Source organism: Neoarius graeffei, chromosome 8 (assembly GCF_027579695.1).
Source record: "Neoarius graeffei isolate fNeoGra1 chromosome 8, fNeoGra1.pri, whole genome shotgun sequence".
Classification (NCBI taxonomy): Eukaryota; Metazoa; Chordata; class Actinopteri; order Siluriformes; family Ariidae; genus Neoarius; species Neoarius graeffei.
In genome coordinates, this window is record NC_083576.1 from 52,864,261 (window position 1) to 52,936,349 (window position 72,089).

The following is a 72,089-nucleotide window of genomic DNA, read 5'->3' on the forward strand; positions in this document are numbered from 1 at the left end:
GCTTTGGGACATGTTGGGAAGATTCATTATTGCTTATATTGATGATATTCTGATTTACTCACCAGATGAGAAGTCATCTGGGACATGTCAGATCTGTTCTACAATGTCTATTGGAGAATCACCTCTATGTAAAAGCCAAGAAGTGCAAGTTTCATCTATGTCGAATTTCCTTCTTGGGGTACATCAGTACAGAAGGGGTCAGTATGGATTCCTCCAAGGTGTCTGCCATTATATCCTAGCCTGTACCCACATCAGTGAAGGAACTCCAACGTTTCCTTGGATTTGCCAACTTCTATTGTCGCTTCATCAGAGGGTTTGGTACGATTTTATTTATATATATATATATATATATATATACGAGTGATTCCACGCTTATGGTACTGAAATGGGGATATGAACTTATTCACCTAAAACCATTTCTTTTTTTACCATCAGGTCACAAAACATGTAATCTTTAATGAATGATATGTTAAAAGATAACTTTCATTTTCTGAGATGTAATAAAAACATATTTATATGCCAAAGTCAAGCCTATGAGTTCCAAAATGATGTCTGTTACATTACTTCTGTTACGATTGTCCATCTCGCGTCTGTTACAAATTAATTACAATCTAGCTATATACCATGTTAATCTTATTGAAAGAATGTGTATGTTTATTCTACTACACATGTTTATTAATTATATTTGCTAAAACATCACCTTCCTATGTTTCAAAAAGTAATTCTACATTGTTAAAATTGAGAATATATATGTCCACAACACTTCTGTTACGTTCTGACTTTGGCATATAAATATGTTTTTATTACATCTCAGAAAATTAAAGTTATCTTTTAACATATCATTCATTAAAGATTGCATGTTTTGTGACCTGATGGTAAAAAAAGAAATGGTTTTAGGTGAATTTTTAAAAATAAGTTCATGTCCCCATTTCAGTACCCATAAGCGTGGAATCACTCATATATATGCCAAGACCCGCAAAACGGGCAATTCACAGTTCATTTCTTCTCTCTCGTCCGGCGGGCTTCCCTTTGCTTGTGGTACGTTGCAACTCTTCTATTGCAGTACGACTTGCAGATGGTCTTTGTAACCGCTCTCCATTTCTCTCTATTGAGTGCAGAGTGATTCCACGTACCCAACACGCTTCCACTTTTCAGATCTTTTTTCAAAATGTCCTTAAACCTTAGTTTGGGACGGCCGACAGGTCACGATCCACTTGCTAGTTCAGAGAATAATAGTTGTTTTGGGACTCTGTTATCATCCATGCAGCAAAGGTGTCCCAGCCAGCGGAGACGACTCCTAACTAACTTGATTTCAATGTCTTCGACATTTGCGCGTCAGAGGACTTCCCCATTGCTTATAAAATCATCCCACTTGATCTTGAGAATGAGACATAGATGGTGTTGTTGCAGAGAACAAAGCTCCCTAACTTCATGCTGATATAGTCCATGCCTCACAATCATACAATAAGAGTGGCATTAGGCATTGGTTGTAAACAGCGATCTTGGTTGGTACAGTGAGATCTCGTGAGTCGAAGACTCTTTTCCGGAGCCGACCATAGGCACATGATACCACTTGGATGCGAGATGTGAGCTCCGCTCTCATTGAACAGTCACTTGACAGGTAACTACCAAGGTACTTGAAGCGAGTGACATTGGCCAGCTTTTTGCCATCAACAAAGTCAGCAGTATTACCAATACACATGATCTCTGTCTTTGTCGTGTTAATGCGCATCCCCATTCTTTTAGCAAGTTGATTATAGGATGTAAGTAGTGACTGCAGGCCTTCTGGGGTATCGCTGAATATGGCAATATCATCGGCATACTGTGCTTCTCTGATAAATTCCGTAAGGACTTTTGTTTTTGCTTTAAGTCTGCGAAGATCAGAGCTCACCATCAAACCGGAATCTTATCTGAATACTGCAGGTATGTTCGATTTTCTTAAAGGCTAGCCAGAGCAGGACAGCTGCATAGATGCCAAAAAGAGTTGGTGCTAATTTGCATCCCTGCTTGACACCACAGTTGTATTTGAATGCCTGGGTTAGTTCTCCGTCTACAATTAGTCTGGCATGAACATCAGAATACATCTTTATTATTCTTATGAACTTGGGCGGGCAGCCCAATTTACTTAGGATCATAAAGGGAAGTTCACGATTGATGGTGTCGAAAGCTTTTACGAAGTCTACAAAGACTATACAAGTTTTTGCGTTGCTCTCTGGTCTTTTCCAGAAGCTGATGAAGGGTGAATATTCCATCAATAGTGCCCCTACCAGCTCGGTACTGAGACTGAGGATATATAAATTCAGCAAGCAATTGTAGTCTTTGCAAGATGATATCTGCAAATATTTTTCACACAACGCTTAGTAGAGATATCCCTCTGTAATTTCCACACTCGCTTCTGTCACCCTTCTTAAATAAGATGGTGATGATTGCATCTTTCCACTCTTGAGGAATCATTTCAGTCGCCCAGATGATATTAAAGAGGGTAAGAAGAAAAGCTCTCAGGCAGCAGCCACCATAAACAATAACTTCTGGAAGGACACCATCTGAGCCAAGGCTCTTCCCTAGTTTGGTATTTGAGATAGCTTTGTCCAGCTCCTGATCTGCAATAGGATGATCCATAGATTGCATAATTGGTAATTGATCTAGTTCGTCCACAACTGTAAAGTCAACATCACTGGGAAGGTTTAGCAAATCACCGAAGTGTTCCAACCATCTGCCCTTGACTTCTGCGGGGTCAGACAAGAGAATGCTGTCTTTCGAGTGCACAGGATGTGAACTTCTAGATCTAGGGCCATAGACTGCATTCAAGGTGGCATAGAACTCTCTTGGGTTCTTTGCTTGAGAGTACTGCTCAGTTTCTTCAGCTTTCTTTTGAAACCATGCATTCTTGAGTTCTCTGATGTGCGTTTTTAACGAGTGCCTGTCTAGGCCTTTGTCTTGAAGTAGATTTCGAATTTCATCATCTTGATCATTGAACCAGTCATTCTGGATCCTTTTCTTTTCAAACACATGGGTTGCAGCTTGTTGAAGAATGTCTTTCAGTTCTGCGAAGTCAGTGTTACAAGCAGAGATCTTCTCATCTAAAAACTGAACAAGCTTCACCTTCTATCGTCATTTAGACGAGTGTCTAACTTTTTCGGGGGTCTTGTACTATTCTTCTGCTTCACAGAGAAGATGCATTTAGACACTAGCAGCTTGTGGTCAGTGAAGCAATCTGCAGCTTGATTGACTTTCGTTACTTTGATAAAAGGCTTGGCAGCTTGATTAGCTAGCACATGGTCGAGTTGGTGCCAGTACTTGGAATGCAGATGTTACCATGTATTCAAGCTATCCCTTAATTGAAACATTGTGCCCATGATACTTAGTTGAAGTCAGGTGCAAAACTCCAAGGAGCATGAGACCGTTGGAGTTCATCTTTCCAACACCGTGTTTGCCGATAACATCAGGCCAGGATTTATAGTCTTGTCCCACACGAGCATTGAAATCACCCAGAGTAATAAGGAGGTCATTCTGAGCTGGAGCAAGGCAGCAACAGAGCTTTTCGTAGAAAAACTCTTTTTCCTCAGATGTTCTTTGCATGGTAGGAGCATATACGCTAACCAGGGTGAGATAGTTACCGTTTGCCAACGGAATACGCACTCGCATGAGCCTGTCATTGACTGGTGTTGGGCAAATCCCTTGAGCTGCAAGTCTGTTGGAGATTGCAAAACCGACTCCAGCTGTTCTCTCACTTCCTCCACTCCAGAAAATAGTGTGTCTCCTTTCTATAACATTACCAGTACCAGGACGTCAAACTTCACTCAGAGCACAGATATCAATGTTAGCCTGCTCTAACTCATGGCAAATGAGTGCTGTTGCTCACTCTGGTCTTAGAGAGCCATCGCTGTCATTGGTAGTATGGACATTCCAAGCTCCAAGGGTCAGAACTTGCTTTCTAGAAGGTTGAAACTGTCACTTGTCGGTTGCACTGGAAGCAGTAGCCGTATGCGGTCTTCGTCCATTTTTCGCCACTGCCACACTAGGTGGCGCATCAGTTCCCCCGAATGCAGTAGCCATAGCTCCAATTCTAGACTGACTATCCATAAAACTGTGAGGCTGCAACATTTGATGACGATACTACCTGGCGCAAGGGTAGTATCCCTTGGCAAGAGGTCCTGTTTTTCAACGACCCAGCATAGCTGGGATGGCCACAGGAACAACTCGTTGCTACTTGCAGGAAACTGATGCCGACTTGACAGTCAGATCCGCCGGTGTTGGCCATTGGCCTACTTGAGGCTCATCCGCCTGAGTGTGGTGACAGCCACGATACCGTATCCCTGGCGCGGGAGGCTCCGGGTGTACTAGCACTTGCCCAAGGTGCTCACCCAAGGCTAGTGGAGGGAAGGAGTCGCCTCACTGCTCCATTCTAGACCAGCTCCAAGCAAAGTCTAGCCACTGTCCATATGGTACGATTGCTGCTCCCTTAATGGCCCTGTTAAAGAAGGGACCCAAACGCCTCCAACGGAACCTCACAGCCGAGGAAGCCTTCAATCGACTCAAGACTGCCTTCACTTTAGCCCCGATCCTGAAACGTTCTGACCTGACTAAACCCTCTACAGCAGGGGTGTCAAACCTGATCCATAAAGGGCCTTGTGGCTGCAGGTTTTCATTCCAGCCATGCAGCAGCACACCTGACTTGGCTCATTCAATCAACTGAACTGTCTTCACACAGTCAAATACTTGCAGCCACACCCACCCTTGATTAAAGGGTGGGTGTGTCAGTTGATTGAATAAGCCAAATCAGGGTGCTCCTGTATGGCTGGAATGAAAACCTGCAGCCACACGGCCCTTTATGGATCAGGTTTGACACCCCTGCTCTACAGTCTAAGTAGATGCTTCCGAAACTGGGGTAGGTGGTGTCTTGTCTCACCATTTTGGCGAGAAACCCAAGCTTCACACAGTAGCATTCTTCTCGAAAAAACTCATGTCTGCAGAAAGAAACTATGATGTTGGGAACAGAGAACTGTTAGCCATCAAGCTGGCTCTTGAAGAGTGGAGGCACTGGCTAGAGGGAGCTACACACCCCTTTGTGATATTAACTGACCATAAGAACCTAGAATACCTCAAGAAAGCCAAAAGACTGAATCCACACCAAGCCAGATGGGCACTCTTCACTCATTTTCAGTTCACGATCTCCTTTCATCCAGGCTCCAAGAACTCCAAGGCGGACTCTCTTTTGTGTGTTTTCAACCAGTCACCTCATAATCCCAAGTCTCACCTAATTATCACACCCGACTGTTTTGTCCAGACCATCACCTGGGACTTGGATTAGGAGATAAGAACCTTCCAACCTCAGGAGAGTCCAGCCAACTGTCCTCCTGGCCCCCTCTATATCCCTAAGCATCTCCGAGGGACACTCATCACATGGGCACATGCATCTCCTGCCACGGGTCATCCAAGTAGCCAATGGACTCACCAGCTGCTAAAGAGTAAGTACTGGTGGGAGAACATGCGAACCGAGATCAACCAGTTCATTGCTTTCTGCTCTGAGTATGTCCAGGCAAAGGTTCCACTGAGATTCCTGCTTGGGAGTCTCAGTGAGCCTAACGTCTGGATATCACCCCCGGTCCAATGGCCACGTGGAGAGGGCTAACCAGGAGATTGGTTGTTTCCTTTGAATTTTCTGCATGAGGAACCGGGGGACTGGTCTCTATTCATCCCGTGGGCCGAGTATGCACAGAACTCGCTTAAGCACTCTGCTATGCAACTAACACCATTTCAGTGCATGCTCAGGTACCAGCCACCCCTGTTCCCTTGGGACGATGCACCCACTCAGGTTCAAGTGGTTGAAGAGTGGTTTTCATGAAGTCAAGCAATTTGGGAGGAGGTCTACCAACGTACTGAGACAGTAAATGCTAAGTATAAAGAGTATGCCGACAAGCATAGAAGTGGCAACCCAGAGTTTGCCCCTGGAGACAGAGTATGGGTATCCACGAGAGACCTCAAGGAACCAAATGTGTGCAAGAAGCTTCAGGCACGCTACATTGGTCCCTACAAGATACTCCGGCACATCAATGAAGTCTCATACCAAATAGAGCTCCCACCTCACTGCCATATAGCCCCAACCTTCCATGTATCATGTTTGAAACCAGCCATTCAAGGTCCTCTTGCTGAGAATGCTCCTGCCCAAGATCATCTTCCTCTTAGCCTAGAAGGAGAACCTATCTACCAGGTGAACAGAATACTTGATTCTAGATGCAGAAGAGGACAGTTAGAATACCTGGAAGACTGGGAGGGCTATGAACCAGAGGAAAGAAGCTGGGCAGGAGACAAGAACATTTTTTAGATCCACTGCTCACACAGGATTTCCATTCACAGCACCCCAACAAGCTTGCACCAAGGGGGAGAGGGTGTCCCAGGAAGAATGTAGCTCCCAGAGGGAGCTCCTCGGGGGGGTTCTGTCAGTAATGGCGTTGAGAGTGATGGCTCTAACCAAACTACAATCAGAACTACAATGCCCAAGAAGCATAGCGCTCCCTGTCACCGGCTTATTGAAGTCAGCTGTCTCCCATTTTCAGATTCAATTAGCCACGCTACTTAAACCCCTCTCTCACTGCAATGTATCATTCTGAGTTTATCCAGTCAATACAAGCCTTATCGGTTTTGCCTGCTTTCTTGGTTTCTTTGACCCTCTTGATTATTTCCCACTACATCTCTAGTCTTCTCTACATTGCTCTGTTTACTGATTGACCAACCCTTGGCTGTTTTTGACTACTCTTCTAGCTTTGTGATTTGGTTATGTCTTCAGTTTGCTTACCTGCTCTCCCCTGCACATACATCTGTAAGTAGACCCCGAAGCCGTTTGTTTTCAGGATAATGGCTGGCTGATGAAATTATTGGCTGGCTAGCTGACTCAGCCAAAACCTTAATGGCTGCTGCAGCCACCAAAATGTTTATGGCTACAAATGGCTGATACTGGACGTCACTGTGTGGCATATATCCGGGCGAACGGATCAAACAAATGGGGGGAATAAATAGCAAATTACCACAGGTCCCCTGGTCTCTTACTTCATTGTAAATATAAATCTAGCAAGATTGTAGTTCAATGCTAATAATAAGCTAATCTGGATTGTTCGAGGAAGGCATCTAGCTATCTACTCTCACTAGCAATGACCAGTGAAGGACTGGCAGCTATCTTACTATGATGAAAGTAAAGTGGTGGAGTACTTTTTTTTTTTTTATCAGTCTCGAAGTATGTGAAACAAACAAACAAAAAATACCTTTACACTTTCCCTCAGCAGCGGCAAAGAATGCAGCCATCTCGTCGATATCGGAGTCGATTGATGCTCTGGGTGGGTTCCCGGGTTCCCCAGTGTATCGTGGTAACGGTGTGAGGGGCGGGAAGCCAGACAGGTAGTCACAACGGCAAGCTTGTGGTGGCTCTCTGTGCTGTGATATCAGTTCTAAATCTCTACAGTGTATGCCTATACGTCTCTATTGTGTTACTACTAGTGTGTACAGTTGCTCATGTTTGTGTCACTTTTCTTGTAGCTCATGATGTGGATAAACCCATTATTTGATGTACACAATTCTTAGTGGCTCAGCCAAATTTTATTAGATAGCGGCTCAAATTGGCTTACAAAATTATTGGCTGGCGGCGGCTCAAATTCTAAATGGCGGTTTTAGCGGCGCCTGGCGGCGGCTTCAGGGTCTATCTGTAAGTGCCTGCAACCTGACACACCATTAGATCTCTAAGTTTTGTATTGATTGGCTCTACTGATAAATGCTATCCATTATTCTAAAATGTATGCTTTATTTAATTTATTGTGCATATACAGGCCTATTTATGTTCTATTTTTCCTTGCTGCCTCTCATGAAGTTTTGTGTATATACAACCAACGATTTGCGTTATAATGACTGATTAAAACAACACAATACTACCAATGATCTGATTAAACAGTTTGGTGATGCTTTCAATTAAACAGAGTAAATGATAGGCAAGAGTTCCTATTACTTGCAGAGTGTGTTGCACAAAAAAGGCAACAATAACCTTTTCCCATTGTTCCGCAGTGCCTATCCTGTATTAGTGGAAATGCAATGGTGCAATCACTGTTGTTCAAAAAACTGATATACTCAGGGATGGGCAAAAATATATAAATGTATTTTGATGTAAGATACTTTTACAACTTGAGTATGTTGTATCACAATAAAATACAGAATATGGCAACCCTGATGTATCAAAATAAACTCCAGTATTTTGTATGTTAAAAATACATTTCCAAGGCATCACATCACAAACCTCCACTCTACATAGGCATATTTGATCATCTAATATTTGACAGCTTTTCACTGCTTAACAAGGTCCTGATCTTAATCTCCCCCCCCCCCCCCCCCCCCCCCCCGGCCCTACCCCTAGTTTTGGAGTGCCCTGAACTGGGTAGTGGCCCTTCAAAATCAGAGCTACAAGGAGCAGGGGTGGAAGTCTTGACCTACAAAATGGGACACCACTTGTTGCATCATCAGTAGCAAAGGTAATACACCAGTGAATCATTCCCTTTCTAGAAAGGTTTTTTTTTTTAACTAACTAATTAATGAACAAACTTTAAAGAACATACATGAACTCAGACTACATAAATATTCTATTAAACATATCAACATAAATAAATAAAAAAAATGGGGGATGTAGATTAAAAAATAAATAAATAAAATACAGTACCAGTCAAAAGTTTGGACACCCCTACTCATTCATAGGTTTCTCTGTATTTTGACTATTTTCTACATTGTAGAACAATAATGAACATATCAAAACTATAAAATAACATATGGAACATGTATGGAATTTTGTGATAAACAAAATTTCATATTTTAGATTCTTCAAAGCAGCCACTGTTTATCTTGATGCTTTGCACACTATTGGCATTATCTTAACCAGCTTCATGAGGCAGTCACCTGGAATACTTTTCAGTTAACAGGTGTCTAAAGTCCTTCCCGCACCATAGGGCAGCGCTGATCTCCGTTTCTGTAGCCCTCAGCCTCCCGCCTATTACATAGCTAGGGTTACAGTGGGGGGGGGCTAGTCCTCTGGTACCTGCTAGAGTTTGACTCGCATCTGTGTTGCAGCGTGCCTTGCCAGATAGCAGTAGGTGCTGTTTTTATGAAGTTAACAGGTGTGCCTTGTCAAAAGTTAGTGCAATTTCTTGCTTTCTTTATGCATTTGAGATCAAACAGTAAATAATACAATTACAGTAAATAGCCCTGTTCCACAACTCTAGTAAAGGATATGTAAAGAACCACTCATCTAAGTAAATAGAAATGACATTCAAATTATCTTATTTTCTATTTATCACTTGATGTACTCTAGTAAAATTCGCAAGAAAGAGTTGTAGGGAAATCTCATTACTTGTTTGGATTTATGCCCCTGATTTTTGAAGCCTTTGCTCCTCCCTTTTTTGTTTCTGATGCCCTATGTCTGGTTGGAGTCTCATCACATCACTCCTGTGGAGGACGGCCCCATATGGACAGTCAAAAGTTGCACTTGGGAGATGGTCTGGACACTTACAGTAGCTAATGCTTTTATGGCAGAGGACTACAGTTGACTTGCTAACTTTAGGACTGCAGTTGTCATGAACAGTTTTGCACTTAAACTGTTCATTGATGGAAACTTATAACTTCAACAAAACAGACTTCATATTAAAACTGTTAAAATGTTATCGTGTCTTATCACCCAAATGAGGATGGGTTCCCTTTTGAGTCTGGTTCAGGGGCAGAGCTAAGGGGTGGCCAGGGCCGGACAATAAAATTTATAAAACTGATATGTCCCATGAAATGTTAGTTCTGCCTATTTGATTTCTGCGGGGATGCATATTACCGTAGCACACAAACATTTCACGCATTTAAGCAGCAGGTGGTATCAGACAGTCGTGCTCTAGTCCGACAACACAACAACCTACGAACTACGTGAACATTCGATTAATTTGGGATGTAAGTTATTCGTCTTATACTCTCAAGTTTTCTCACTTTGTAGACATATAGTTACCATTCTGTCCTCAGACAATTCAGAGTTTCCAGAAATTTCCACTCTGCCCAGAGTTTTCGAAAGTATCCGTTTTCAGTGACTGAAACCTTCATTTACATGTAAATGCAACCGTATAGATAAATGTGTCTTTATAGATATCTGGCTACAGTGGGATTTGTGCTGTGTGCACACATAGATACTAGATAGATATAGAGAAAATATAGAGATGTTGTGTGATGTTTATATTAATGTGTGTGAGATGTTGTGTGTTACTAGTGGGAGTACACATTGATTTAATAATTGTCACACTAATACAACCCCGATTCCAAAAAAGTTGGGACAAAGTACAAATTGTAAATAAAAACGGAATGCAATGATGTGGAAGTTTCAAAATTCCATATTTTATTCAGAATAGAACATAGATGACATATCAAATGTTTAAACTGAGAAAATGTATCATTTAAAGAGAAAAATTAGGTGATTTTTAAATTTCATGACAACACGTCTCAAAGTTGGGACAAGGCCATGTTTACCACTGTGAGACATCTCCTTTTCTCTCTACAACAGTCTGTCAACGTCTGGGGACTGAGGAGACAAGTTGCTCAAGTTTAGGGATAGGAATGTTAACCCATTCTTGTCTAATGTAGGATTCTAGTTGCTCAACTGTCTTAGGTCTTTTTTTTTTGTCGTATCTTCCGTTTTATGATGCGCCAAATGTTTTCTATGGGTGAAAGATCTGGACTGCAGGCTGGCCAGTTCAGTACCTGGACCCTTCTTCTATGCAGCCATGATGCTGTAATTGATGCAGTATGTGGTTTGGCATTGTCATGTTGGAAAGTGCAAGGTCTTCCCTGAAAGAGACGTCATCTGGATGGAGCATATGTTGCTCTAGAACCTGGATATACCTTTCAGCATTGGTGTCTTTCCAGATGTGTAAGCTGCCCATGCCACATGCACTAATGCAACCCCATACCATCAGAGATGCAGGCTTCTGAACTGAGCGCTGATAACAACTCGGGTCATCCTTCTCCTCTTTAGTCTGAATGACACGGTGTCCCTGATTTCCATAAAGAACTTCAAATTTTGATTCGTCTGACCACAGAACAGTTTTCCACTTTGCCACAGTCCATTTTAAATGAGTCTTGGCCCAGGGAAGACGTCTGCACTTCTGGATCATGCTTAGATACGCCTGCTTCTTTGAACTATAGAGTTTTAGCTGGCAGTGGTGGATGGCACGGTGAATTGTGTTCACAGATGATGTTCTCTGGAAATATTCCTGAGCCCATTTTGTTATTTTCCAATACAGAAGCATGCCTGTATGTGATGCAGTGCCGTCTAAGGGCCTGAAGATCACGGGCACCCAGTATGGTTTTCCAGCCTTGATCCTTACACGCAGAGATTCTTCCAGATTCTCTGAATCTTTTGATGATATGCACTGTAGATGATATGTTCAAACTCTTTGCAATTTTACACTGTCGAACTCCTTTCTGATATTGCTCCACTATTTGTCGGTGCAGAATTAGGGGGATTGGTGATCCTCTTCCCATCTTTACTTCTGAGAGCCGCTGCCACTCCAAGATGCTCTTTTTATACCCAGTCATGTTAATGACCTATTGCCAATTGACCTAATGAGTTGCAATTTGGTCCTCCAGCTGTTCCTTTTTTGTACCTTTAACTTTTCCAGCCTCTTATTGCCCCTGTCCCAACTTTTTTTGAGAGGTGTTGCTGTCATGAAATTTCAAATAAGCCAATATTTGGCATGAAATTTCAAAATGTCTCACTTTTGACATTTGATATGTTGTCTATGTTCTATTGTGAATACAATATCAGTTTTTGAGATTTGTAAATTATTGCATTCCCTTTTTATTTACAATTTGTACTTTGTCCCAACATTTTTGGAATCGGGGTTGTACATGCACAACACTCATGCATTCTCTCAACACACACACTCCCCCTACCCCTACCCCTCTCATGCACCACATTTCTATATTTACATGTAACACACTCACTCATACACAACACTTATGCACTCTTGTAACACGCTGTCTATCTCACTCTCACACACAATTTGTGCACTACATTTCTATATTTACATGTAACATTCATACACTCTCAACACAGACACACAACTCATGCACTAAATTTTTATATTTAAATGTAACTCATGCACTGTCTTAGAACACTCTCTCACTCACTCATATGAACACGTACTTCACTCTCTTAACAGTCTTTCTCTCACTCACTATAAGATACAACTCATGCACTCTCAACACACACACACCACTCATGCATGATGCACTACATTTCTATATTTACATGTAACACACCACTCATGTACTCTGAACACACACCACCATGCACTACATTTCTATATTCACATATAACACACAACACTCATGCACTCTGAACATACACACTCTCTCACACACACAACTTGTGCACTTCATTTTTGTATTTACATGTAACATATCTTTACACACACAATTCGTATACTACAGCTCCTCTATATCTACATGCAGTGCACATACTTCCCCCTCTCTCTCACACACACACTACTCATGCACTACATCTCATCTATGTCATGTTACATCAGTGTAACTCTCTGTCTCTCTCTCACACAAACACATTTTGTAACTCAACACATTTAGTTTGTACAGTACTTAAATGGACAATATCACATGTAAGTGTTTACATATGTTGTATGTATGAGTTAAGTATACAAGTATTTTCCTTTTCCTGAGCAAAGCACTCTTTATTCAAGCCTGACTAATATCCTTACTACTTCCCAGGTGCCTGGGACAGGTGATCTTTTAGTTTTTACTTTTGCATTTTAGTAGTGATCGTTAAAATCCTGATGCTTAACTAGAGTAAACAAGTTGGATGGTTTTTTTTGTTTTGCAGATGCTTTCTTACATAAATTAATACATTAATTTCTGACCTCTTGGCTCACATGGGTTTTGTTCATGAGTTAGGCACCAGATATGCCACCAGATACATCAGAATACAGGAAATCAACTCTAGCTAATTCAAAATTTCCTGGGGGAGGACTCCCGGAACCCCCCCCCCCCCCCCTTTATTTAGTCACAGCATGGCCGCCCCTTGTATATCCTTGGCCCCCCTTTGGCCACCCCATGTAAAAAAAAAAAAAAAAAAAATCCTGGCTACGCCACTGGTCTGGTTCCTCATATCGTCTGAGGGACTTTTTCCTTGCCACCATTGCCACAGGCTTGCTCATTGGGGATAGATTAGGGATAAAATTAGCTCATGTTTAAAGTCACTAAAATTCTGTAAAACTCCTTTGCGATAATGTCTATTGTTAAAAGCGCTATAAAAATAAACTTGATTTGTTTGGCATGTTTGAAAGACGTTTTTCTGACCTTGCTTAATCTTTGCTCCTCAGGCTAGTTTCAGTTAACACTTTGAAACTTATTTTTGCTCACTGTGTGCGTGCGTGCTACCTATTCAGTAATTTTCCATCACCTGAAGCTACCCTATCACACTCAGCCAACTCTGCTTCCTGATATTACAGTTTCCAATCCTATCACTACACCACACTTTTGAATGTGGATATATACTCATGTTTGTCCTGTTATAAACTGAGAAACGTTTCTGAATGGCCGTGTATCACTGGTCACTCCCAGATCTATGAGGCAGAATCTCCTAGGTGGCAGAGGACTTGTTTTTCTAGATCACTCATACTTTATCAATTCAACTTTCTTTAGTACACACAAATCAAAACCAAATAAAGGAGAGATTCCAAACAGAGGTTTCCACAATGCTGGTGTAGATTAGCCAGGAGGCATGTTTACAGGTGCCTTTTTTTAAAAATAAATATAAACCCTTTTAACATTTGTAACTGTTTTTAATCTACATAACTTTGCTTTGTTTGGTTTTAATGGCAGCTTTTGATTTCAAATAGCTTCTGACTTTGTACTTTCATTAGAAAGCTGCTTCAAACATATCACACATTTGAGAAAGGGTGTGGCCTTGTCCCTGTCTGTGCATGTAAATCCAAATTAAATATTCCTTGCTATACTTCCAGAATTTTTCCCTCTTTGGAGCTTTTGTTGTCTAACCTGTACTCCATTTACTGATGTGTCTATCCAATTTAAGTAATTCTAAGGAGTTGTAAAGATGAAGACACTTTTTTTTTTTTTTTTTTTTTAAAGTCATGAAGAATCATTTATTCATGTAGCTAACATGATACATTACTGGTTTTAATACATAAAATTTTAGTAATATATTCCCCATCTCATCTCCTCTAGCTGCTTTATCCTTCTACAGGGTCGCAGGCAAGCTGGAGCCTATCCCAGCTGACTACGGGCGAAAGGCGGGGTACACCCTGGACAAGTCGCCAGGTCATCACAGGGCTGACACATAGACACAGACAACCATTCACACTCACATTCACACCTACGGTCAATTTAGAGTCACCAGTTAACCTAACCTGCATGTCTTTGGACTGTGGGGGAAACCGGAGCACCCGGAGGAAACCCACGCGGACACGGGGAGAACATGCAAACTCCACACAGAAAGGCCCTCGCCGGCCCCGGGGCTCGAACCCAGGACCTTCTTGCTGTGAGGCGACAGCGCTAACCACTACACCACCGTGCCGCCCTAGTAATATATTTTTACAAATAAAAAATAATCTTAATGTGCCATTGCCATCAGAGTCTCATGAACCCTCTGCAACACCACCATGAATTCCTGGAAATTCGTGAACCCCTGGGTAGTTAACCCTGAAATACGCAATCAGTTCAACCACAATATAGGTACGTCAAATGTGTATAATTAAATATTTATTATTATTCATCCATCCATTATCCGTAACCACTTATCCTGTGCAGGGTCGCAGGCAAGCTGGAACCTATCCCAGCTGACTATGGGCGAGAGGTGGGGTACACCCTGGACAAGTCGCCAGATCATCACAGAGCTGATACATAGACAAATAACCATTCTCTCTCTCTCTCTCTCACACACACACACACACACACACACACACTCACTCTCACTTGTTGGCAATTTAGAGTAGCCAGTTAGCCTAATCCATATGTCTTTGGACTGTGGAAGGAAACCCATATAAGCACAGGGAGAACATGCAAACTCCACATAGAAAGGCCCCCATTGGCCATGAGGTTCGAACCCTTGCTCTGAGGTGACCATGCTAACCACTGCACCACCGTGCTGCCTACATCCGAATGGCTACAGAAGGAAACCCCCCCCCCCCCCCCAAGGTGTTTGAATGGGTACAGTAAGTCAAAGTCCAGCTCTCAACCCCACAGGATCATAAGAGGCTGTGCCTAATTCCCTCAAACATCAATGAACTGAAGCAATGTTGTAAAGAAGAGTGGGCCAAAAGTTTTCCAAAATGATATGAGAGACAGATGAACTCATACAGAAAACATTTAAAGTTATTATTGCTAAAGATGGTTCTACATGTTACTGAATTATAGCGTGTACTTATTTTTTTTTTCCAGCTGGTTTCTGAATGTTTGGGGGGGAAAAACCCTACTTATTGAATTTTTAAAAAAAAAATCATCTCATTATCTCTAGCCACTTTATCCTGTTCTACAGGGTCGCAGGCAAGCTGGAGCCTATCCCAGCTGACTACAGGCGAAAGGTGGGGTACACCCTGGACAAGTCGCCAGGTCATCACAGGGCTGACACATAGACACAGACAACCATTCACACTCACACCTACGGTCAATTTAGAGTCACCAGTTAACCTAACCTGCATGTCTTTGGACTGTGGGGGAAACCGGAGCACCCGGAGGAAACCCATGCGGACATGGGGAGAACATGCAAACTCCACACAGAAAGGCCCTCGCCGGCCACGGGGCTCGAACCCAGGACCTTCTTGCTGTGAGGCAACAGTGTTAATCACTACACCACTGTGCCGCCCTTTTTTAATCATCTGAGGTTATTTATTTGTTTATAGATGTCGGTGAGGACCACACCATAGTTATTTAGGTCCTGATAAATGAAAACATAGAAATGCAAGAGGGTGTACTTTCTTTTTTCAATGCCTGTAAACCCACATTATACAGCTTAAACAGGTTTAAATATTTTCAAGTTTTTTCCAATAATTTCCAGCTATTATCTCCTGGAAGGCTGCCGTATGACAAAGACACCTTGGGTATCTTGCATGTCAAAAACAACAAAACAAACCAAAATATCACAAAAATCGTCGCACAAGGGAATGAATCATATTGACCGAAGACGTGTCCTTTTTCGATGATCCAGAAGTGTTCATTTCATCTTTCCCCTCTGAGGATGGCTGCCGGAGACTGGTTGTTCCAGGTGAGATGAATGGCTGTTTTGGAGGTGAGCCTGTGACGGAAGAATGTGTCGATGCATGTCTCCAGAGATTGAGCTTTAAGTGGTTGGCAACAGCTGGGCTGTGAACAGACAGGAGATGGGAGAAGGAAGTGACAGCTCAGGAAGTGAGACAGGAGAATTGAAGTATGGCGGGAGCTACGAAGAGTAGGATTTGGTGTGAAGAAAAAGAAAGAAAAGGATAAGTCTGGTTCTGATGACTTTAGATTTAATTTAGTAGGAAGGAGTGGAAGGGAAGAATATAAGGTAAACTAATACAAGAAGGTATATCTTTTAAAGACTGGAATCCAATTCAGATTACAAAATGCCTGAATAAGGAAATTGGAGAGGTAAAAGGTGCAGAAATACTGAGAAGTGGACAACTATTAGTTTTTTGCAAAAACAAAGAACATGAGAAAAGAATGGGAATATATATAAAATCAGTGGAAAGAATGTGCAATGGTGAGTGGTGAAAAATGAGTCAGGGAGTCATTACAGGAATCCCGGTAAATAAACAGAAGCATTAAAAGAAAACATTAGAAATGCTAAAATAAGTGAGGCCAAATGTCTAAAGACTAAATGAAATGGTGAAATTTGTGACAGTCTTTCCATCATGATAACATTTGATGAAGAAAAATTGCCAGAAAAGGTCTATATACACAGTAAAAAATGGAGTGTCAATATTGCAGTGTAGGGGGGCGTCGTGGCTCAGGTGGTTAAGGCGCCATACCATGAATGCGGGCGACCCGGGTTCGATTCCGGCCCGAGGTCATTTCCCGATCCCTTCCCGTCTCTCTCTCCCGCTCATTTCCTGTCTCTACACTGTCCTATCCAATAAAGGTGCAAAAAGCCCAAAAAAATATCTTTAAAAAAAAAAAAATATTGCAGTGTAAACCTATTTTCCTCTGGATAGAGTAGTTATAACACTATGCAGAGTAAAATCGTCTAAATGGTAGTGTCAAAAGTGAGAGTTAATTCCCACTTGCACACAACGACAAAATCTACTCTGCAGGGTGATGATTCCCTGCGAAAATACAATATAGAGTCAGATTAACTCTGAAAATCTTACACTATCTATAGTGTTAAATATTTTTACACACCTCATTGTTAATTTTGACACAAAATAGAGTAAAATTAACTCTAAAAATCTTACACTGGCTATAGAGTAAATTTTACACTGATTTTGAGTGGGACCAAATGTTATCTGACAGAGTTAAATTCAACTCTTAAAGAGTAAAATTGACACTATGATTTTTACTGTGTAGGGTATATGTGTTATGAAGTCAAAGTATACATTCCACCTCCACTTCAATGCTACAGGTGTCAGAGATTTGGGCATATAGCGGCTGAGTGCAGGAGCAAACTGAGATGCAGCAAGTGTGGTGGTGAACATAAATCTAATGAGTGTGACAAACCTACCAAGCCAAAATGCTATAATTGTGGAGGGGAACACAGTGCAGCTTATAGGGACTGTGAATTCAGTAAAAGAGCAACAGAGGTACAAAGAGTAAAAGTCACTCAAGGAATTAGCTACTCAGAAACCGTGAAGAAGGTCTGAGGAGTTGTACCAGGATTCAGTCAGAATGAGGTCAGTAATGAAGCGGAAAAATGTGAAGGATGTGATTGGTTGGGAAAGAAAGCCTTAATAGTTAACAAACGTGACTTTGTGCTTTTTATAGAAGACATTATAAATTGTTCAGCCCAGACACAGAGCCAAAATGAAAGGATTAAAATAATTAGGGGTTAAGCAGGGCTTAATTTGAGCCGGAACATGACGGAACAAGATCCGGAACCTCCGTCGTCGGATCCGGCAGCTATTTTCATTTCATTCGGTGTTCTGGCAGCTATTTAAATGGATCAGATCACCTCCGTGACCATCACAAAGGGAAAAAAATCAAACAATAAATTAAATTAAGTAAATAAAAAATTTTAGTGTTCGGTTTTGATTTTGATATCTGTTGTTGATTTCTCTCCTATGACATCCACAAAATCTATGTGAAAGGGGAAGGGGGGGACATGGGGTGTATACTTCCGCTCAATAGAACACCGGGTTTTTCATAGCCGTTAGCTTGCGCTGTGGAAAAAATGGCAAAAAAACAAGAAAGCTTACTAAAATTTTTCAAAGTTCCAGGACAGCCGGATCCTAAACGACCTAAAATGGACGACGTTGGACACAGTGACACTGCACCAGCACCTGCTGCAAGTGTAGTCCGCGGGAATGATCAAAAACGAGAAGAATGACATGTTGGTGGTGATGATGGCGGTGAAGCTAGAAGTGTTAGTGCACCAACTGCAACCGTCAGAGGGAATGAGGATCGGGAAGATGAGACTGGTGATGGCGGTGAGGCAAGTGGGGCTATCTGGACCGATGCCCAGTTTAAAGAAAAAACCGCCCCTGCCTTTTTTTTTTTTGAGTCGCCGGATCCACCCACCTCCCGCGTTCCGGCCCGGGACCTCCCACTTCACAAATTAAACACTGGGGTTAAGGGACTGTTATGGGAAATAGTAAGAGACTGCTTAAACAAAGACGCGCAATCATCCCAGACAGGATCCAGCTCATATTAAAGATGTTAATACTGCAATGGAATGCTAGAAGCTTGATTGCTAATGGTCAAGAATTCAAGAAATACATTGATAAACTAAGAGAGAAACCCAGCATAGTTTGTGTACAAGAGACATGGTTGAAATCAGAATTAGATTATATAATAAAATAATATACTGCAGTTAGAAGGGATAGAGAGAATGGTAAAGCAGGAGGAGTTGCTACAAAATGGAACAAGTTATAGAATTCTACTTGTAAATTAAAATCATGAATCAATCATAATCAAGATATGGACAAATAGCGGTTCTGTAAATGTAATTAATTATTATAACCCATGTGAAAAATTAAATGAGATCATGTTAGAAAGTATTATGGGACCACTACAAAATGATGTAATATGGTGTGGGGATTTCAATTCACATAACTCACTATGGGGAAGTAACAACACAGATACTCTGTTATAGAAGAGTTTATAGATAATCAGTTTAGTGTGTATGGGGAAGGTACACGATATAATAGTTCAAACAATACAGAATCGGTGCTTGACCTAACATTTGTATCAAATAGAATAGCAGTTAAGAGCACATGGAGTGTGGTTAACCAATCAACAATAGGAAGTGATCATTATCCAGTGCTAATTAAAGTTGGAACAGAGATGTGCTGTGAAAGCATGAAAAGAATTCCCAGGTGGAAAATGCAAACTGGGAAGGTTTTCAAATGATCAGTACAATAAGATGTCTCAAACTGGAAAAAAGCTCAAGAAATGGATAGAAATGAATATAACAATACATTAGTAGATGAAATAAGATCTGCTGAGGAAACAATACCTAAAAGTACAGGAATTGGAAGCAATAAGAGTGTACCGTGGTGGAATGATGAATGTAGTAAAGTGGTAAAAGCAAAGAATAAAGCATTTAAATGTCTAAAAAAATCCCATTCTCAAAAAACACTGATAGATTATAAAAGATCACAGGCAGTTGTCAGGAAAACAATCAGGAAACAAAAATGAACCTTTTGGAGAGAATACTGCAATAGTATCAGAAGGACTGTGCAAATATCGGATGTATGGGGCATGATAAGAAGAATGGGAGGGATTCTAGGGAGATATGAGTTATCAGTATTAAACAATGGAGATAAAGTGGCAATAAATGACTCAGAAAAGGCTGAACCCTGAGGCCAGACATTCAGGAGAGTACACAGCTCAGTAAATCTCACCAAGGAGGCTGAGCTAAAAAGAAGCAAAGTTTTAGAAAATTATCCAACAGTTTTAGAAAAGAAGGAGAGTTCAGGAAATCCATTGGATTTACCTATTAATACATTCGAGGCGAAAAAAAAGCAATTAATTCTGCTAAACAGTCTACTCCAGGGATAGATATATGTTATGTTATGTTATGTTATGTTATAAAATGTTAGCAAATATGTAGGATAATACACTGGGAAAAAGTATTAAAACTATTGAACAACATCTGGGATTCTGGTCAACTTCCAACAGCATGGAAACATGCAACAATAGTGCCTGTACTAAAACCAGGGAAAGATCCATTGGACCCTTCTAGTTATAGACCAATTGTGTTAACATCACAATTATGCAAAACCATGGAACGAATAATCACGGTAAGATTAAATTACTTTCTCGAAATCAATTGTCTCTTTTCTCCACATCAGAGTGGATTCCGTAAGGGCCGTAATACAATAGACTCAGTATTATGTTTAGAGTCAGATATCAGAAAAGCACAGACTAATAGGGAGGTGGTAGTAGTAGCAGTATTGTTTAATATAGAGAAAGCCTATGATATCCTTTGGAAAGAGGGTTTATTAATTAAATTAGATTATTTGGAAATGGGTAGCAGGGCATATAATTGGATTCTGGATTTTTTATTTGATAGAAGGATACAGGTAAGGGTAGGTGAGGAATATTCCAAGGTATATACAATAGAAAATGGAACTTCACAAGACAGTGTATGTAGCCCATTATTATTTAACATTATGATCAATTATATCTTCTCAACAGTTGAACAAGGTATAGGTAAATCTCGCTATGCAGATGATGGGGCCTTATGGATTAGAGGCCGCAATATATCATATGTCAAAACAAAAATGCAAGCCACAATAAACGAAGTAGAAAAATGGGCAAATAAATAGGGATTTAGATTATCAGTTTCCAAAACACAAGTAATATGTTTTACAAGAAGGCATAAAATCTCACCTATTTCTATAAAATGATATGGTCATCCTCTTGAGCAAGTCAAGGTAGTAAGATTTTTAGGAATCTGGTTTGATGAAACGCTAACATGGAAGATTCACTTGGATAAGGTCAAAAATAAAAGTAAAAAGATACTCAATATTCTCCAGTATTTGACAGGACAAACTTAGGGAGCAAGTAGAGCGTCCTTAAAAAAACATATATTGGGCTCTTATGAGATCTGTGTTCGATTATGGATGTCTAGCTTATATGTCTGCCGCAGAATCAAACATTAAAATATTAGCTGTACTACAAGCTCAGGCTTTGAGAATTTGCAGTGGGTCTTTTAAAACATCCCCAGTGTCTTCAATGCAGGTGGAAATGGGGGGAATGCCATTAAGGGTCAGAAGGCTACAACTGATGATGGCATATTGGGTCAATCTTCAGGGGCATTATGACAACCATCCTGCTAAAAGTATTACAAAAGATTGCTGGGAACATCTCATTCATCTCATTATCTCTAGCTGCTTTATCCTGTTCTACAGGGTCGCAGGCAAGCTGGAGCCTATCCCAGCTGACTACAGGCGAGAGGCGGGGTACACCCTGGACAAGTCGCCAGGTCATCACAGGGCTGACACATAGACACAGACAACCACTCACATTCACACCTACGGTCAATTTAGAGTCACCAGTTAACCTAACCTACGTCTTTGGACTGTGGGGGAACCCGGAGCACCCGGAGGAAACCCCCGCAGACACAGGAAGAACATGCAAACTCTGCACAGAAAGGCCCTCGTCAGCCACGGGGCTTGAACCCGGACCTTCTTGCTGTGAGGCGACAGCGCTAACCACTACACCACCGTGCTGCCCCAGATTTAAATATTCATCAGGAAATAAGAAAGAAATCAAAGGATCCATCAGTGAGGGATATTATACAAAATTATTTGGATTTTTATTTTTCTAATCATACATGCATATTTACAGATGGTTCTAAAGACCCCAAAAAAGAATGTGCTTGATCAGCAGTGTATATTCCAAAGAATGGAGTAAGTATTAAGAAAAGAGTGACTGACAATGTGACAGTATATACTACAGAATTGGTGGCAATATTATTGGCCCTGGAATAGGTTAAAGAAAATGCAATAAACAAAACAGCTATAATCTCAGATAGTTACTCTGCACTGGAAAGTATTCAAACAGATATAAATCAATGAAATATTTATAACTTTGCTTAAAATAGATTCCAAGGGCATTACAACTAGTTTTCTTTGGGTACCTGTGCATGTTGGGGTGGAGGGAAATGAACAGGTTGACAAGCTAGCTAAGCAAACACTAAATAATATAGAAATAGAATCGCAAAACGGTGGTGTAGTGGTTAGCACTGTCGCCTCACAGCAAGAAGGTCCTGGGTTTGAGCCCAGTGGCCGACGAGGGCCTTCCTGTGTGGAGTTTGCATGTTCATCCCGTGTCTGTGTGGGTTAATCCGGGTGCTCCGGTTTCCCCCACAGTCCAAAGACATGCAGGTTAGGTTAATTGGTGGCTCTAAATTGACCATAGGTGTGAATGTGAGTGTGAATGGTTGTTTGCCTCTGTGTCAGCCCTGCGATGATCTGGCGACTTGTCCAGGGTGTACCCTGCCTCTCACCCATAGTCAGCTGGGATAGGCTCCAGTTTGCCTGCGACCCTGTACAGGATAAGCAGCTACAGATAATGGATGGATGGATAGAATCGCAAATCCCAATTAGTAAGGCAGAGGCTAAGATTCACATCAAGTCCTACGCAAAGTCAGTCTGGCAGGATGGCAATGAAACAGGGAGACATCTATATTACATTGAAAAACAGGTGAATACTGGAAGGATGGGGCAGGAGTCAGAGAGAAGACATCATGATCACCCGTTTAAGAATTACAGGGCTTATCTATTTTGTTAAGAGAATAGTTAAACACCTAACTGGAAATTGTGAATACTGTAGTCATCCGGAATCAGTAGAGCATATAATACTTCACTGTAAGAAGTCTCATCTCATCTCATTATCTCTAGCCGCTTTATCCTGTTCTACAGGGTCGCAGGCAAGCTGGAGCCTATCCCAGCTGACTACGGGCGAAAGGCGGGGTACACCCTGGACAAGTCGCCAGGTCATCACAGGGCTGACACATAGACACAGACAACCATTCACACTCACATTCACACCTACGGTCAATTTAGAGTCGCCAGTTAACCTAACCTGCATGTCTTTGGGGGAAACCGGAGCACCTGGAGGAAACCCACGTGGACAACATGCAAACTCCGCACAGAAAGGCCCTCGCCGGCCACGGGGCTTGAACCCGGACCTTCTTGCTGTGAGGCGACAGCGCTGACCACTACACCACCGTGCCGCCCACTGTAAGAAGTATGAACGTGAAAGAAATGAGCTTTATAAATCTCTCAAAATGGCTAATCATCACAATTTCACATCACCTGGTTTATTAGGGAGAGCATCAAGTTAGATATATTATTACATTATCACATTTCTGAAAGATTCAGAAATAGCTAAAAGAATAGAAGCGTCCCCCTCCCCATAGCGACTGTTCCACACTCCAGCCCAGTAGGTGGCGATAATGCACCTTTAAGTTGGTTTGCCAACCGCCATAAAACCTTAAAGAAGAAGAAGAAGAATCTTTCCCCTCCGTTAGGGAAGTGTTTTGTTGTTGAATTTTTGTAAAATGGTTGACTTATGTCAAGCTGAGTTTATGAATTCAGTTATACTGTTCAATAGTTTATTTTGATCGCTTGTGCTTCATATCTTTTTCTGCAGCTAGTTAGCTAGCAACTGCTGGCTAATGACAGCTACAGTGTAGTGTTTATAGGACTAGCAAGCTAACGCTACTTTCCCCAGTAACAAGCACACAGACATATGAATATAATAATCACTTCGTGGGTGAGTGGACGGTTAAAAAAAATATAATAATTAAACTCTTGTTACGCGATCATTTTCGAAATGTAAAGCATTTCTTTTACGCTAGCTAAATACATACAGTTTTCAAATCAAGATGTCAGTGGAGCTTGACGTATTTGTGGGAAATACTACCATCATGGACAAGGAGGTGTACCAGTTATGGCTTAATGGATATACAGGTAGCTAAACTCACTGCCAACAGAAACATGACACACATTATTGACCATCTTTAGTGCTGAAAAAAGAAATAAAACTTTGTGCACGGTGGTGTACTGTCACCTCACAGCAAGAAGGTTCTGGGTTCGAGCCCAGGGCCTTTCTGTGTGGAGTTTGTATGGTGTCTGCGTGGGTTTCCTCCACAGTCCAAAGACATGCAGGTTAGACTAATTGATGGTTCGAAATTGACTGTAGGTGTGAATGATTGTTTGTCTCTAGTATCTCACTGGGCTGCGACAAATTGCAAACGTCATTCGCAAGAGAGTTTCAAAAGTGTCTTGAAACATTCGCGGGGCTTCTCAATTTCCTGGCATGAGTCACAAAGTGTCGCTCCTTCGTCGCTGAAATTTTGAACATGTTCAAAAAATTCGTGCGACAAAATTTCTCTCAAAATAGCCGCAAATGCGTCGCTGGTGTCGCAAAGCTGTCACGAACTCTTCTCAAGTCAGTTTCCGTGAGGCTTCCTCTACTTCCCTGCTTGCTGAGGGGAAGCCGGGCTGCCACAGCCTGCGTCTAGTTGGAGACACAACAATTGCGGTAAAATATGCGAATACAAATTCAGTGTGATTCCAAGCGAAAATTGTCGCCAATTCGCATATTTTATCGCAATTGTTGTCTCCAACTAGTCACAGGCTGTCGCAGCCCAGTGAGATACTACTGGTGAGATACTAGGTTCCAGCTTGCCCGCGACCCTGCACAGGATAAGCGTCTACAGATAACACTGGGGAACAATTTGAAAAAAAAATTCTTTTGAGTTAGATTTTTATGCTGATTAAAACTAAAATTGGCATGATGATTCCAAAATTGCAGTCAGTTTTTTTCTAGCACGTCAAGTTTTTTCTCCACAGCTTACCCTCCAGATAAGCAAAATTCCACTGTAGTAAGACTATTTGAAGGTTATGGAAGAACGTTATCAGGGTAGATGGGATGTACATATGATGGCTGACTATTGTTGGAGCATCAAATGCGATAGTCCTCAAGTTGAACACTCCGGAAAGAGCTATAAACGTAAATTTTTTACCTTAACTGGTGGCACGGTGGTGTAGTGGTTAGTACGGTCGCCTCACAGCAAGAAGGTTTTGGGTTCAAACCCAGCGGCCGGCGAGGGCCTTTCTGTGTGGAGTTTGCATGTTCTCCCTGTGTCTGCGTGGGTTTCCTCCGGGTGCTCCAGTTTCCCCCACAATCCAAAGACATGCAGTTAGGTTAACATGGGGCCCCCTTGGGCTGAGGTGCCCTTGAGCAAGGTACCTGACCCCTGTCTGCTCCCCGGGCGCTGTAGTGTGGCTGCCCACTGCTCTGAGTGTGTGCGTGTGTTCACTGCTTCAGATGGGTTAAGTGCAGAGGATGAATCTCACTGTGCTTGAAGTGTGCATGTGACGAATAAAGGTTTCTTCGTGCACACAATTACTGTATAATTACAGTAGCCATATCCTTTGTAAAAACATAAGTGTTAAACATTGCAGTCATGCCTGTTTCTTTCATATTTCATTGTATGTCAATATTTGTAAATTTTTATAAAACAAGCACATATCTGTTAAGTACAGTATTTTTCATATTTTTTAAGAAAACGGGGATCCTAAGTTCAAAAACTTGACGTGATAGAGAAAAAAAACTGAGATCAGTTTTGGATTCCGCACCCAAAAATTAGTTAAAAACAGCTGTCAGACCTAACTCAACAAAAATTGTGTTCCCCAGTGTAATAGATGGATGATATTAGAGTTTTGTGTATCTGTTGATACCTGGTACTCATCAAATACTGTAATCATCTGATGTTGAGCTGACCCTCTGCCAGAGGTGGACAAAGTACCCAACTTCACTACAAAGTACAGATCCCACTGGTCAAATGTTACTCTGACACAAGTGAAAGTTGTCCAGTCAAATTTTTACTTAAGTACTTGCTTAAAAAAAAAAAAGTATTAAAAGTACATTTGTCAACGCATCGTTGTATTATTGCCACAAAACCTGATACCGTTACCAAAGACAGAAATGTGAATTCAGAAAATGAATGCATGCTGTGCCATCATGGTGGTTTAAAGTGCATATCCTGGACCAAATTCGTTTTTGTTTTATATGAAAGTATGTCCCTTTACACACTCATCCAGAAGGGTAATTTTGCACAAGGCCATCTGTCTACAGCAGAAAAAAAAAAATAAAACGTGTCTGGAAAAATCCCAAGGGAGTCTGGAGCCAGATTCGTGACGTTACCTGCAGAAGCGAGAGCTTGCACGGTTTCAGTGCACAGCCTGTGTAGACCAAGTTTAGCAGCTAGCGATTTTGCATTGAAATATGGAATTGTCACCCGAGCGCAATGTGGGAAACGATGAGTACTAATCCCATCCTACACCCTCCTACGATACATCTGTTTACCATTTTAATAATTACGTGATAACGTTGAAGAAATTTGCAGAAAACCACCAGGTCGTTTTCTCATAAACAAATCAGCGCTGACGTAGGATTCAGAGGGAGGCGTCCCGCACGCGACGTCATGAAAATCAGTGTTTCCCGGGAAATCCAAATGCCAAGTTTTTTCAGAGGCGGACTAATTTGCCTCAAATGGCTTGATTTCAAATGAATTTTTCTGGTATTGCGCAAGGTAAAAAAATTGCACAAAATGCAAAATGTGACAGATATTTGACCAAAGTTTAATATAAAATAGGAGAATTACATTGATCTTGCTCCTGAATTTACCCGTGATATGCACTTTAATGTTAAGCTAGTTAGTCAGTGAAGCCCCACCTGGCACGCTAGCAAACTCTTTTCAAACCCAAAATCATATTGGGTAGCTAACGCTACTAGAAAAGAAAGATTTCTACATTTTTTTTTATTTGGCAAGATTATGCTAAAACATTTCTGAAAGGACTTCAGATAAGTTAACGTTATTCATGTTAGCGTAACTCCATAACTAACTGTGTCCAAAAGTTAACTAGCTATGTGTAAATGTTATCCGTGGACAAGGCAATGGCAACTTGGCAGGCAAATCCATAGAAAGTCATTTGACTAACCAGACTGCATCGCTATTGCAACATTATTGCTAGCTCTAAAAGCACAGACAACTTCGTTGTAAGCTTTCTCTTGGAATAAAATGTTTATATCCCTCAATATGCTTCTATAGGTTGGATGGCGAGTTTTTGTAGGCTGCGATGTGGTTTGTTTTTGGCAAACATTTAAAATGAAACAAATCTTTAATCCTTTCAGAAAACTGAAACATGGGTTCATGGGCCATGGGTTTGTGCATTCCCCAGAAGAACTGCCTCCTTCCATTCTGCCATCAACTGATCATGTTAAATAATACTGTTGAGAAATCATTGAACTTTATTTTATACGGTTTATGGCCGTGGCGTGACCCTAGTGATTACTGATAGGCTGTCCCACTGTCACCTGCGCAAAAACCATCACGTTTAAGAAAAGAAAAAAGCATCCACTTTCAAAGCTGCTTCATAGTAACGAGGACCTTGATAGGAATGTAGTGGAGTGAAAAGTACAATATTTGTCTTTCAAATGTTAGTCATAAGTTTCCCCAAAAAAAAATACTCAAGTAAAGTACAGATACTCAAAAAGTGTAAATAAGTACAGTTCTCAAGTAAATGTACTTCATTACTGTCCACCTCTGCAAACTTCTGTCACCAACTTGTACGAAACATCCCAGGTGTGATCAACATGCTTTAAGACAGATTATATTTTCTGTTTGTCTACAAGATCTTTGTTGTGTCAGCATCACATCACATAACATGCTTTTACAGCGTAAAATAGGCTATGTATTGGAAATTATGGAGCTGGTACAGTTCCGGATACCAGCACACTGTATCAGATCAGTACACGACAAATAATTTCAGAGGCTGAAAATAGTTTCAAATGATTGACCATCAGTTTATTCCTGATAATTCATAAATCTAAAATGATAAGAACTTGGCATAAGCAGAATGATCTGTCTCTTTAGTGAATGATGCAGTAAAGGTGAGGATAGACGGAGGTGTGATGGAAGAATGTGAGACCAGTGCTGACGTCCTCCTCAGTGACACCATGGACCAGTTTCGAACCTTCCAGATGTGTGAGAGGCTTCTGCAAAATCCAGCGAAATTAGCTAATCAGCTTCTCTTCCAGATACCGCCAGATCGACAAGCCATGCTGATTGAAAGGTGCGCAGTTTTATACACCCAAGTTGACAAATTGTCTGTTTAATCGTTGCGAATATCTTTTCCAGACAGTTCTTGTCTTTGATGATTGACCAGATATTATGCATTTGATGATGCCTTTGCTCGTGAGGTCCTTGGAAAGAAACTCTCCAAAGGGACAAAAAAAGACCTGGATGATGTTAGTGCAAAAACTGGCATTACACTGAAGAGTTGCAGGCGACAGGTGGGTAGAACAGTAAAGCAGCTTGTAAACTCCTAAATAAAGGGGGAAAAGGTTTGGGGTTACTGTATGCATTGTTTGTCTCCTAGTTTGACAACTTCAAGCGGGTGTTTAAAGTGGTGGAAGAACTCAAAGGCCCCCTGGTGGAAAACATAAGGCAGCACTTTCTGCTGTCTGACCAGCTGGCGAGGTGAGAGTGAAGGAATATCTGCCTTTAATTATCTGCATCTGACTCTCTGACCATTTGCTGAAATTGTATGTTCTTTCATATTCATCAAGGACTCTTAAACTTTGTTAAATGCGACTTATGTACTGCACACACCTTCAGTCAACTCATTGATGGTACACTAGAAGAAGAAGCCTTTATTTGTCACATGCACAGTGAAATTCGTCCTCTGCATTTAACTCATCTGAATTTGTGAACACACACACACATACCCAGACCAGTGGGCAGCTATACTACCGTTCAAAAGTTTGGGGTCACTTTGAAATGTCCTTATTTTTGAAAGAATAGCACTGTTCTTTTCAATGAAGATCACTTTAAACTAATCAGAAATCCACTCTATACATTGCTAATGTGGTAAATGACTATTCTAGCTAAATTCTACTAAATGTCTGGTTTTTGGTGCAATATCTACATAGGTGTAATAGAGGCCCATTTCCAGCAACTATCACTCCAGTGTTCTAATGGTACAATGTGTTTGCTCATTGCCTCAGAAGGCTAATGGATGATTAGAAAACCCTTGTACAATCATGTTAGCACAGCTGAAAACAGTTGAGCTCTTTAGAGAAGCTATAAAACTGACCTTCCTTTGAGCAGATTGAGTTTCTGGAGCATCACATTTGTGGGGTCGATTAAATGCTCAAAATGGCCAGAAAATGTCTTGACTATATTTTCTATTCATTTGACAACTTATGGTGGTAAATAAAAGCGTGACTTTTCATGGAAAACACAAAATTGTCTGGGTGACCCCAAACTTTTGAACGGTAGCGTGTGCTACAGTGCCCGGGGAGCAGTTGGTGATTAGGTGCTTTACTCAAGGGCACTTCAGCCCAAAACTGCCCCATGTTAACCTAACCTGCATGTCTTTGGACTGTGGGGGATACCCACGCAGACACGGGGAGAACATGCAAACTCCACACAGAAAGACTTCCATCGGTCGCTGGGCTTGAACCCAGAACCTTCTTGCTGTGAGGCGACTATGCTAACCACTACACCATCGTGCCGCCTAGTAACACTTTCAACACTGATACAATTATGTGGGTGTTTAAAAAAAAAAAAAAAGAACTCAAATATACCTTTAAAGTTACTTCACGTGTACAGTCGAGTCCGAGTTCAGTCTCGAGTCCCCAATATTCAAGTCCAAGTCATTAAAGAAAGTTTCGAGTCGAGTCCGAGAACAAGACTCCAACCGCACTATTTGATGGTGGCTGTTGCTGCCTTTATGTGAAAAGCGTCTCTGTTACTGTGTTGGACTAACGTTACTGCTCGACTGCCCCATTTTAGTTAACAGGCTACAGATAAAAAGCTTGTTCATTGCTCAGCAAGCCCTGCCCAGTTTCAACAGGGCAAATAACATGAGAGAGAGTTAACACTCGCTAGTTCGTCGGTCAGCAAGCCCCGCTATCAACAGGGCAATGAACATAGCGTGTCACTTACTTCTTTGGGTGGAGTCTTACCAAATGACAGTTGAAGTTTGAGGTTGTCCCTGTCGTCTCCTCGATAGTTCTTCTACATGTGGAACACATAGTCACAGTGCATTTTTTCCCCACTGCACGAGAAGTCTGTATAAGCAAAGCGAACAATCCTAGGGGTGTTCTGTCCAGGCATTTTAGCGCCATTGACGTTAGTTTGTTCCTGAACATGACGTATGAACAGGTGAATGTGCATTCTCTTGCATGAAATTAGTATAAAAATTAATGTAGATATAAATAGCTTATGCCAAATTATTATGGCATGTTACAAAAAATAAGGAAAAAATCCGAGTCCTCGTCTCCAGTTTACGAGTCCGAGTCATCAGTACTCAAGTCCAAGTCAAGTCACAAGTCCTTAAAATTAGGGCACAAGTCGGACTTGAGTCCGAGAAGCCTAGAACAGTCTGAGCTGTACCACACTCGAAACAGTGTTACTGGTCATCTGAGAAAAAAAAAATCATTGTTGAAACGTTTTAGGATTGTTATTATGGGCGAATTAATAACTACAATAATGCATTATACAAATTCAGTTAAACCTTGGCAGAGCTGCTGATTCTGCCCTTTCTGTGGACACTGCTGCCAATGCTTTTTACAGGGATTATGCGGCCGTTGTGTTCTTTGCCAATAATCGTTTTGAAACGGGGAAGAAGAAGCTTCAGTATCTCACTTTTCAGGACTTTGCCTTCTGTGCTGGGCAGCTTATCAATAATTGGACAGTTGGAGCTGTGGGTAAGAGAATTTCCTTCAAAATTAAGTCATTCTTTACTCATATTTTTAAAAAAAATCAGCAATTGTAAACGATTTCTTGGATTTTAGTTTATTTGAAGGCTTCGCCCTGTGCCTATTAATAGTTCAGGCCCTTAAAACGATTGCTGTTGCTGTAACCTTTCTTTTCTCGTTTAACTTCTGCTCTAAGACAACATGGTCGAGGACATGGATGTGGATTTAGACAAAGAGTTCCTTCAAGACCTCAAAGATCTAAAAATGTTAATCACAGACAAGGATCTTTTGGACCAGCACAAAAGGTATTGGATTGCAGCCTGGCACGAGTTTAAGTGAGGGATATGGATAGAGATTAATGGAATTAATGTGTAAATGTCAGCAACTTGCATTGTAATGAAGGCAATTTCTTGTCTGCTTAGTCTAGTATGTGTAGCTCTGCGAGGAAAGACCAAAGTCTTCAATGAGATGGAGGCCAATTTTAAGGTACGAGAATGCTTATGACAAGTCATATTATCCTGCAGTACATGTATTGCAGTGCCCGCCACAATTATTGGCACCCATTGTGACGATTAGCAAAAATCCACCTTTTGGTGAAGTAGCTTCATCTCACACTGAAAAAAAAAAGATTTAAATCCAACCTTTTAATTGAGAAATTTATTCATAGAAAAACAAATCCCTCATCAAGAAATAATTATTTTTGACAGAAACATGTGGCATTATTATTGGCACCCTTGGAAATTATAGTGAACATAACTGGAGCATGTTTCCCATTTAAATTGTACAATATTTTTTTGAGTTGACTGGAGTGTGTAGGAACTTTCAAGCTGTAATCCATGACTTCCTGAGTAACTGGGGGACAAATATGAGGTGACAGAGGCCAAATTCCCTTGGTCATCCATCAACATGGGAAAGATAAGATAAGAGAACACACAAACCAAATGAGGGAGAAGTGTGTTGACCACCATAATCAGGGAATGGTTATAAAAAATAGCTCCTCACCTGAAAATGTCCATTTCTACTGTTAGCGCAATAATAATAATTAAAAAAAAGTAGACATCAACTGGAAGTGTTACAAACTTGCCTGGAAGAGGACCCAAGTTTATTTTGCCCCCATGTACAGTGATGGTAGGAGAGGCAAAAAAAAAAAAATCCCCCAAGGATCACTGTTGGTGAATTACAAGAAAAAGTAAAATCTTGGGGTTTCTGAGTCTCAAAAACCACCATCAGATGCCACCTCCATGCCAACAGGTTATTTGGAAGGTGTGTCAGAAAAAAGCCTTTTCTGTCAGTTAACCACAGACATAAGCGCCTGATGTTTGCGAAACGCTACTACAACTTTGACTGGAACCGTCTTCTATGGTCTGATGTAACACAAATGGAGCTTTTTGGCAACAAACACTCAAGGTGGGTTTGGTGTAAAAAGAAGGATGGCTATAATGAAAAGAACCCGATCCCAACTGTAAAATATGGTGGAAGTGCTGTGATGTTTTGGGGCTGTTTTTCCTCCAAAGGCCCTGGAAACCTTGTTAGGGTACATGGCATCATGGACTCCATGAAATACCAGGACATTTTAAATCTAAATCTGGCTGCCTCTGCCAGGAAACTAAAACTGGGTCATCATTGGATCTTCCAGCAGGACAATGATCTGAAGCAAATGTCCAAATCAACACAAAAATGGTTCGCTGACCACAGAATCAAGCTTCTGCCCTGGCCATCTCAGTCCCCTGACCTGAACCCCATTGAAAACCTGTGGGGTGAGCTGAACAGGAGAGAGCACAAGAGAGGGTCGAGGACCCTGGATGATGTGGAGAGATTGTGTAAAGAGGAACAGTCTCAGATGCCCTGCTCTGTATCTCCAACCTTATCAAATGCTATAGGAGACTCAGTGCTGTTTTACTGGCAAAGGAGGTTGTACAAGGTTTTAAATGCATGGGTGGCAATAATAGTTGAAAAATAATGTTTGTTTGTTTTTTTTTGGTAAGGGATTTTTTTTCTCTGAATAAATTTATTTCAGTTAAAGGTTGGATTTTTCTCATTTTTTCCAGTGTGAGATGAAGCAACTTCACCAAAAGGTGGATTTTTTTTTTCTAACCCTTTTTACTAATCTTTACCCGGGTTGCCAATAATCATGGAGGGTACTGTACATGCATAAGCAATATGTCAGTGAAGTAGATTTTTTCGGATGAGCTCTTAGCAGTCTGCGTTTGAATTTGAAGGGTAAAGAGAATTTAAGTGTTTCATTTGGAAAATATTTCTCTCTAGAACCTCTCCAGAGGCCTTGTGAACATTGCTGCCAAGTTAACGAACACAAAAGATGTGCGTGATTTCTTCATTGATCTTGTAGAAAAGGTAATATTCATATCTTTAACAAAGTTCCTGGAAATGTAAAGCACTCTTGATGGTGACTTGAGACCTTGCTTATGTCCACTTCACAGTTTATTGAGCCTTGCAGGTCGGAAAAATGGACATCGACAGACGTCAACCTCTACCTCACCCACTACACAAACTCGGCACACATACTAGACAGTTTCAAGTAAGTGCATTGTTGTGACAGCAATACATATGTGAGTGACATTTCTTCTCATACACAGGCCTAACGGTTTTCTCTACTTGTCTTTCTGGTTAAATACGGGTCCATCAAAAGAAAGTCTATAATGCAGTGACATTTTCAAAAATAATAAAATGAAAATTTTGCGATATAGAAATGACTATAACATTCAAAACTGTCTATTCCTGTGTCCGAAATCACTCACTCGTTCACTACTCACTATATAGGGAATTACTATATAGAGGACTATATAGCAAGCTCATTGGTAAAATGAAAAAACACTTTCGGACACTACTCTGCCGTGCCATTATTTGTGTCATTACTGTCGCACGATTAAAACGTGCCAGATCAGTCGGCTGGTGGGTTTTCAAAAATAATAAATACATATTATACTGAGCGTATTTCCCACATTAATAAATACAAAGTACTTTGTGTCTGCTGCATCTTTCAGTTCTTTTAAATCAAAGCTGAATCCTTTCCTTTCTTCTTTGCCACTGCCTTTTATTAAATCAAATTTGAGGCGTTTGATTAATTCCTCACTCTGCACTGTAACTTTTATTCTTGTATTTATCTTATTCTATTTTATCTTATTTTCTATTCTCTTACTATTTTTAATTGTACTTAAATGTCCGTTTATAACGTGTTTCTTCCCCCGGCCATTCACCCCAACACACTTCTCTTTTTTTTTTTTTTTTTTTAGTGCGACCGCAATGCATGATGGTATATATTGTTTGGTTAGTGATCATCGGTTGTACACTACTTTTCACGGTGCATTGTGTGATACTATGAGTCCGCTATGAGTCCGGACAGCACTACAAAATGGCGAACTCATTATATAGTGAGTGATTTTGGACACAGGGTATATTCTCTGCTATGCAGTTTTAGAAGGAAGGAAACGAGATGGTCGGTTGTTCCAAGCGTTTTGGAGACCATTTCTTGTTCTTCTGCTCAATTTGGTTCTCACGTCTGCAGGTCCCAGTCAGACTCGGTCCCTATAACATTCAATTTAAAAAAATGGTTGAAAATCCAAATGCTCTTTTATAGTGAGAAATGCAGAAGACAATAAATAGACATCCAAGGCAAAAATGTGGTGTGTCTGTCTGTTCTTCCAGTGGAGGTCACTGTGTCTCATCTGATTTGCAGTGGATATAGTTACCTTCTTTCCTGCGTAGTCATTTATGCACAGAGGCCACTGTGGAATGTGTATTTGTATTTACATGACACCTACTAATATACTCAGCGATGACACATTCACCCCAAACCATGTGAATTAGGAACTTCTCATACAAGAGTTTTTGTGTGGTTGTACAATTACAAATACATTAAAAAAAAAAAATCAAATGCTATTCGGTTTACTATAACATAGATTGTCCATGTCGTTTTAATGCCGCTCTGTCTCACTCTTTCTCTTTTTCTCATTCTCAGGCACCAGACTGTCTGGAATAGGTATATGGGAGTTATTAAAAGCTGCATCCTCAGAATGTATCACGAATGAAGAATAACAGTTCTTTGTTGTTTCTTTCTCTCCTCTTCACCCTTAATCAAAACTGCTTTGGACTCATCCCAACCCAGCTCACAGTCTGACCGTGTCGTTCTTTAAATCCCCATGTTTTCCATCATTTTTCTCCTCTAATCCTTACCCAAATATCTCCAACAGCTGGCCATCTCCTGGACTCCCTCCTCCCACTTCCCCTCTTTCCTTTATCCTCTGTTCAGTTCTTCAACCATTGGCCACTGTCACTCCCACGATGACTTGTAAATAAACAGAGTATGCTATGGGTTTTCCCTACACTGTGTCCTCACTGACTTGACTATGTATGGTCCAAACATTGCTATTTAAGTGGTCCGAGCCGCAAAAATACAGCTTACCGAACAATACTGTCAGGTTATTCTGAAATTCTGCCATTAGGATAATATTAAATCACACTGGATAAGAAGATTGATCTTTAAACCATGTGGTTTGTCAGTTGAACAATTGAACCAATAAGTGTGAGGTTTTGAAGCCTGGTGTGCAACGACAGATGCCGTATGTGGCCTTTTGAGAGGGTGGACTAACAGTAGGGGCTACAATTTGTCAAGCTTTTATGGTGTGTGGGTGTTCAGTGTTGTCACAGACCTCAGGCACAGGCCAATAAATGAATATTTCTACTTTTGCAAATGGATTAAAAGCTGATCTTTTATTATCATCCATATTATTAAAGATAAAATACTTTTTTTCTTTTTTTTTTTTTTAATAAATGTGTCAGAAAACTAACTTTCGACATCTTGTGAAGCACTGATCTGGATAAATACATCATGTTGAATCCATATTGAAGTGCTGTAGACCAAAATACGGGATAGGTTTTGTGTCCTTACTCTAAAAGAGGAGGCTGAGTGTGTGAGAAAGCAGGCTATTATGCCTATAATAGTATTAGTGAAGTAAATGTGTAATCTGTGTCACTGTAAACTGCATAACATTTAAACATTTCTTTCTTTATATCATCACTAAGGATCTCCAGTTTAAATATTTGGACAGAATGAAGGGGAAAAAAAAGGATGTTTCCAAGCAGACATGTGCAGACGTGCAAAAGTCTATTCCTCCATTTCTTTGTCTCTCTCTTTCTTCTTCTCTTGCTAATTTTTGACCACATTCCACCAGCCTCTCTCCCATGCTATAAATATCTGGAGTCTGAAAGGGAGCGAGTGAGCAGTGGAGTGGAGTGAAAAAGATGGGTGAGATGAAGGTTGAATTGAGGTGGGAGGGGGAAAATAGAGAGAAAGTTGCAAGCTGTTGGGGGCGAGTTTAAATGAAACCAGGTGCGTTAGAGCCCTAATATGCATGTGTGTAACTGTGTGAATCTATGCACTGTTGTTCTCCTGGCAAATCGACAGATTTGGAATTTTGGAATTTGGGCCGCAGACCAGGAATTTTCATCCCGGGGGGTGAGGCGGGGGTGTCTGGGGGGCGGAGGATGGCTGCACAGGGGGCCTAGAGGGGGGGTCAGAATGGGCTGTCCTTTTTTTTTTTTTTGTGAACACGCTCACACTCCAGCTGTCCGTCTCCAAACTCCCTCACTTCTCACACTAAGGAGGCAGAACAAGGCAACAAGGCAGGAGAAGGGCCAGAGAGGAGCAACAGAGAGCAAAAGAGGCCGGAAGAGAAGAGGAGTGTAAAGGAAGAGCCAGAGACACACTCTAAAAGCGGAATCCAAGGCCACCACCACCACCACCAGAAGAAAGTTCTTAAAAAAAATAAAAGTGACCTGTAAGTATGCATGTGTTTTAAATTTTAAATGAATGCTTTCCATTCTGAATCTATGATAAATTGTTATCAATGCGGATGCAAAAATGCTGATGTGGTCATCAGAATGAAGTGAAGGCCATGAGGAGGAGAGAGCAAGCAGACAATGAGACAGGAAGAGAATGTATGAGTGTGTGTGTGAGACAGAAAGAGAGGGTGAGAGCGACAGTTTTTAATCATTCCCAGGCTTTTTAAAGATCTTTGTACGTCATATTTGCTCTTTTGATTATTAGGTATGTGCAGTGCCTCGTGCTACTTTTGTTCAGCCCCCAAATTTTAAGCAGCACAGAATATAATCACCATGCAACCTTCAAGCAATGCCATTTATATATCTTCAGCTAGTCCCCAGACATGCAGCAGACAGTAGTGATTATTCCTTTAGTGTCTATTACCCAACCATCAGCATGTTGTTACACATAGCACGTAGCATTGCAAAACTTTCCAAACCATTTTCCAGATACTATTTCACAACTAGTCGAAATGTCATTTCTAGTCTGATCCCCATTCAGACAAGTGGGGTGCACTGGCTTTGGCTTTTAAGAGTGGATTTAATATATGAGAGCAACGTGTGTGTCTGCTTCTTGTTTCACTGCTCTCTTAATCTCATTGTATTAAATAGACAACTCTTGAGTTCTTTGGGCATACAAAAAAAAATCCCTGAGGTACTTTGTGGTGTGAACATTTGTGCCTACAAAAACATTTTGGCCCCCTGAAGAAACACAGGTGCCATAACAAGAAGAGAAAACACACGCACAATTAAATGCCCACATGACGTCACAGCTGAGAACAGTAGCCTACTATACTAACACAAGCTACTTCTATACTGCAAACAGCTTCATGACCTTTATTTCTGTATTTTTTGGTAATTACTGACATTTGCCTGCATTATTTTATATGGCTGGTGCTGACTTGAGCATTTATTCCAAGGAAGAGAAGCATATTGTGCTCTGGGGCTTAGTGTCACTGTAGATACTGTTCTCTGCATCTTCTTTCTATAGTGTGTGTGTGTGTATGTATGTATGTATATATATATATATATATATGCTTCACTTATAAACCAATCTAAAATGTTTGCGCATTACAATTGTAATGTAGACAATTTACAGCATTACCTGAGAACCAAGTAACACGTCTCCTTCGCCAGAGTCATATATTTATATTAAAAGTCATGGCAGACTGCACACATGTTGCTAAGTGCTGAAAAAGCATAAACACCCTACTGTGGTTTACATTGGTCAGTGGTGATCCAGTCCATTGCAAAACCATTTGCTCTGAGGAGGACATGACCACCACGTCCACAGTGAAATTGTTTCAAGCAACATGACCGAATGTGAGCTTCATGGGCAGCTGAACAGAACCGAACAGAGCACGGACACATCACAGGACAGGAAAATGTGATTGTGTTTGCAAAAGTTAGAGATGTAGGAAGAAATCCTTTGTCTCGATACATGTGTGATCCTCAAACGTGTACCAATGAAAGCAGGATTTTTTGATCCAACTGATTGGTGAAGTTTATTGAAGAGGAACTTGGTCCTGGAGGTTGAATCTATATGCACAAATTTACAGTTATTTGCTATTATGCACCAGATACAGCATTTCAGTTTTAGAATTAATAGGTATGAATGAAAAACTAAAATAGCGTGAACATCTCACTGAGACCATAAGGTATGAAATAGGTCTTGGGCCATCCCAGGTAGGCCTACTTGCCCTCTCCGGTAGTGTTGTAGTACTTGAAATTGGTCTCAAGACCACTTTTTGAAGGTCTTGGAATCCACCACACTTTTACTCGGTCTTGTCTTGGTCTCGGATGTATGAGTAGAGGACTCTGGATTTTATTTCAATACAGATCAAGATGACAACTGTGGGGATATCACTAAATTGCCTGTGCATTGCCTGATTTATTTGTTAACATTGTTATTGTGATTGGATGTAAAATTTCCTGCTTCAAATGCGGCCAATGATGTGATTCATTGCTAATGTGAAATTTTTCTTCCTGTTAACGATTGTCACCCCACCCCACCCCCCTTCTCACACACACTCATCTGGTCCTGGTCTTTACTTGTTTTTGCCCTGTCTTGGTCTCGACTTGATCACAGTCCCTCAAAGTCTTGGTCTTGATACGCTTTGGTCTTGGTCATGGCTTGGTCTCGGTTTTGGTAGTCTTGATTACAACAGTGATCTTCAAGGGGCTTTCCTGAGGATGTGATACTATGGGAAAATTCTCCTGCTGTCCGGTTGACCTGAGTGTAGAGCTGTGCCCACATCCTTACCAGTAGCATTCCAGAAAACCGATGGACGCTTGGCGTGCCGTGGTAGTCTAAATTGCCCTTACCACCAAACATACTCTGACCAGTGTCCGACACAGCTCTGCCCTTCCCTTGGGTTGCTGCCATGGCTGATTCTGGGCTTTCTCAAACTATATGCTTGCTGTATTCTGTGTGTGTGTGAGAGAGAGTGCAAGCAAATGTATACCTGTGTAGTAGCATTTGGGTGAATAAGGCTGGCAACTGATGTGTGGGAATGGCCACATCACTTAAAAATATAGAAGAATTACAATAATGATGAAGAAAAATTTTATTTATATATATATATATATATATATATATATATATATATATATATATATATATATATATATATATAAAACATAACATTTATTTTAAAAAGAGTCTTTGACAACTTTCCAAAGGAATTTGTATTACAGCGTGCAAACATGATAGCTTATATACTGGCCCATCTACCATATACAAGTGTGCATTAGACAGAATGTTTGACCTATGAAACATAGTATTAACATAGGCTCTGCTTAAACTGTGTACAAATATGTACGTGTGTTATGCTGGAGAGCTTTTATTGTAGGCACATTGTAATCACGACATGAGAAATAGCAGTCTATCAGAGGGACAGACTAAAACGTAATTCTATCACAAATCATATTTGCTGGTGCATTCAGCCTTTAATAGGATTTGTTCGTGTTTGAGGTTTCCTTGTGTGTACTGTAAGTCATGACGAACAACATTGTGTGGTTTGGGCCAAAGCAAAGCAATCTCATTTGGAGGCTGATGTAATAAAATCAGAATGTGCGTTTGCGTGTGCATGTTGCCCTGTGGCTGCCTGTTTATCACTTTGAGTCAACTTGACTATACCAGTGCACAGGCCAAAGCCTTCCACACTGTGACCACGAGGTCTGACAAAGCCATTCATGTTTTGGAGTCTAGACAACTTCTGCTGTCTTTACAGTGTGTATCTGAAGGTTTGTGTGACTGAGAGTTTCATGCATCAGGAAGACAGTGGTTATGATCTTCCCCCGTGTTATTTTCTCTCTGGCACAAACCAGATAACTGCACTGCACTTCACTAGACGGTCCTGAAACAGAAATGTTTTATAAGTACTGCATTTGGCTGCTTTTCTATTTATTCTCCAGGCAAGAGACCTGAAAGACAGAACTTATTCAAGCTGACAGATTTACTTGGAAATCACAGATCTCTCTTCTACTAAGAACAGTAACTGAAGTTAAAAACTCTAAATGAGCTCTTTCAGACTGCCCCCCCCAATTCTTTTGAATCCATGACATGTTCTAGCTAAAATGTCTGAGATCATGAAAGGCAAGCTGTTAGACTTACAGTCGAGTCAAATATTAATAAGTGTGGGTATGTACTGCATGTGAAAGGCACTTGTAATAAAGTGGTGACTGATTGTGTGCAATTCCAGTTCAGCCACCAGAGGGCGCCATCAGGTTGCCACATACATGGTGGCTTTGTGATGGTCAATTTAGATGTTAATTATCATTTAAAGTACATGTAAAATCTGTGGCAACAATTAAACAGTCTAGTCTTTGCCAAAACGGAGGGAAAAATGAAAACAAAACCACACAATGCAATTAAATCTGTGACAAATGGACACATCAAAGACGAACTTTGAACGTCATAATTTTCAGAGTTGAAGGTACTTATTCCATCACTAAGGTTCTCTTGCCCTCTCTTTGTCCCTCTGTCCTCCAGATTCCGCAGTGTGATTTCAAACCTTGGGTTAAAGCCTTTGCTCTCATCCTTACCTGAGACCCTGCAGCGTGTTCCAGTGTGTATCTGTGTGTGTTTGTGTTTGCCACACTACTTTTACGGTTTCTCTAATCTGCAAAGAGGCAGGTGAAAGTGTCTCTGTGTGAAGATGTGGTCCGTGTGTGTTTCATTTGTATGTGTGTACGTTTCTGTGCTCCTCCACCAAGCTATTTCACAGCCGCCCACAGAAAGTGACACCTACACGGTAAGGAAGGAGGGAACTGTTTTCCCACTCGTTTTCGTTTTCTATCCTCCGTTTATTTGATAAGCATGTGTCTACAAATGCGTAGTATGGAAGCATTTGCATTCATGCCTCTTATTCTGTGATGAAACGTCAGGAATGCACAGATGGCTATCACTGGGATCCACAAACTCAACACTGCAAAGGTAAAACATCTCCATATTCCCTGATTATAGTGCATATTTTATGCTTAATGTGTTTATTACATAGTAACATGAAAATGAACTCCTGTGATTTAAAAAAAAAAGTACCAAATCTCTGAAACATTACTTTTCCCGTCTCAGACATAAATGAATGTGAAACAATCCCAGAGGCGTGTAAGGGTGAGATGAAGTGCTTCAACCATTATGGTGGCTACTTGTGTCTCCCGCGCTCTGCCTCAGTAATCCCTGCCCCTGATCCACCCAACCAAATCCCTGCTGGTGTGGGAAACACCTCAAGCGAGCCCTACAACCCCTGTCCCAGCGGCTATGAGGCTCATGGAGACAGCTGCGTGGGTGAGTGTGTTTGGAAATGTGTGCGCTTGGGGAGGGGAGTGCAGTGTGGGTGTTAGTGAACAGGTGGTAAGCGTGAGTGACAGTGTGAGTGTGTGTATTGTGAAGGCACCGTTTTTCATAATTCCATTGTTTGTGTACGTATGTACATGGACTTGATTTAAAAAATACACATAATGTTAGGGTTATATACTGTATGTGTAAGAAAGTGTTTGTCGTGGCTTACAGATTCCAGAACAATTCAGCTAGTAGGCCTAATTCAGAAACAGGTGTCATGTAAGAATGAGGTTGTTTGGGAGTTTTGCACAAGTTGGCAGGGGGTAGTCTGTGGGAGGTAGAGGGGATTTGGAGGGCTAAGCTATTTCCCAGCTGCTATCAGCAATCAAACCGTCATTAATGCTCCCCACTGTTGTATTACTCAGCACTCAGTATAAAGTAACACAGTTAACATTTCTTTATTCCTTCAAACTGTTAGTCATAATTCAGGAAGTGGCCTCTCTGCTTCAGTAACAAGTTACCAGTGCAGCAGCAAATATTAAAGGAACAAACATGAACTCGAATGTGACTCAGATAACCTGGACAGTGAATTGTTTTGATGCTCTTACAGATATGGATGAGTGTGAACGGGATGAACATGACTGCCAGCCCAGTCAGGAGTGCATCAATACAGAGGGCTCATTTACTTGCCAGTGTCCGAATGGATACCGCAAAGTGGGAACGGAGTGCATCGGTAAAAAGCAGCTGCACTTTTAAAGAGGCACAAACAGAATCGGCATATAGCCAGTTCATACTGAATGTATGTAGAATATACAGTATATTCCTGCATGGAGGGTCATATTTCAGTAAGAGCATGTATTATATTAGTGTTAGACTAATAGAATTTGGACTTGTGAGTGAGAAATGTGAGCCAATGACGTTTAAGGAGTAAGAAGCTGAGAAGCTCATTTGTGATTTTTAACCATTGCACTTTTCACTGTTCCCCTGCTTATTGAATTTGGAGAACTAGTGACATTAGGATATAGAGCACTGCCTTTCAACTGAGTGATTGTGTTTGATGAAGCTGCTAATGAAGAATAAAGTTTTGAGCTGTACTGTATGTGTAGTTCACCTCAACTTTCCCCCTTCACTTTTGTCAGACATTGATGAGTGTCGGTACCGGTACTGCCAGCACCGCTGCGTTAACGTGCCCGGTTCTTTCTCCTGCCAGTGCGAGCCTGGCTTCCAGCTGGCAGGCAACAATCGGTCCTGCATTGGTGAGTCTGCCCACACACTACCACCCCCATGCATAGCCAACAATGCTTTGCCCTGAGTCATAGGCCATCCTCCACACACAGTCAAACTGTGCACACACAGTAATTTAGAAAACCAGGCCCACATGCTGTTGTACAATATCATCCTACACCTCAGCTCCTCTGAACGGAGGCCAAAGTCCAAACAAATTGCCACAGCACCTCGAATTTGGTGAATAAGTGGCACTGTGGCGACATAAGGGAACAATTACTGTAGTGTTCCAAAGTACGGGGCAAATCCTACGTTAGATTTGGTGTACAGAAAAAATAAACCTGCCATTTACCTTGTATGACCTCACACCAATCATTGTGAATTTAAATATAGACAATAATTTAGCATTTAAAACCATGTGGCATGTTGTCTACATAAGGCACCTCAAAAGTTATTTTTATGCTGCTGATGTCAACCTTTAAAAAAAAAAAATCAAGGTTCCACACTGGCTCTTTCCGAATACATAATAATTGCACTTTTTCCTTGAAACGTGCTTTATAAAGCATACTTATAATTTGCGTCTGCTGTGTCATGATTTGTGGTTTCAGACGTGGACGAGTGCAACATGGGCGCCCCCTGTAGTCAGAGGTGTTATAACACCTATGGCACTTTCCTTTGCCGCTGTGAGCAGGGTTACGAGCTGGGGCCAGACGGATTCACCTGCAAAGGTGAGAAATACACGATGCAGCGCATGCACAGATCTTCTGTGTCATGTAAACAGCATATCTATTTAGGCCACCTCCTATACTGTCTTCTTTATTCTTTACACAGACATAGACGAGTGCAGTTTCTCTAGTTACCTTTGTCAGCACCAGTGTGTAAACGAGCCTGGCAAATTCTCGTGTGTCTGCCCAGAAGGCTACCAGCTCCTTGGGACTCGTCTCTGCCAAGGTCAACATCTGTATCTTATCTTCTACTTCATGCTCTGGCTTTATTCAGCCTTTCATTATTTTCTCATTTTAACTATTACATTTGATTCCATTTCTGATTTGTACGTGTGTCTTAATGCAGATATAAATGAGTGTGAGACAGGAGCGCACCAGTGCACTGATAGCCAGACGTGTGTGAACGTTCATGGCGGTCATCGCTGCGTTGACACGAACCGCTGTCAGGAGCCCTACGTTCAAGTATCAAACAAGTAAGTGAAGTAGTTTTAGCCTACAGCTGATCCATGTACTCACTTATTTCTTCCATCATTAAAATAGGACTTTTGTTCTCTTATTGCTAGTTGTATTTACTTCAGGCATAGTTTTCTATTTCTGAAACTGCAATGTGAGTTTTTCCATATCACTGGGTTGCTCTAAAGCCTAATTCAGTCTGCTCTAAATCATTCCAAAGCCTGACACAGGTAATAAGTGGTGTAGAAGGTTTATGTTCTGAAGAAATATCTGGTGGTTAATGGAGAGCATCCAAGATCATTTTTCTGACCTGTGGAGAATACTCAGGTGTATTTTGATACTCTTAAGGCTTAAATATACCTACTGAACCAGTAGATGAAAAGAATAATACAATATCACTTCATTTACTTCTGGACAAACGAAGGTGTCATAGAGACCGTGTTGTGGCTCTGACCAAATCAAATGGGATCAGGACATCTCGTCCAGTGACCATTTCGTCCAATAGTTGAGACATTTCATCCAAAGCCTTTTTCATACGCACTATCAATTTTATATGTATGTATATTAGTGATATATACACCTAATAACCTATATATGTACCTCTCACTGTCAGAGAGCGGTAGGAAACGGATGCAAGTGCAGAAGTAATGTTTATTAAGAGTTGTGAAAACACACGGGCAAACAATCCAAAACGGCAGGCAATCTCGTAAACGTGAAACTAGCAAAAAGTCGGGCGAGGCACGAACAGGCTAAATCAGGCAAAAACAGAACTAAGCACAGGAAACAGGATCGGAAACCCAGGGAATCTACATGGGAGAATAAGGCTCGGTAACATGTACTGACGTGGTGTAATACTTCGCCCTGAACGTGCGTTTTCTCAGTCTTTATATAGGCACGCTGATGCCTCTTGATCATGTGCAGGTGAGCCTCATTAACAGCGCACGTGTGAGAGTCTGCTCGGCGTGCGTGCGCAGTCCGGAGCACACCCGAGTGGACTCTCGTGCGCGTGCTGTTAATGAGGCTCACCTGCACATGATCAAGAGGCATCAGCGTGCCTATATAAAGACTGAGAAAATGCACGTTTTCTCATATCTGGATATCATATCTCATATCTTGCACTTGCCAAAGATATCTGACAAGTGTGAGTATAGATTTTCTATGTAATTTGGTCTAATAAAAATGATCTCTCCCTACAAGCGGCCCCAGCCGAAGTTGACACTCACTGATTCCCATCATTTCCGGTTTCGTTTTCATTTTGCAAAAATGTGTTTTGCTTCGATCAAATTCCATTGAGAATGCCTCCTTTTTTCAAACAAACAAATACCTGAAATATAAAATAATTGATAGTGCATATGAAAAAGGCTTTGGATGAAATGTCTTAACTATTGGACAAAATGACCTGTATCTAGTCAAATCAGCTACACATTCCATTCTGCCCTCTTTGTTTTAAAAAATTGTGCTCCTTTTAAATCATGTAATGTATGTGCCATGTCTAATATTATTCAATCACTATTATATTGTAACCCTATCCCTCTAGTCGCTGTGTGTGTCCTGTCTCTAAACCTGGCTGCCGAGACTTACCCTTCACCATTGTGCACCGTTATATGAGCATCACCTCAGAACGGTCCGTACCCTCTGACATTTTCCAGATCCAGGCCACAAGCGTCTACCCTGGAGCCTACAACACCTTCCGCATCCGCTCTGGAGATGACAATGGAGACTTCTACATCAGGGTGAGATTTAATTGATTCACATTTAAAGGTAGACTGCCTTTCAGATTCTTCAAGTGTAGGCCATTAAAAAGAATTTTCCCTGACACCCAATTATTTTTGTTTAGTGGACCGAAAGTTACTGAATTCGAATTACAGACTTCCAATTTTATGAGTTTTGTTTTTTAAATAGAACAATTAATGAATTTAGGGCCACGTGGCCCTAAATTCTCTGCTATTTTTTCCTGCTTCACCATGGCCCAATTCAAGATACTATGTCATGCATCACGTGGTGGGCTTTCCCCATTCGCACAAGGCATTGTGGGATACAAATTTGAAACAGGAGAGAAAAATGGAGGACGCGAATGAAATGTGAAAGACAGACTACAGTAATGGAAAGCGAGAAGAAAAGACGTTATGTTGCGAAGGAAAGGAAACGCAGTACCAAACTAATAAATATTGGCGGTCAGCGAGCACCTCGGTGTGATCAGCTGTTCGTTTAGCGACAGAATGATGTAACTATCAGTGCATGGTCAAGAGAAACCTGCAGATGGCAGTAATGCAACACTGTGGATTCCAGCTGCCATAAAACTCAAAAGAAGAAGAAGGTAAACCTGTGTATGCGCACACTGGACTTCCTCTGTCTGCTTGACTGCGCAAAGCAAGCGATTTCATACACATTATTTGCTCAGGAATCCCCTCATATTAAATAACTTCCCAGCCATAGAATGACCTGTGGGTGTTTTTTTTTTTTTTTAGATATTACACAAATAAACATGTATCACAAAGACTAAATTTCACCGATTTTATGAAATCGAAAGGCCGTATAGCTTTAAAACCTCCTGGGGTTACTTTCGTGAAAGTTATCCTATCTGATCTTGGCTTTTGAATTGGGTTATTATCCTGCAATCTATCTATTTCTGGGATTTTAAACTAAAGCCAAAATATGAGCCGTTAATATTTGAGAACATGGCCCTTGGAGGGAGGAAGGAAGCAAGGAGGGGAAGGTTTGCGCTGATGTTAACAGTGGAAAAGTATCAAAAGTTGAGGACAATGCACTTCTATTTTGGTGCCAGATTTTCTGTTTGTAGCTTTTAATAGCTAACGGAGCAGGAGGACACTGCACAGTACTATTTTTTAGCCTTTTTTATTTAAAATTGTGCAGCCATAAATGCACAGAGAGAAATGTAGAGCTTTGTTCCATCTTTTTCAGGTATATGTCATGGTGTTAATATATTGTATAGCTTTCACGAGTACATTATGATCACTGGAACATGTATTAAGCTAATTTCCCAATAATGCAGACTTCTAAGCCAAATGTGTTGTCTTCTCTCTTAGCAAATCAACAATATCAGTGCCATGTTGGTGCTAGCCCGTGCTGTGACTGGACCCAAAGAGTATGTTCTGGACTTGGAGATGGTTTCGGTCAACCCCCTCATGAGCTACCAGACAAGTTCAGCTCTCCGCTTATCAGTCTATGTGGGGCCTCATACTTTCTAAATCAGAGTTACAGTTAGAGCAGGGAGGGGGAGAAGGGCTAGCAAATAAAAAGCGGCAGAGGTGTGAAGTACGGACGACAAATCCATTGAGGATGAGGAGGAGTTGAGTTGGAGATACTGGTATAAATAGCAGAACATCTCCCCAAGTTTGCTGGAAGAGCAATACCAAGCTATCTCATAAGAAATCAAAACAAACTATACAACTACTACTTCACAAGTGATGCTGGTCTTACAGACAGGTAATATAATTGCAGACACAGCCATACCACACATGGTTTTGTGATATTGTGTATGAATTCCAAATAAAAAAGAAGCTGCACTAAATTTCAAAATCTGCTGTACAATCCACATAGCTTTTACTTTTGGCCTTTCTCATTACCTCTCTTGTCATCCATGCTCATTTTCAAGATTGCTTCAAGAATGTGTTTGCTTTCTATTTTTGCCTCTTAGCAGAAATTCATTCCACTGATTAGGCCCTCGCTGGCGGCCCTTTCATCCTCCCTCTCTTTTTTTCAGATATATGTAGCAGTCTTAGTGTACAAATAATATATGCAGCTCTACAAACTTCTTTCTGTGCATTGTGTGCCATTACTATTCTTCAGTAACCACTCAGTCCTACATCTACATGTCTATATCTATTTCCATCCCCAAAATGATCACTAATATTCACATTATTTGTGTAGTTGTCATACCATTCTGTCAATGTTGTACTTTTATGTTCTGGACTTATTACTGTAATAAATATGATAATACCATATCACTCTGGCTATGGATATGACCGCTATGTTGATTTGATGGTATTATGGTCTATATTTGACCTTCATTCTTTTGTTTTCATGGTTCACTTATAATAATGCCATGCCATTGGGATTTATCTTCTTTCCTTGTGGAAGCTGTTCAACAGCAATATTGGTATAGACAGAACTTTGAAGGTTGTAGCAAGCAAATGAATAGTTTAATAGTAAGTCAGTTGGTTTGCAAAAAGCAGACAGGAATGAAAGATTTCACTGATAGTTTCCTGATTCTTTATCAACAAAATATAGATAAATTATATTTAAATATGTTGCACTTACCTGGTCAAGAGAATCGGTTTTACCAACCCATTGTGAATAGCTTACATGGGTGGAGAACCTCGCTGTTAACAGGATTAAGTATAAGGAAGGATCCCACTTGGTTGGGAGGAACATTTACAGTGCCTTGCAAAAGTATTCATCCCCCTTGGTGTTTGTCCTGTTTTGTCGCATTACAAGCTGGAATTAAAATGGATTTTTGGAGGGTTAGCACCATTTGATTTACACAACATGCCTACCACTTTAAAGGTGCACTTTTTTTTATTGTGACACAAACAATAATTAAGATGAAAAAAAAAACAGAAATCTGGAGTGTGCATAGGTATTCACCCCCCTTTCATATGAAACCCCTAAATAAGAGCTGGTCCAACCAATTCACTTCATAAGCCACATAATTAGTTGGTTAAGATCCCCCTATGTGCAATCAAAGTGTCACATGATCTGTCACATGATGTCTGTATAAATCAATCTGTTCTGGAAGGACCCTGACTCTGCTAGTCTACTAAGCAAGCAACATGAAAACCAAGGAGCCTCCAAACAGGTCAGAGACAAAGTTGTGGAGATGTATAGATCAGGATTGGGTCATAAAAATATCCCAAACTTTGAATATCCCACAGAGCACCATTAAATCCATTATAGCAAAATGGAAAGAATATGGCACCACTGACAAGAGAAGGCCGCCCACCAAAACTCACAGACCGGGCAAGGAGGGCATTAATCAGAGGTGCAACAAAGACACCAACAATAATGCTGAGGGAGCTGCAAAGATCCACAGTGGAGATGGGAGTAGCTGTTCATAGGACCACTTTAAACCATACACTCCACAAAGTGGGGCTTTATGGAAGAGTGGCCAGAAAAAAAGTCATTGCTTAAAAAAAAATAAAAAATCATGTTTAAAGTTTGCCCAACAGCATGTGGCAGACTCCCCAAACACATGGAAGAAGATTCTCTGGTCAGTTGAGACTAAAATTGAACTTTTTGACCATCATGGGAAATGCCATATGTGGTGCAAATCCAACACCCTGAGAGCACCATTCCTACAGTGAAACATGGTGGTAGTAGCATCATGCTGTGGGGATGTTTTTTTCATCTGCAGGGACAGGAAAGCTGGTCAGGACTGAAGGAAAGATGGATGGTACTAAATACAGGGCAATTCTGGAGGATAACTTGTTTGAATCAGCCAGAGGTTTGAGACTGGGACAAAGGTTCATGGTCTAGCAGGACAATGACCCTAAACATACTGCTAAAGCTACACTGGAGTGGTTTAAAGGGAAACATTTAGATGTCTTGGAATGGCCTAATCAAAGCCCAGACCTCAATCCAATTGAGAATCTGTGGTATAACTTGAAGATTGCTGTACACCAACGCAGCCCATCTAACTTGAGTTGGAGCAGTTTTGCCTTGAGGAATGGGTAAAAATCCCAGTGGCTAGATGTGCTAAGCTAATAGAGACATACCCCAAGAGACTTAATTCCAGCTTGTAATACGACAAAACAGGACAAACACCAAGGGGGATGAATACTTTTGCAAGGCACTGTACTGCTTGTCAACAGGCAGCTGAGTTAATTAAGCAGACTTAATGAGTACAGATTACAGTAGGCTCGCTGCAAACTCTTAGGAAAAAAGTTAAACCTAGGGATCGAAAGTTATGTAAATCTTTGGTTCATTGCTTTAAAATTTCCACGTAGAACCCCTTTTAAAAGCTAGGACGATTACCTATCAAATAAAGAAAAACCCTTGATTTAATACAAAAATAATATGAAACCATATTTACCCAGACTCCTGAAATTTTTATCTGGTAAAAACTGTAATCTTAATTCATGAATATGCCAAAAGACGAAAAAGCTTAAATTCACCTCTTTAACCTTTGTGTCTCATACAGACTCCAAGGATGCTACTCAAACTTTACACAGGTGAGGATGATGACAAGATCACCATTTTACTTTCATATGCATGTAGTAGAGACAAAGAAAGACAGAAAATTGATGTACTTGCTTTTATTCAGTGTGTCAAGATGTCTTCAGTGCCTCTCAGTCACTGTAGTCGATTTTCTTTCAAGGATGATGAATTGAGGTTCAGGAGCTGGTGAATTTAGAGCTACAGTTCATAGTTTGCTTGAAAAAAAAATGTTTAGTCAGAGGAGAAATAAATATTCTGTAATGTCAAATGTCCTCATACCCTGACATGAGGCATGAAAGAAATAAACAAACCAGACAATCAAAAAGCAAGAAGCGATTTTAAAAATGTAATTTGGTGGGAAACTAAAGAATGATATTCATCTAATTGATCCTTGTTGTGTAATTTGCATCACTACCAGTTGAGAATTTGTTGATCTAGAAAACTGAGGTTAGCTGGCTACCTACTGAATACCAAAACATCCAAAAGATAAATTTTTCCAATGTTCAAAAGATTTCCACTGAATAGCCAAAATGAATGTGTTTATAACACCTTTTTAAAAAGTTGGATCTCACCTGAATGTCTTGACAAGGTTTACTATAGGTTTTACTGTACGTTTTTATGGCATTTTATTAATGTCTATTTAATCTCAAATACATATTATTCTACAATTTAACCAGCTTTCCATTTTAAATCAAGTATAATAACTTTTTCTTTATCATGATGGACCACAGTTCCACACAATAAACACTTAATTCCACACACTATCATAATTATATCGTTCAACTTCATTTCCATTTTCTCTCTGGTGCAATATCTGACACTCCTTCCCATCTACAACCCCAATATAAAAAAAAGGTGGGATGCTGTGTAAAATGTAAATAAAAACAATGCAATGGTTTGCAAATCATGGTAACCCTATATTTCATTGAAAATAGTACAATGTCAACATATCAAATGTTGAAACTGAGAAAATGTATTGTTTTTTGAAAAATATATGTTCATTTTGGATTTAATGCCAGCAACATGTTTTAAAAAAAGTTGGGACAGGACACATGGTGGTGGTAGTATCATGGTTTGTGCCTGTTTTGCTGCATCTGGGCCAGGATGGCTTGCCATCATTGATGGAACAATGAATTCTGAATTATACCAGCGAATTCTAAAGGAAAATGTCAGGACATCTGTCCATGAACTGAATCTCAAGAGAAGGTGGGTCATGCGGCAAGACCATGACCCTAAGCACACAAGTCGTTCTACCAAAGAATGGTTAAAGAAGAATAAAGTTAATGTTTTGGAATGGCCAAGTCAAAGTCCTGACCTTAATCCAATCGAAATGTTGTGGAAGGACCTGAAGCGAGCAGTTCATGTGAGGAAACCCGCCAACATCTCAGAGTTGAAGCTGTTCTGTATGGAGGAATGGGCTAAAATTCCTCCAAGCCGGTGTGCAGGACTGATCAACAGTTACCGGAAACATTTAGTTGCAGTTATTGCTGCACAAGGGGGTCACACCAGATACTGAAAGCAAAGGTTCACATACTTTTGCCACTCACAGATACTGTATGTACAACCCCGATTCCAAAAAAGTTGGGACAAAAGTACAAATTGTAAATAAAAATGGAATGCAATAATTTACAAATCTCAAAAACTGATATTGTATTCACAATAGAACATAGACAACATATCAACTGTCGAAAGTGAGACATTTTGAAATTTCATGCCAAATATTGGCTCATTTGAAATTTCATGACAGCAACACATCTCAAAAAAGTTGGGACAGGGGCAATAAGAGGCTGGAAAAGTTAAAGGTACAAAAAAGGAACAGCTGGAGGACCAAACTGCAACTCATTAGGTCAATTGGCAATAGGTCATTAACATGACTGGGTATAAAAAGAGCATCTTGGAGTGGCAGCGGCTCTCAGAAATAAAGATGGGAAGAGGATCACCAATCCCCCTAATTCTGCACCGACAAATAGTGGAGCAATATCAGAAAGGAGTTTGACAGTGTAAAATTGCAAAGAGTTTGAACATATCATCATCTACAGTGCACAATATCATCAAAAGATTCAGAGAATCTGGAAGAATCTCTGTGCGTAAGGGTCAAGGCCGGAAAACCATACTGGGTGCCCGTGATCTTCGGGCCCTTAGACGGCACTGCATCACATACAGGCATGCTTCTGTATTGGAAATCACAAAATGGGCTCAGGAATATTTCCAGAGAACATTTTCTGTGAACACAATTCACCGTGCCATCCGCCGTTGCCAGCTAAAACTCTATAGTTCAAAGAAGAAGCCGTATCTAAACATGATCCAGAAGCGCAGCCGTCTTCTCTGGGCCAAGGCTCATTTAAAATGGACTGTGGCAAAGTGGAAAACTGTTCTGTGGTCAGACGAATCAAAATTTGAAGTTCTTTATGGAAATCAGGGACACCGTGTCATTCGGACTAAAGAGGAGAAGGACGACCCAAGTTGTTATCAGCGCTCAGTTCAGAAGCCTGCATCTCTGATGGTACGGGGTTGCATTAGTGCGTGTGGCATGGGCAGCTTACATATCTGGAAAGACACCATCAATGCTGAAAGGTATATCCAGGTTCTAGAGCAGCATATGCTCCCATCCAGACGACGTCTCTTTCAGGGAAGACCTTGCATTTTCCAACATGACAATGCCAAACCACATACTGCATCAATTACAGCATCATGGCTGCGTAGAAGAAGGGTCCGGGTACTGAACTGGCCAGCCTGCAGTCCGGATCTTTCACCCATAGAAAACATTTGGCGCATCATAAAACAGAAGATACGACAAAAAAGACCTAAGACAGTTGAGCAACTAGAATCCTACATTAGACAAGAATGGGTTAACATTCCTATCCCTAAACTTGAGCAACTTGTCTCCTCAGTCCCCAGACGTTTACAGACTGTTGTAAAGAGAAAAGGGGATGTCTCACAGTGGTAAACATGGCCTTGTCCCAACTTTTTTGAGCTGTGTTGTTGTCATGAAATTTAAAATCACCTAATTTTTCTCTTTAAATGATACATTTTCTCAGTTTAAACATTTGATATGTCATCAAATGTATGTTCTATTCTGAATAAAATATGGAATTTTGAAACTTCTACATCATTGCATTATGTTTTTATTTACAATTTGTACTTTGTCCCAACTTTTTTGGAATCGGGGTTGTAATATTGGATCATTTTCCTCAATAAATAAATGACTAAGTATAATATTTTTGTCTCATTTGTTTAACTGGGTTCTCTTTATCTACTTTTAGGACTTGTGTGAAAATCTGATGATGTTTTAGGTCATATTTATGCAGAAATATAGGAAATTCTAAAGGGCTCACAAACTTTCAAACACCACTGTATATAATAAGCAGCAAAATTTCTTTGTTTATTTGTCCTGAATTAACGTCACCATTTCTTGACGAATTTTCACCAAATTTGGCAAGTAGGTCAGAGGATGACCTGGAATTTTGCAGATATAAACAAAATTAATGTATGGGCCCCAGGGAAGTTCCTGGAGGGCACAACATCCACCCACCCCCTCCCTCAATGCCTTTCATGTTATATTTATCAACACAAACTCTCGACAGAGCTTCACTAAACTTGGCAGATAAACTTGTACAGGAGATAGCCACAATTTGGCAGAACTCAGAAATTCCATATTTGGGCCCCTGGTGGGCCCCTGGGTGGTGGATGTTTGGATTTTTGTTTGTCTTGGGGTAACATCACCATTTCTTGATGGATCTTCAACAAATTTGACATGGAAGTCCGGGGGCAACCAGAATTTTGCAAAAACCCAGGCAACGCCGGGTAACCTGCTAGTTGTATACAAGGCAAGAACGGGACAACATTTCACTTTCAAAACTACAGCAACTGCTGTCCTCAGTTCCCAAACATTTACACAGTGGTAAACATGTCCCTGTCCCAGATGTTTTGAAACCTGTTGCTGACATCAAATTCAAAATGAGCATATATTTTTCAAAAACAATAAAATTTCTCAGCTTCAACATTTGATATATTGTGTTTGTACTATTTTCAATGAAATATAGGGTTTCTATGATTTGTAAATCATCGCATTCTGTTTTAATTTATGTTTTACACAGCCTTCCAACTTTTTTGGAATTGGGGTTGTAATTCATGGCTGCCTGTACCCTGGAGAATACATGAAGTATTGTTCACTCTGGCTCCTGCATAAGTGTTTTTTTTAGACATATAACGGAACTCAAAATATTCCACTTTGGAAACTAAGATCCATTATAAACTTGCAAGCTCTCTTTCTTACTTGCAGTACAGCTCTTTCCATCCCAAGTAGTGCACAAATTCCTTTCCTTACTCACAGTAATACTGAAACACATTTGCAATGAGAACACTTCCTCCAGAAAGGTAAGTAAATGTGTGATTATTTTTATACTGTGAGACTACTGTATGTGCTGACCTCTTTATAATCCACTGCTAAGACACAGAATTCCTTTTGTGCTCACTTATCATCCGGCGAATAAATAATGGCTCAAATTATACTTTTAAACTCTTCAGGAAGATCCTGAGATTGCTGGCATTTTCTCCTATAAATGGGACAAAAACACCAAAGATATGCTTGTCAGGAGTGAATTAAATGGAATAGAGTAGAAACTGTGGCACTCTTGCATGCAACATTCTTGATATTTCCCTTGCAAAAATATTAATACAGACACTGAAATCACAGGCCCTAAAGTGCCCCTCTTCCACCAAAGCAGTTCCAGGGCTGGTTCGGGGCCAGTGCATAGTTTGGAACCGGGTTTTCTGTTTCCACTGACAAAGAACTGGCTCTGGGGCCAGAAAAACCGGTTCCAGGCTAGCACCAACTCTCTGCTGGGCCAGAGGAAAGAACCGCTTACGTCAGCGGGGGGGCGGAGTTGTTAAGACCAACAACAATAACAAGACCGCGAAAGATCGCCATTTTTAAGCGACGAGAAGCAGCAGCTGTACAAACGCGAAGTCATCCATTATTATTATTATTATTGTTGTTGTTGCTGCTGCTTCTTCCGTGTTGTTTTTGCTTCGATATTCGCGCCAAGGTTTATGCAAACGTAGCGACGTAACTGACGTATACAGCGATGTAATGACGTGTCTTCCGTTAGCACCGCGAGCTATGGAAAAGCAAACTGGTTCTCAGCTGGCTCGCAAGTTGAACGAGTTGTGAACCAGCACCAGCACCGGCCCCGAACCAGCCCTGGAACTGATTTGGTGGAAAAGGGGTATTGGATTATTTTTGGCCACCAGTTACTCCTCATGTATTACCACAGGAGTTGTTTACTGTCTCTCCTGTAAGAGAATAAATTTTGTACATACAACTAAGGTGTGCCTGGCTGATTGTTTTGTCAAGCACCTTTGCACCATCAGAATGAAGGATTTCTCCTCTGCAGTAGCAAGACAATTCAACAGCAATGGCCAAAACTCTAATCACATATTTGTTTGTATTGCTAGTTGTTGCAAATAGAAAGAGCTCATCTATAGGTGGGTTGCATCCGATGTCACATCTGCCTCATTAGATATGCAAGACATGAAGTGGTGGTCAGCTAAGCTCACTGTTCACAAAGCGTTACTATTGCTGGGGCGCCTTGCTAGTCGTTAAAATGCCCTATGCTTGCGTTGTTTTGGGCTGCTCGAATTAAACAAACTGTGAAACTGATAAAAGTTTCTTCCGGGTTCCCCCTGAAGTGATAAAAGGGTGAAAAAGCAAAGGATTTTTACCCACAGATGATGAGAAAGGTGGCTCTTGAACCTTTCGCTGCAATGGAATGGAGCCGAGTCGAAGAGCGCTTGAGTTTGCAGCGATCACTTCATGATAGGTTTGTAAATTCCTCTGATTTATTTCGTTTGGATTCGCAAATCACTTTTCTTGCCATTTTCCGTTATTTCACGATGTTTTGAAGTTCAGGAGACATTTAAGTCCTCAGATGTGTTTTTGTTTACTGTTTGATCATGGTGACCATATTTTCACTTTATTTATCAGGACTTCCTAGCAATCTTTATAAGGATGATGATGTAGATTGGGCTCCTACACTGAACTTGATAGATGAGATAATTGAGATGATCCACGCAAACACAAAAGCAGAGCTCACGAGTTAATAGCACGAAACCGCTTCCCCAGCCATGCAGTTACAGTGAGCCGTGATAACTTCTCTGTCCTGTTTCATCGATACCTAGGTCCTTAAAGGTGTTTCTGTGGCTTTTTGTGAATGATTTACCCAGAAGAGAAGATCAGGGAGGATTGAGAACCGAGCATCTGTGGTTTGTTTACACTTGATACTAAAACTTGAAGCATCTTCACAACCATCGCAAAGACGTGTACAAAAAGCCCCAAAATGCCTATTTACCCAGGCAAAAACAATACAGGATTTATCTTGTAGTGTCCTGATCCCCAGATCTTTAACTCAGCCACATATAAAAAGTCATACTCCTCCATGTTCTTCCAGGTTTTCATCTGTTTGTCCATGCAGAACGATGTCCGTAGCACCAGGTACAACCCCAATTCCAAAAAAGTTGGGACAAAGTACAAATTGTAAATAAAAACGGAATGCAATAATTTACAAATCTCAAAAACTGATATTGTATTCACAATAGAACATAGACAACATATCAAATGTCGAAAGTGAGACATTTTGAAATTTCATGCCAAATATTGGCTCATTTGAAATTTCATGACAGCAACACATCTCAAAAAAGTTGGGACAGGGGCAAGAAGAGGCTGGAAAAGTTAAAGGTACAAAAAAGGAACAGCTGGAGGACCAAATTGCGACTCATTAGGTCAATTGGCAATAGGTCATTAACATGACTGGGTATAAAAAGAGCATCTTGGAGTGGCAGCGGCTCTCAGAAGTAAAGATGGGAAGAGGATCACCAATCCCCCTAATTCTGCGCCGACAAATAGTGGAGCAATATCAGAAAGGAGTTCGACAGTGTAAAATTGCAAAGAGTTTGAACATATCATCTACAGTGCATAATATCATCAAAAGATTCAGAGAATCTGGAAGAATCTCTGTGCGTAAGGGTCAAGGCTGGAAAACCATACTGGGTGCCCGTGATCTTCGGGCCCTTAGACGGCACTGCATCACATACAGGCATGCTTCTGTATTGGAAATCACAAAATGGGCTCAAGAATATTTCCAGAGAACATTATCTGTGAACACAATTCACCGTGCCATCCGCCGTTGCCAGCTAAAACTCTATAGTTCAAAGAAGAAGCCGTATCTAAACATGATCCAGAAGCGCAGACGTCTTCTCTGGGCCAAGGCTCATTTAAAATGGACTGTGGCAAAGTGGAAAACTGTTCTGTGGTCAGACGAATCAAAATTTGAAGTTCTTTATGGAAATCAGGGACACCGTGTCATTCGGACTAAAGAGGAGAAGGACGGCCCAAGTTGTTATCAGCGCTCAGTTCAGAAGCCTGCATCTCTGATGGTATGGGGTTGCATTAGTGCATGTGGCATGGGCAGCTTACACATCTGGAAAGACACCGTCAATGCTGAAAGGTATATCCAGGTTCTAGAGCAACATATGCTCCCATCCAGATGACGTCTCTTTCAGGGAAGACCTTGCATTTTCCAACATGACAATGCCAAACCACATACTGCATCAATTACAGCATCATGGCTGCGTAGAAGAAGGGTCTGGGTACTGAACTAGCCAGCCTGCAGTCCAGATCTTTCACCCATAGAAAACATTTGGCACATCATAATACGGAAGATATGACAAAAAAGACCTAAGACAGTTGAGCAACTAGAATCCTACATTAAACAAGAATGGGTTAACATTCCTATCCCTAAACTTGAGCAACTTGTCTCCTCAGTCCCCAGACGTTTACAGACTGTTGTAAAGAGAAAAGGGGATGTCTCACAGTGGTAAACATGGCTTTGTCCCGACTTTTTTGAGCTGTGTTGTTGTCATGAAATTTAAAATCACCTAATTTTTCTCTTTAAATGATACATTTTCTCAGTTTAAACATTTGATATGTCATCTATGTTCTATTCTGAATAAAATATGGAATTTTGAAACTTCCACATCATTGCATTCCGTTTTTATTTACAATTTGTACTTTGTCCCAACTTTTTTGGAATCGGGGTTGTAGTTTGAAATGTTGAGGAACTCAACAGATGGATAATTTTCCAACTCGTATGAAAAAATCCTTCTTTGATAAGGTGTAAGGATCTATCCCATTGCAAAGAGCAACTTTCTGAAGGTATCTTGACCATGCGTTGGCCTCTAAACTGCGAAAACTGTTGGAGACAGTTTCACTAGAGGTTTGCATAAAGGCAACCAAACTGATTTGCCTGACCACGACTTCATTCACTTGAAGTAAACTTACAAGCAAAAGTCACGTGACTGAATACAATATATACTCTCAGAACCTCATGGAATGAAGACAGTTTTGACAGAGCTATTACTTTACCAAACATTTTGAATATTTACTAGTTTTACCTCCTACTACCTCAAAAGTACTTTGCTTGTACAGCTGCTGAAGGACTTTTGCCCAAAATGTCCTATTTCTCTTGAAATGTCATGTACTACCCTGAAATTTTACTAACAAGGGTCCAACATTTGCAGCAAGATAGTGCCAGGGCTTGAACTCACAACCTTCTGCTCAGTAGCCCAGAGTGTATATACTGCTTGTGGTGAATTAGAGACAGATAAACAGTTCATAAGTCATAACAGGGCTGCCATATTGTACTGGCTTTTTACAGATTGAATTAAACCAACTGTTCACTAAAAATTAGACTATATTGCCAAAAGTTTGTGGACACTTGACCATCACACCCATATGTGATTCTTCCCCAAACTGTGGCCGCAAAATTGGAAGCAAACAATGGTATAGAATGTCTTTGTATACTGTAGCCTTACAATTTCAATTAACTGGAACTAAGGGGCCCATATCTGTTCCAGCATGACAGAGTCCCTGTGCACAAAGCAAGCTCCATGAAGACATAGTTTGCCAAGGTTGGTGCAGGTGAACTTGAATAACCTGCACAGAGCCTTGACCTCAGCCCCATCTGATTACCTTTGGGATCAACTGGAATGCTGACTGCCCACCAGGCCTCCTCTGGAATGGGATGTTCAGCAATCACATAATGGGAATGATCAACCAAAGAAGTTAAATTTATATATATATATATATATATATATATATATATATATATATATATATATATATATATATATATAAACGAGTTCAGGATCATTTGTCTGTCTTAATGGGATTAAATCAATAAACTGGCAACACTGAAATCTAATCAAAGTATTGGTGCAGCTCTAAGCCCTTCCACCGGTGTGGGTAGCATCAACTGCAAACAGGACCAATTCCAACCCTTGTTAGCCTGTCAATCACCAAGATAAATAAATAATAAGTATAAAAAATACTGGAAAAGACTGTCTAAGTGCACAAAGTATCGCCCCAGCACTAACCCCTCACTCAGCATCCTCCCATATATAAAAACACATACATTTTCTCCTCCGTTGTCGATGCTGATGACTCATTCTCTGCAAAGCCTTACATAATTATGACAGCTAGATTTGGCGTTAGTCTGCCACAGGGGGGCAGTGTGGCACACAGGGTTTCACAATGCCCAGAATAGAAACAAACCTGAAGTTACAGAATCTTGCTGCTCGTTTTGCAACCTAATTGACCAGTGAACCCATTGTATTCTGTCTCATCCTGGATAGTAAATGAACCACTAACTAGATAATGGGTGGAAGTGTGAAGGTAGCCAGTAAAGAAATGTCAATAAATGTCTGTAACTGGTGACAGACAGACATTTACATGCATAATTTGTGTTCACCTGGTCAGTCAAAGTAGTTCATAGGCAGACACTGTTTAGTAAAGTTTAAAGTCATATGAAATCATCCCCCCCCCCAGACAGACAGATAGACACACACCATGTGCCACCATCAAGTCAGTCAGATCAGTGCCTCTAAAAGGAGCTCATGATAAACTAGGTGAAGTTGATAGAGTGGGTGGCTGGGTGGGGAGGATGTGTGGTGAGAACGGGACATAGTCGTGCTGCTTCCTGTTGGATCTCCGGCAAACCACACACCCAACTGTGAGTACAGCGGCAGGAGCAAGCCGTGCTGTACCCGCCCTGTGGGCACATGGAGAGGTGGGCAGGAGAAGCCGTGCCAGCGAGCCCCCGCATGCGGAGGAGGCTGTGAGCAGCAAATTGTGTATACACTCAGTTTAAAGGCATGCTTCAATGTGTTTGAAAGTTTGTGTGAAAGAGAGACAGAGTGAGATAGAATACATATCAGGTATCATTTCCCCTTTAATCGTCTTCCCTAATGGTATAGTGTTCCCTAAACTGTGTGCATTTTCTGTGTGTGTGTGTTGGGTGAAAGCAGGACATGGTTGCACACCATAATTGGTGAACAACACACAACCCAAGTAAGAAGTCGTGGTGATTCTCACATCTCTGTATATCCTTATACTGTATCACCCACTGTCTCACTGCATATGTGCACATATCCTGTTTAGAACAAAAGGGACAGAACAGATGGTACAGTAGAATGAAAGTCAAATGACATCTGTACAGCTTGCTATTGCTAAAGTGTACCGTGGAAGAATGGAGTTAAACATTACAAATTATGGGTGCAGCAGTGTAACTGACAAAGGAAATTCACATTCAGTTTCTGCAGTTACGCTGTACCATGCGCATGCAGTTTATATATCAGATGATTTGATGATGCAATCTTTTACTTAAAAGCCGTAAATTATGTCCATGCCTGTTCAACTGATGACTGGAACATACCATATACATGCACACATTTAGACATCATCAGATATCAACTGCTGCTATGGATGGATAGTGGAGAGGCAAGAGGGAAAAAATTTAAAAATCTTTGCTCGTCCAGCAAGGGTTTGTATCCATCCATCCATTATCTGTAACCGCTTATCCTGTGCAGGGTCGTGGGCAAGCTGGATCCTATCCCAGCTGACTATGGGTGAGAGGCAGGGTACACCCTGGACAAGTTGCTAGGTCATCGCAGGGCTGACACATAGAGACAAACAACCATTAGGGGTTTGTATGAGTATGGTAAACCTCCTATGTAGTGAGAGGTAAAAGGAAAAAAAACAGCTTTTTGATTACTCACCGCCTTTAACAAAAGACTCAGCAACACAGCTATCTCCAAGCAGCTGCCAACCCCAGCTGGAACCTCAAACATTACCCACGAACATAAACAGAAATCGGGACCATGTTTTACATCCTGGCCTGTGTGGTGCAAAGATGATATATAGACTGGGAAAAGACTTCCAAATATGCTGAAAGAAGTATTTCAACATTCTTTATAAAAAAAAAAATTATAAAAAAAATTTAATAATAATTTGGGTTGATTAAAAAATACAAATGTCATGGAGTTATTGTACTTAGTTTAATTTAATGCCCAAAGAGCTGTCCTTCTTTCACCCTTAGGTAACAACTCTAATAGAGAAAACATAACACTACTGAGGAGCAGTAACAGCCTCAGTTACAGTAACCACACCTGTCAATCACTGTTAGAGTGTCAGTTGCTTTTCCTAGTTGTTCTTGGCATTTTGCCCCCTTCATTCAGCTAAACACCTTCTACTTTCGGCTGCTCCCATTAGGGGTTGCCACAGCGAATCTGTTCTGCATATTTGATTTGGCATAGGTTTTACACCGGATGCTCTTCCTGACACAACCCTCCCCTATCTGTCCGGGCTTCAGATCAGATCAGCACTAAGTACACAGAAGAAACCTTTATTTGTCACATGCACACTTCAAGCACAGTGAAATTCATCCTCTGTATTTAACCCATCTGAAGCAGTGAACACACATGCACACACACCCAGAGCAGTGGGCAGCCACACTACAGTGCCTGGGGAGCAGTCGGGGTTAGGTACCTTGCTCAAGAGCACCTCAGCCCAAGGCTGCCCCACGTTAACCTAACTGTATGTCTTTGGACTGTGGGGGAAACCGGAGCACCCAGAGGAAACCCACGCGGACACGGGGAGAACATGCAAACTCCGCACAGAAAGGCCCTCGCTGGCCCCGGGGCTCAAACCCAGAACCTTCTTGCTCTGAGGCGACAGTGCTAACCACTACGCCACCGTGCCGCCCGGCTTGTGTACACTGGCTTGTGCAACCCCAGTGGCTGGGTATTTTACCTAATCTGCATGTTTTTGAACTACTGGGGGGGAAGAGAGCACCTGGAGGAAACCCATGCAGAACTCCACACAGAAAAGCCCCAGTCAGCTGTGAGGTTCAAACCCAGAACCTTCTTTCTGTGAAGCAACAGTGCTAACCACTGCACCACTGTGCCACTCCCCTCCCCCTCCCCCCTTCATTCAGCTAAACAAGCACTCTAAAACAGCAGCAGCTTTAAATACCCAAAAGCAAAGATATGAGGATCATAAATGAGGATGGGTTCCCTTTTGAGTCTGGTTCCTCTCGAGGTTTCTTCCTCATATCGTCTGAAAGAGTTTTTCTTGCCCCCATCACCACAGCCTTGCTCATTGGGGAGAGATTAGGGATAAAATTAGTTCATGTTTAAAGTCATTCAAATTCTGTAAAGCTGCTTTGCGACAATGTCTATTGTTAAAAGCGCTATAAAAATAAACTTGACTTGACATACTGTAACTATTTCATAGAAATGTAGGATGAGCAAACAGGAAACCCCTTTCTATTTTTGGCCTATAGATTCCATATTTATGCTGTCAAATGTCCAGGTTAATGCCCAGCAGAATTGAAAGAAAAAAGGATAAAATAACTCCAAATATACAGTTGTGGTCAGAAGTTTACATACAGTGACATGAAGGTCATCTTGGATATGGCAATATTTGGGCTTTCAGTAATTTATTTGAATTGTTCTTTTTCTGTGGCAGAATGATTGTATAGCATACATCTTTAATATAAAAAACCACTATAATTTGGGGTGGCACGGTGGTGTAGTGGTTAACGCTGTCGCCGCACAGCAAGAAGGTCTGGGTTCAAGCCCCGTGGCCGGCGAGGGCCTTTCTGTGCGGAGTTTGCATGTTGTCTGCCCGGGTTTCCTCTGGGTGCTCCGGTTTCCCCCACAGTCCAAAGACATGCAGGTTAGGTTAACTGGTGACTCTAAATTGACCGTAGGTGTGAATGTGAGTGTGAATGGTTGTCTGTGTCTATGTGTCAGCCCTGTGATGACCTGGCGACTTGTCCAGGGTGTACCCCGCCTTTCACCCGTAGTCAGCTGGGATAGGCTCCAGCTTGCCTGCGACCCTGTAGAACAGGATAAAGCGGCTAGAAATAATGAGATGAGACGAGACTATAATTTGGTGCACAAGTTTTAATTTACTTTGAGTTTTCTGAAATCAACACAGGGTCAAAATTATACATATAAGGTTAAAAGTTTACATACACTCACTTAGATTATTAATTCAGAGGTGCTGAAACTTCCAAAATGTCTTTTATCTTGCCAAGGTTGAGGTCTCTTAACTTCCTGTTAGTGATCCTGATTGACTACAGCTGGTAGCTTCTCTGTGCCTTCATAAAAAGGGGTTGTTTACAGCACTCATTGGATTGACCAACACACAGTAAAATGGGAAAGTCCAAGGAGCTCAGTGCAGATCTGAGAAAGAGGATCGCAGATATACACAACTCCGGAATGTCTCTTGGAGCCATTTCTAAACAACTGCAAATTCCAAGACCAGTTCAAACCATTGTATCCAAGTTATTGTGAGGTGTAGTCACTTGGCCAAGCCACTTTGCTTCAAGAAACCCAAACTGTCACCCTCAGCTGAAAGGAACTTGGTTTGGATGGTCAGGAACAACCCAAGAACCACCATGGCACAGCCCTGCCATGAACTGGAAGCTGATGGATGTGTCTACAGTTCTGATCACCATGGATTAAGAGGCTGCTATCCAAGAAATAAGCCCCTGCTCCAAAATTGACACTTTCAAGCTTAACTAAATTTTGAAGCTGACCACATGGACAAAGAAAAAGCCTTCTGGAGGATAGCTGTATGGTCAGATGAGACAAAGATTGAGTTGTTTGGCCACAATGACCACCATGTGCAGAGGAACACTGTACCAACTGGTGGTGGCGGTAGCATCATCATGCTCTGGGGCTGTTTTGCTGCCAGTGGAACTGATTCATTGCACAAAGTGGATGGAATAATGAAGAAGGAGGACTACCTCAGAATTCTTCAGCATAAACCATCAGAAACTTGAACACGACTTGGGACAGGACAATGAACCCAAACATGCATCAGAGCTGGTTGTGGAGGATAAAGCAGGCTAGCATTAAGCTTCAAACAATTTAATTGAACTCTACCAATCCTACAATGAAGAGTCATGAAATATCCAACCAGAATTCTGCCAGAAGCTTGTTCATGGTAAACAAAAATATTTGGTCAAGACAAATCTTGTGAAGAGACATTTTACCCAAATATTAGGTGTGCTGTATGTTTATTTTTGACCCTGTATGTATAATTTTGACCCTGTGTTGATTTTCAGAAAACCCAAAGAAAATGAAAACTTGTGCACCAAATTCTAGTGTGTTTTTTTTAATTAAAGATGTATGCTGTACAATCATTCTGCCACAGAAAAAAGAACAGTTCAAATAAATTACTAACATCCTAAATATTGCCATGACATTCATATCCTAGATGACATTCATGTCACTGTATGTAAACTTCTGACCACAACTGTAGATACCTGATTATTTCATGACCTAATACCAAGGAAGAAACTCCCTATTCAAATGGACTGTTGGACATCAGAGTGTTTGCTCCCAATAATGAATCTAATTAGAGCTGCATCTTCATTATCTCTGATCAGACAGGAGGCCACAAAGAGACACTCCTGAAAGGGCAGAACAGGGGGAGACATGTTGGTCACCCTTAATTGGGCCATTTACTGAAGGGAATTACATTGACCTCTGACTATTGCAGGGGTGTCCTGATTATGGTGCTATCTAAATTACAATGACATTGACAATAAGAGTCATCTAGCTTGCCTGCCACTAATTATATTCAGGTGAATCAAACAAACAAACTAATACTTCACGTGGCGCAGCTAATCGAAAGCCATGTTTTGGGAGAAAGAAAAGCCTGAGAGAGATTCATTATCTTACATTTTAAAGAAAGAGCCCAGTCATAAAACATGCTTTAAGAACTCTGGCTTTTTATGTTAATAGAATGCAAACTGTGAGATGGGAAAATTTGCAGTATTCCATGGTACATACTTACTTACTTAATATATCTGCTGCCCAGCCTCCCCTTATTGTTGTTGTCGTCACTGTCGAATCCAATTCAGGCTTGAGGTGAACCAAGTTTGGTTGACTTGGCCAGAATTGCAGCAGTAGGGTGGCCAGTTCCTTTCTATGCACACACACACACACACACACACACACACACACACACACACACACACACACACACACACCCCTATGGGCAGTTTAGAGTACCCAATAGACCTAACCCATACAGTAACTACGTCATCGCTTGTTTACCGCAATGCATTATGGGTGATACCCAGGGTCAGCTCTGCTGTATTGTTTACTTTTGCCTTTGTTAAACGCTGCGTTGTTCTGCCTAACAGGTTTTAACCATGCCTAAAGTGAATTGCTGTGTGCCTTACTGTGTCTCCACAACAAAAAGAACACCTAATTTGAGCTTTTATCAGCTGCCAGTCAAGAAGAAGAGAAGAAAGAAATGGATAAGTTTAATCTGCAACAAAAACCTTCTAACTGAATCGAAATGAACAAGTGTTTGTAGTTTACATTTCTCTGGTGGGAAGAAGACGTACTTAAACTGTGACCCAGCAATATTTCCATGGTCTGCGGAATGGCCTTCGGTTGTAGAAGATTATAACAATAGACACTGTTCATTGTCTGAAACTAGTGATATTCCAAAGCCTGTAAAACAAAGAAGCATTCTTTGGCCTTTGCCTTTTGACGTACCAAAGCACTCGGCAGCTGAACGAGCCTGTCGGACCAATAAAACTCCCAAACCATGAAGGGTTCTCTTTTGGGTATGTATAATGTTCTGTGTACCTCACTAGCGGCATTTATTGAAGAAAATGCACTTATACTGAACATGACACAGCAGATCAGCGGGTTTTCAAAGGGTTTTTTTTGGTAATGTTTCCTGATATCAAGTTTTATTTAACTAATCACTCATTTATCACTCGGACCATTATTCGCCCATGAATCCCCCGCGAGAGTGCTGCTCCGTGCCAATTCCCAATATTCAGATAGATTTGTTTTCTCGATAAAGTTTAGCTGGTGCAATATTTGGAAAATAATATAAATCATTTGTTATTTTATTATCAAGCACAAAACTATTGATAAATCCCGGCGTCCCGATCCTGGAAAAAGGCAGCCTTGCCCCTGGACTAATCTCGCATGATGTCACATGTGGAACCCCGGTTATCTGGGTCATTTCGGTTCATCTGACTCCATGCTTGTTTACTCGCCAAAATTGGATATTGTTGATGGAATCTTACAAAAATAATGATGTGAAAGCACTGTGCTGTGTTTGGATGTTCAAATCCATATACAATAGGACATTCAGTTCACAAATTTCCGAGAAATGACACTAATCTAAAGCGACAGTTGGTGAAGTTTGTGCAAACGAAACGGGCAGATTTAATGTCGCCACTGGAGAAGAGTCAAGTGGGAATTTGTAAGCAGCATTTCGACAAGAACTGCTATGAAGGACAGGTGTTCTTGATGGAACAGATGACAGGCCAGAAGAGAAAAAAAACCTTTTGAAACCAGGAAGTGTGACAACTATCCAGACATCTACATGTGCCAGTGCAGTGTCTAATCCCAGTGCCAAACGATCTGAGACCACCAGCCCAGGACAACTTACACCCCCTGTCAAGAAAAGGAGAGCTGTTGACAAGTTGATGACAGCCCATGTAAATATGCATCTTTTTTTTATTGTTATCAGTTAATAACCACCAGCTAATGATCTAGATTGATTAGAATATATTTACATTGGCATTAGAGTCAAGGCATGAAGTGATGGACACTAATATTTACATATTTCTATCTATTATAAAATTATAGTTATGATATTTATTAGTACATGTAGTGGTACATGAAATATAGCATATGTACACATATATTACAAATACATGTAGCTTGGTGAAATATAGATCTACATGTATCAGATATATACATGTACATGTATGTACACTGATATACACTGGTACATCATAACATGCACAGTTGTACACCATGCAGTTGCTAACCTGCACGGACAATAGGGACACTAGAGTCGAGACCCACTGTTTACCAGTGTTTACTGCACATTGATCTACACATGACTAGGCCTACTAATAATAAATCTGATTAATCAAGTGTTCATCACCACCAGAACAACCACATGGGAATTATTGGAGCAAAAAAAGAAACCCATTGATTTAATAAATGACATTTGAACTGACATTTGGACAGTTTGTCGATTCCCCTATTATCGCCCACTTCATATTTTCTTTCAATAATTACACTGAATATGTGAATAAGTGTACGTTTTAAAGATTATATTTCTACATTTATTGAGGTACATGTAAATATTTTCCCTATATTTTGCAGCGGTGAGCTTAGAACAAAAATCCACAAACCAATTTGTGTTTCCAATTCTCTCTGGCTGGTGGTGCACTATCGGCGGTGAGTGGGACTGTCGTGAACTGAATGAACTGGCATTTGTTTCTCGTCTTGGGGGCTCGAAAAGATAGCCATTTACTCTGGAATATCCTTGATAATCATCTGCCCCTTCATCCGACATATAAGAATCCCAATCACTATCAGAATTCTCTCCAAAGTGTGATTCCATATCGAGACTGGTCTAAGCACTGCTGTGCACATGAACGAAATTGATACCTGGATTGTTACACATATGATGTCACGCACCCCTTCAGGATCTTTGGGTTCAGTCTTGGCAGATTCTGTGAAAATCAGCTGATCTTATTGATTTTCCATCAATTTATGGCCTTTTGGATTAGCTATGGCTCGAAAACACATGGTCAATCAACATAATGATTGTTGCTTTTTACAAGGAAAAAAGTGGGGTTTAGAGGCATTGCATTCACTTTAAAACGGACACTTTCATAACTCTAATGCAATTCACTGAAATACACTGCAGATTCATTACGTAAAGCAGTGGTGGGTAAATGCAGAGTGTCCTTTACTCACAAATTAAAAACCATTTCTGTGTAGTGCATGAGGCCAATAGCCTGAGCCTCATTTTTACTTTCTTGTCTACACAGCAAGGCATACACAACTGTCTGCCTCTGCTTTATGAGTTGCGAAATGAAAACTGTATCAAGCAGAAATTTATCTATAATTGCTGAGCTTAAGCCTTTAAATATGGCTACCATAGTTGGGATATGGCTGAATATAGTACTTACATAGAGGAATATACAATATGAGAAATGGTTGATAATAAAGAATGAAAACTAGTTCCAGTGATGACTGAGCAAGTGGCATTATGCTAAATCATCCCGACTAGCGTTTCATTCATTATTAGCCACTAGTGCAATCTTCTCCTTTAAGATAACTAAGCCATTTCAAATGTGGAGTGACATGGTGGTGTAGTGGTTAGCACCAGGGGCATCAGAATCATTTTTAATGTCGGGGGGACACACTGGCAGGGGGTCTGGGGGTCCTCCCCCAGAACATTTTTAATTAATTAGATGCTATTTCCTGCATTCTGGTGTATTTTTAACAGGTTGTTAAACACCTAATTTTACCTACAAAAGTCACTTAATTCAGTGACTATTTTAGAGACTCAACAATAAGTCCTCATTCAACTAGTCCATATATTCATCAGCCTGTTTTTAAACCCACCGCTAAGCCTAAGATAATGAGATGAATGTGACACAATATATCACCAACAATGACTTTATGGGTGCATTTTACTTTTTATTTTGTGTTTCCTTTTTATTTAGTTTTAGATGTAACACAACATACCACTGTGCCAAGTAATGGTGACACTCAACTATATGTTTAAAAATAAGAAAATTCATAATTTCACACAATGAACAGGCATGACATGGCATCATGCAAACTTCATAACACAAAATCACACTGTGTCAAGCAATGGTGACACATAAAAAACAACTTCACACAATGAACAGATGCAATTTTGTTAACCACCAACAGTGACTTTAGTGGGTGCATTTTACTTTTTTCCGATTTAATGATACTCATAAAAAAATGAGCCCTGTGATGACCTGGCGACTTGTCCAGGGTGTACCCCGCCTCTCGACCGTAGTCAGCTGGGATAGGCTCCAGCTTGCCTGTGACCCTGTAGAACAGGATAAAGTGGCTAGAGATAATGAGATGAGATAACAAAAATGACATGGCATCATGCAGTCTTCATGACACAAAATTACACTGTGTCAAGCAATGACATAAAAGAGAACTTCACACAATGAACAAGTGCAGTTTTGTCAACGTACATGCAATGGTGGTACTACAGTAACATTTACAGATTAGTACAACAAATAGATTTATAGATATAACTCCTTCTTACATTGGTGCCACCACAATTTCTACCACTTCATAACTTTTATCCCCCTTTCCTTCATAATCCACCTGGAATAACATCCATCTCTCTCCATTTGTTTCCTTTCTACTATTCCTTCCCCATACACTGATTTCCCATGTTACGTTCCAGAAAACTGCTTGCGGTGAGTTGTTGTAGGTAACGCCCGGAAAACCCGAAGTGGATTTTCAGTGGTATGTGTATTCTCTTATCAATCAAGTGGAATGGATTATTTCACAAAGCAATAGAAATGGCGCTGGGTGAACTAATATTTTATGTTAAATGTGTGGGGGGGTGTCCAAACAAAGAATTATGAAATGTGAAGGGGACACGTCCCCTTCACATTCAATGGTGGTGACGCCCATGGTTAGCACTGTCGCCTCACAGCAAGAAGGTTCTGGGTTCGAGCCCAGCGGTCGACAGGGGCCTTTCTGTGTGGAGTTTGCATGTTCTCCCCGTGTCTGCGTGGGTTTTCTCCGGGTGCTCCAGTTTCCCTCACAGTCCAAAGACATGCAGTTTAGGCTAATTGGTGGCTCTAAATTGACCGTGAGTGTGAATGGTTGTTTGTCTCTATGTGTCAGCCCTGTGATGACCTGGCAGTGTGTCCAGAATGTACCCCACCTCTCGCCCATAGTCAGCTGGGATAGGCTCCAGCTTGCCTGTGACCCTGTACAGGATAAACGGTTACAGATAATGGATGGATGGATTTCAAATGTGTCCTGCACATACTTACTTACACAATTTGTTTGGAGATGACAGAATGTCCTGATGGTGAATCAGTGAGTAATGTGCCAGGGAATTTCACCATGGATGCATCTGTGTTTGAACATAAGGTGTAAAAGAAGCATTCATTTAGCTGCCAAGCTCAATTCTGAGCTGACTATTTTGTTATGGCACTGCTAAGTATTCTGTTGGCATCCTCCAGCTCTAAAAACACCCACCAAGACCAGGCCAACTGATAATGTAGTCTCTTGCCTTTACTTGTTTGGTTTAACACCTTAATTTCCTACTCCATATCTCTCATCCCTCACTCTTCTCAGTCTTTCTCTGTAGCACTTAATTTTCTGCAGTTTATCATTGTAAACTCACTGGGTGGGGCGAATTTCTTTGCATTGGATGAGTCAGTGAGTGAGATGAACTGTCAGTTAAGTAACCATTTCTCGTAGTCTTTCTTAGACACTCTCCATTTTCTATTTCTTTTCTGGTATATTCCTGTATTTCTAATTAATTCCAATGGATTTTTGCAGAAGGTTCCTTAAAGTCTATAGGTTAAATTTTATACATCCAAAACCTGATTTGCAAATGTCACTACTGTGAAATGAGTCAGGCTGCCCATAATCTGCCCGACTCTAATAGTTAGGCAGAATTCCACCAACCTCAAGCTTACCGTATGTGCATACACAGTAGAACAATATAATCACCCACTCACTTTATCAACCCATTTCTACCTATCTATTTGGCATATCACTGCAGTGATGTGGTCACTCTGACAGCTCCAGCCATCAGTTTCTAGGGAAGAATTACAGTAGTGGTTTCCTGTCATCTTCTACTGGATTATTATAGAGGTTTGCTCCTCTCAACCATTCACACACACACACGGGCAATGTAGAGTAGGTAGTTCCATGTCTTTGGACTGTGGGGGAAACCCACACAGACATGGGGAGAACATGCAAACTCCACACAGAAAAGCCCCCGTCAGCCACCGGGCTTGAACCCAGAACCTTCTTACTGTGAGGCAACAGTGCTAACCACTGCACCACCGTGCTGCCTGCAACACGTTTAGGGGTTGATAATATGATTTTTTTTAAAGACATAAGGTGGAACCCTATTGCATTTATAAAAGCATCTTAAAAAACTCAGAGACTCTGAAGGATAAAGTAAGTTTTACAGCAATGTGAATTGAGAGTAGTGAAAATGCAACAGTCAAGAATAAAGTCACAAATGATAATTGATTATAGTCAGAAACTATGTAGTATTAAATTCGATGGGAGAAAAGAGAAAGTGACAGACAGGGAGGGGAAAAACCCCCGCTTCTGCTAGCAGGTCTGTTGTGATGTCATATATCTACATCACATCACCATGGCAACCTTGCATCAGCACCAACTTACTGAAGGAGAGAGAAGAGAGAGGAAAGAGAGAGTGCTGGCTGAGTGCTGGTATGTATTGCTGCAATTCAGAGGCCAGTTATATAAAGATAGAAAGGTATATGGAGGCTTTATTTTTGTGAGAGAATTATTCATATGGGTTACCTATAGAATTACATTCCCATCCCAGTATGTGACCAAAAGTACAACGTGCTTAAACATTATCCTGATATTTATCAATGAAAAGACATTGTAAAATCATGAATGGGCATTCGACATTGACAATAAGCCAGACTTCTAATTTATAACCACGTTCAGTGAGTTCATGTGGAAAGAATTAA

The 72,089-nt window shown here is 40.9% G+C and overlaps 2 protein-coding genes across 4 annotated transcripts; both read left to right on the top strand.

Moving 5' to 3' along the window:
• The first annotated feature begins 23,671 nt into the window (after positions 1–23,671).
• Positions 23,672–35,291, top strand: fibpa (fibroblast growth factor (acidic) intracellular binding protein a). 2 transcript variants are annotated; one of them, XM_060927848.1, is made up of 11 exons: positions 23,672–23,949; positions 24,035–24,146; positions 28,121–28,319; positions 28,413–28,539; positions 28,626–28,726; positions 30,827–30,960; positions 31,148–31,256; positions 31,374–31,437; positions 33,217–33,303; positions 33,390–33,487; positions 34,928–35,291. In XM_060927848.1, the coding sequence occupies exons 1-11, from the start codon at positions 23,926–23,928 to the stop codon at positions 34,995–34,997; spliced, it is 1,125 nt and encodes a 374-aa protein (XP_060783831.1). In that variant the 5' UTR covers positions 23,672–23,925; the 3' UTR covers positions 34,998–35,291. The 2 variants fall into 2 exon arrangements, with proteins under 2 accessions (XP_060783831.1, XP_060783832.1); XM_060927849.1 differs by having other exon boundaries at positions 23,672–24,146.
• Positions 35,292–36,500: 1,209 nt separating this feature from the next.
• On the top strand, positions 36,501–50,752 carry efemp2a (EGF containing fibulin extracellular matrix protein 2a). Of its 2 annotated transcripts, XR_009655230.1 has the most exons (12): positions 36,501–36,746; positions 40,784–41,045; positions 41,179–41,227; positions 41,366–41,578; positions 42,183–42,305; positions 42,712–42,828; positions 43,405–43,524; positions 43,628–43,747; positions 43,868–43,994; positions 45,512–45,707; positions 47,022–47,421; positions 50,135–50,752. XR_009655230.1 is itself a non-coding variant. In XM_060927851.1 (11 exons), the coding sequence occupies exons 2-11, from the start codon at positions 40,950–40,952 to the stop codon at positions 47,181–47,183; spliced, it is 1,323 nt and encodes a 440-aa protein (XP_060783834.1). In that variant the 5' UTR covers positions 36,501–36,746; positions 40,784–40,949; the 3' UTR covers positions 47,184–47,942. The 2 variants fall into 2 exon arrangements, 1 of the variants encoding a protein (XP_060783834.1); XM_060927851.1 differs by lacking the exon at positions 50,135–50,752 and having other exon boundaries at positions 47,022–47,942.
• Positions 50,753–72,089: the final 21,337 nt, after the last annotated feature.

Bases quoted from the DNA above. Each gene is read 5' to 3' on its own strand.
- fibpa (XM_060927848.1), top strand. From the start codon at position 23,926: ATGAATATAATAATCACTTCGTGG. The intron at 31,257-31,373 runs GTATTGGATTGC...TTGTCTGCTTAG, and splicing joins CTTTTGGACCAGCACAAAAG to TCTAGTATGTGTAGCTCTGC. The intron at 33,304-33,389 runs GTAATATTCATA...TCCACTTCACAG, and splicing joins TCATTGATCTTGTAGAAAAG to TTTATTGAGCCTTGCAGGTC.
- efemp2a (XM_060927851.1), top strand. From the start codon at position 40,950: ATGTGGTCCGTGTGTGTTTCATTTGTATGTGTGTACGTTTCTGTGCTC. The intron at 43,748-43,867 runs GTCAACATCTGT...GTCTTAATGCAG, and splicing joins TGGGACTCGTCTCTGCCAAG to ATATAAATGAGTGTGAGACA. The intron at 43,995-45,511 runs GTAAGTGAAGTA...CTATCCCTCTAG, and splicing joins TACGTTCAAGTATCAAACAA to TCGCTGTGTGTGTCCTGTCT.